The 72089-nt window shown below is 38.5% G+C and overlaps 4 protein-coding genes, 1 long non-coding RNA gene and 1 other non-coding gene across 12 annotated transcripts; 3 read left to right on the forward strand and 3 right to left on the reverse strand.

Moving 5' to 3' along the window:
• The first annotated feature begins 1481 nt into the window (after window positions 1-1481).
• On the forward strand, window positions 1482-13204 carry LOC126605361 (uncharacterized). Of its 5 annotated transcripts, none has more exons than XM_050272738.1 (12): window positions 1718-1944; window positions 2036-2119; window positions 2863-3002; window positions 3559-3759; window positions 3928-4050; window positions 4206-4243; window positions 4317-4446; window positions 5282-10690; window positions 11589-11744; window positions 11913-12014; window positions 12127-12269; window positions 12554-13204. In XM_050272738.1, exons 3-12 carry the CDS (start codon window positions 2925-2927, stop codon window positions 12831-12833), a joined length of 6660 nt encoding a protein of 2219 aa, XP_050128695.1. In that variant the 5' UTR covers window positions 1718-1944; window positions 2036-2119; window positions 2863-2924; the 3' UTR covers window positions 12834-13204. The 5 variants fall into 5 exon arrangements, with proteins under 5 accessions (XP_050128693.1, XP_050128695.1, XP_050128694.1 ...); XM_050272739.1 differs by lacking the exon at window positions 1718-1944 and having other exon boundaries at window positions 1963-2119; window positions 5282-9236; window positions 9294-10690; XM_050272736.1 differs by lacking the exons at window positions 1718-1944; window positions 2036-2119 and adding an exon at window positions 1482-1711.
• A 4962-nt stretch (window positions 13205-18166) lies between these two features.
• LOC126606085 (small nucleolar RNA R71) lies at window positions 18167-18266 on the reverse strand. The gene has a single exon (XR_007617114.1). It is a non-coding gene; the product is annotated as a small nucleolar RNA R71 (small nucleolar RNA).
• Window positions 18267-25094: 6828 nt separating this feature from the next.
• Window positions 25095-25948, forward strand: LOC126603357 (uncharacterized). Its single transcript, XR_007616248.1, has 2 exons — window positions 25095-25300; window positions 25407-25948. It is a non-coding gene; the product is annotated as an uncharacterized LOC126603357 (long non-coding RNA).
• A 10046-nt stretch (window positions 25949-35994) lies between these two features.
• Window positions 35995-38801, reverse strand: LOC126603356 (membrane-anchored ubiquitin-fold protein 3-like). The gene is made up of 3 exons (XM_050270176.1): window positions 38275-38801; window positions 37243-37413; window positions 35995-36417 (listed from the first exon to the last, which is right to left on the reverse strand). The coding sequence occupies exons 1-3, from the start codon at window positions 38405-38407 to the stop codon at window positions 36362-36364; spliced, it is 360 nt and encodes a 119-aa protein (XP_050126133.1). The 5' UTR covers window positions 38408-38801; the 3' UTR covers window positions 35995-36361.
• Window positions 38802-42181: 3380 nt separating this feature from the next.
• LOC126603354 (F-box/kelch-repeat protein At1g22040-like) lies at window positions 42182-45006 on the reverse strand. 3 transcript variants are annotated; one of them, XM_050270174.1, is made up of 2 exons: window positions 44809-45006; window positions 42182-44103 (listed from the first exon to the last, which is right to left on the reverse strand). In XM_050270174.1, the coding sequence occupies exon 2, from the start codon at window positions 43947-43949 to the stop codon at window positions 42516-42518; it is 1434 nt and encodes a 477-aa protein (XP_050126131.1). In that variant the 5' UTR covers window positions 43950-44103; window positions 44809-45006; the 3' UTR covers window positions 42182-42515. The 3 variants fall into 3 exon arrangements, with proteins under 3 accessions (XP_050126131.1, XP_050126130.1, XP_050126129.1); XM_050270173.1 differs by having other exon boundaries at window positions 42182-44176; XM_050270172.1 differs by having other exon boundaries at window positions 42182-43956; window positions 44809-45005.
• Window positions 45007-46185: 1179 nt separating this feature from the next.
• On the forward strand, window positions 46186-47571 carry LOC126603355 (uncharacterized). The gene has a single exon (XM_050270175.1). The coding sequence runs from the start codon at window positions 46280-46282 to the stop codon at window positions 47561-47563; it is 1284 nt and encodes a 427-aa protein (XP_050126132.1). The 5' UTR covers window positions 46186-46279; the 3' UTR covers window positions 47564-47571.
• Window positions 47572-72089: the final 24518 nt, after the last annotated feature.

Here is a 72089-nt window from a genome sequence, read left to right on the forward strand (position 1 = left end):
TTTAACGAGGCAACATAAGCATGCTCAACACCATCCAGGTAAAGTTGTACTCTTTTTCCTTTTCTATGGTTTTTTCCCACTGGGTTTTTCCAAGCAAGATTTTAATGAGGCAATTGATACTGATATGTGGGCATCCAAGAGGGAGTGTTGTAAATAGTGGGTATGTTTGCCCACATGTGTATAGTAAAGTATTACATGTGTATAGTATAAACTCACAAGCTAAATAGTAATCATTTTGTAATTTTCCATTGAAGTGGCTCTATAAATAGAGCACTTAGATTGTTCAAATTGAAGAGAACATCAAGAAGAGAAAAGGAAGAAATATAATACTCTCAGTATCCCTCATTTTCTAATATCTACAATACTTTTGTCAGTGTGATATTTTGCACCACTTCGTCCTCGCTCTTAGCAAATGTTATTTCTCTACTTTTGCCTATTTATAAAAGATATGATATTTTGAAGTGGATGCACTTATCTTTATAGCCCTAATTATAGTGCTAATAAATTAATAATTAAAATAATTATAATGGACTAATAATTGGGGATGAAGGTTCTAGTTTTGTAGATTAGGGAGGAAGCGGTGGGGCGGTGCTGCCAATTTGGAACATGTCAAATTTGATCATGCAATTTTTTGATCGATGGCTCTTATTTAAATTCCATTCTTCTCACATTTTCATGCAAACACAACCAAACAAATATACAATGGGAGTATGGCCCCGACAAACTTTTCATGCAATTCAAAGCATAATGGAAAAACAACTTTCTAATGGAATTGGATTGATGGAACGGGTTTTCCGTCAGGGGTATTAGTTGAAAAAAAAAATATTTGTTTTGCACATGGGCTTATTTCCTATTTATGAGGTTTTAGTTTTTGTCCTTACTATATTGTCTTTTGTTATTTTCATTAAATTTCAAGTCTTTTACATTAAATAAAGTTAGCGACGGATTTTTTGTAAAAACAAACTCAACCTAAGTTATTTTCATTAAAGTTCTCTTTAATTGGAGATCTGTTAGAATCACATGTAGATGAGACTTTAAAAAAAAAAACAAAATTTTGGTTGTGTAAAATTATATTTCTGCTCATATTTCTTATTCATATTCAGTTTTAATTAGAAAATTAAACTGATAATTTCATAAAATTTTGGTTAACAATGAGAGTGTATTAATATGTAATTTAAATTTTCTGATTATTCATTTAAAATTAAAAATACTACCATTTTAGCACCTATCATTATTGCCTTCTTCACATAAAACCAAATTAGTGCCAAATTGGTCAAAAACCCAAAGGAGGTATTGTACTAAAGATCCAACCACTCCAACAGTAGTAAAAGGCAAAAACCCAGAGTCACAGACACATACCTAGACAATGACATCACCACCAATTATCAGAAAAAGCAGAAAAAAAATAAATTAAAAATTAAAAATTAAAAAATGAAGATTTTAAGAAACAGACAAATGCAGGCTTTGGCGGGTTTACAGAACCTGAAGTTGATATTTGAGCAGAAAGCCACCACCTTCTCACCTTATTAATGCTCTTAACCCCTCCATTTACTGCTTTTTTACGCCACCAACCCATAAACCACACACTCACTGACAATCTCTCTCTCTCTCTCTCTCTCTCTCTCATCAGAGTCTTTACCTTCTTACCCAAGATTACTTGCTGTTCCTTCCACCTTAAGCACCTTCTACTGTTCTATAGATCCACAGCTAGGTACTGCACCCCCATTGGCAATATAATATCACCCAACATTTTTAATCTTCTTTTTTCATAAAACTCCACACATTTATGTATTTTAATTTATATTTTATTTATGGGTTTTGAATTTTGAAACTCAAAGGTGTTATCTTTACTAGTTTTTACTGCTGCCCCTGTTCCCATCACATTCCCACTGCAATTTTTTGGCGTTTCTGATATTTGGGTTTGAATTTCTTCACATTTGTAATGTAAGTATCTGTGTGGTTTTAGCTGCATGTTGACATTTTATTGAAATTACAAATCATGGGGTTTTGACGATTTGTTGTTCTGGATAAACAGTGATTTGGGTTTTTGAAAATTTCCACATTTAGCTAGCCATTTCTGGTTTGGGAAGTGGGATTCTCTCTGACGGCGTCGTTTTAGGTATTTTGTCAGTCTCTTTGGGTTCAGTGTCCTAGCAGCAAGCTGCCATCTGAATTCCCCCAGGTTTTTTTCTTTTCTTTTTCTGGGTTTGGATCCGGTGTGTTTTCAACTGGGATTTGAAAATTGTTTCTGGGTTTTCTATTTTGGAAAGTCCCTGCCTGGTTGTACAAGGCAATGTGCTCTGAATTTGGATTTGATTCTTTCCCAAATCGGTTCCCTGCTCAACCTTTTGTTTTCTCTTAGATTACATTTCTTCTGTTTGGTTACTGAGAACAGAAAACTGATTGGAAAAAGGAAAATCTTGGATTAGTTTGTTGGATGTTGCTGAATCTGACTAGACCAAATAGGAATCTTACTCTTGTACAAGTGTTGGTTTTAGTTTTACTTTGACTTCTGTTAATGTTGAAAATTGATGATGATCTTTCCTTAATGCATTTACTTGAATTTGATAATGCAGCATGATCTGACCTTTTTGGTTTGCTATTTCTGATATGAATGGTCTTACTTGGTTATACCAGCATTTTTTATTCACATTCTGGTTCAACTTTCGGGAGGGGGAAGGGGATCGCCTATCTAACCTTTTGTTTTTCTACTTGGTTTATAAGCAATTGTGAGCACCAAAATATGTCTTAGTTATGATCATCCACGAGATGCACTTCTTAGTTTGCGTGATCAGTTGCAACTTACCTTCCATTTTTCGTGGAAACAATGCGATTGAATTTAATTGATTTACAATGGTGCAGGAGAATGAGAGTGTAACCATCAAGGTTCCACAGTTGACTAGAAATAGATAGACTATCCAGTAATGTCGAGGGTCACTAGGTGGAAGCTTGAGAAGACAAAAGTCAAAGTGGTTTTCAGGCTACAATTCCATGCCACAAATGTAAGTTGTAACTTATGAGAATTTACTGCTGAAACTATATCTAGTTGATAGTTTTAAGACATTCCCACTTTGTATTCACTTCTTATAGAACCTGTGCATAAACTTCTGGATTGTAAGGTGAAATAGAATGTCTTTAAGTCAACTGCTTAATGATGCATTAGTCAGTGTTAATTAAATCTTCTAAGCAGTCAATGTGGATTCATTTAGATTGTACCAAAAAATAGGCTTTGTCTTGTCAACTTTTTTGTATGTTGTATGTGTCACTACTAGCATTTTCCTGGCAATGGCCTGGCCTGAATCTGGTATTCAGTTGTGTCATATGATGTGTAAGGTAATCTAAAATCGACGTAAACTTCATGTTAGTAATGCAAGCCCATAGATCTCATTAGTTGACTTGTTATTCAATTCTAATTTCTTATGGCTAATGGCTTAAAGTGTAACTGAAAGCCATCTTAAGTTTGTATTTTTCCCATAGCATGATGGTGAAACATGGTGTTATATATCTAGCAGCCACAATCTATGCTACAACTAAATATAATGTTTCTGCATGGTTCAGGTTCCACAAACCGGATGGGATAAGCTGTTTATATCTTTCATACCTGCTGATTCCGGAAAAGCAACTGCAAAAACTACCAAGGCAAATGTAAGGAATGGGACCTGTAAATGGGGAGATCCTATCTATGAAACTACAAGACTTCTACAAGACACTAAAACCAAACAATACGATGAGAAGCTTTACAAACTTGTGGTAACCATGGTAATACTCCAGAATTTTTATGTATTCATAGATTTCTGCTTCAAATTCCGTTGATTTATAACCTAGTTTTCTCTAGTCCCTAATCACCGCCAGAGCAGCTGTCTGCAGCCATTACCTTGTTTAAACTGAGTTTAACTTTGTCTTTGGCCTAAATCTAACTGACATCAGGGTTCTTCAAGGTCTAGTATCCTTGGCGAGACTAATATCAACCTTGCTGATTATGCTGATGCTTCAAAGCCTTCGTCCGTTGCACTTCTACTCCTTGGATGTGATTCTGGAACTGTTTTACATGTGAGAATCTCTGAAGTTCAAATTATTTTAGACATAGTGTTATCTTAGGAAAGCTAGTTGATTTCTCATTTAGCTTCCAGTAATTTGTTATTACTGGTTGGCAACTACTATATGATCATGTTTAGCAATTTTTTTTTTGTCTTATTCCATGCCAGGTCACAGTGCAGCTGCTAACTTCTAAAACTGGCTTCAGGTAAGCATTAAAACATGTAAACATATTGCTTTATCTAATTTCAGTTGTTAATTTGTAGTTCTTTTACTTTCAGAGAGTTTGAGCAGCAGAGGGAGCTCAGAGAGAGTGGTCTACGAACAACCTCCGACCAAAATAGAAATGATGTATCCACTACTAGAAAGATAGCATCTTCTGAAGATACAGTGAATGATCAGATGGATAAGGTTAGTCGTTCTCTTCTGTCTCTATTTATCCCGTAGTATATATGTTTGTTTCTGTTGACATTTTTATTTCACTCTGTATTTTGTTTAAAAAAGAAATCAAAAGATTTTGAGAAAAAGGAGCAAATGATAGATCAGAGTGCACCTTGGCGTAACAACCTAAACATTAATAGAACCAAAACCACATTCAATACAATACTCAAGACAAATCAAGACAGAAATTACTAATGGAACATCCCGAAATTCCAGAACACACTCAATAAAATAGGAGATAGGGTTGGAAAAATATTATTTCAATCACTCTTTCTTGTGATAGTACATCTATGGATCTATCTCTATCTCTTTTTGTCTGGTGTATGCTGGTTGCATGTCTTTTTATGACATGATTTGCCTTGACTAATCCTCTGAGGTTTGTCATGCATGTGTGGAAGATACATGCTGCCGGCCAAAAGAAACACCTTTCTCAGAATGCGTTTATGCTATTAAAGATGAAATTAGGCTCACTGTTGCTGCTATGATGTTCAAGCATTAATGGGTTGACAGATGAGAAAGATAGGTCCTGCTTTTGCAGAGTTTTATGTGTATATCCGTCCTCTTACAACATCTTCCATGAGTTGGTTACTGAGAAACTTAACCTTTCTCACAAATTCTGAGAGTGATAATTTTATACTTTTTTCTTGTAATTGTAAGATTGTTTGAAAATTTCAAATTATTTGACACAAATTGACAAACTTGCACAGTGCATTATATGACTTCTTTTACCATATGGAGTTATTATCTTTGTGATAGGTGTTTTGCATATGTTGTGATAATATATGCTGTTTTCTTATTTCTACAGATGAATTCGAAGGTTAAATTCAAAGAACTTTCTCCCCTTGAAGAGGGGGCTGGCCCGAATGAAGAGTATGCAGATTCAACTGGTGGATTTGAATGTTCTTCCAATACTTCAGAAAGTTTATATGCTGAGAAACATGACACGTCTAGCACCCATGAGATTGATAGTATTAAGAGTACCGCCTCTGGTGATTTAGGGGGATTGTCCCTTAGTCAAAGTCCTGGACAAGAGAAACGACATCCCACTGATCAGCGATTCTTGGCACAGGGAACCAGCGAGTGGGCTCATAGCTGGGGTTCTGACTTTTCTGCAGATGCTGATTTGCCAAATACTTATGAGGAAAATAGTAGGCTTAGAGGAAGCTTGGAAGCTGCTGAATTATCCATTCTTGAGCTTAAGCAGGAGGTGAGCTCTTTACAGGTTCATGCTGATGAAATAGGCAATGACGCTAAAAAAATTTCTCTTCAACTTGATGCTGAAATTGCTTCTGGAGAACAATTAGCAAAAGAAGTTTCCGTACTGAGATCCGAATGTTCAAAGTTAAAAGATCTTGAGGAGCAAAAAAGTTTCAATTTAACCATTCCATTCTCCCGCAGAGAAAGTATTGAGACAAGCCAAGTTCACATTTTTCATGAGTTACACCACAGGTGGTTTAAGGGGCTTTCAAGTATGGAAGATAAATTAAAAGAGCTTCAGAGGAAGGCAATCTTGGGAGTAAATGAAAGGAACCTCCAGTCCTGTCACTCGGATTTCGAGGCATTGCTTGGTGTTTTGCAAGTTCTCAAACAAGAGACTGGGCAGGCAAGTTCAGGGATGAACATGACAAGCGTAAACCAGGCTGATGATATGACTTTACATAAAGGTGAGCAATTAGTACTAGGAACAAGGGTGGATGCAGATTTCTATAAACTCAAGGGTGCGGTTCATTGTATAAGCATACCTGGCCTGGTGTCACAAGACTTTGATACTGTAGATGCTGCCAATGCAATGAAAGGGAAATTTGTTGAACTTTTAAGGGAGTTGGATGAGTTGAGAGCTGATCGAGAAAGCCTTGCAAAGAAAGCAGACCAGATGGAATGCTACTATGAAGCTCTCATTCATGAACTTGAGGAAAACCAGAGACAGATGATGGGAGAATTGCAGAGTCTCAGAAATGAGCATTCTACTTGCATGTACACAATTTCATCTGCTAACTCTGAGATGGAGAGAATCCAGCAAGACATGAACAACGAGCGAATAATATTTTCCAAAGAAAAGTGTGATTTGGACTCTCTGAACAAGGAGTTTGAAAGAAGGGCTACTACAGCAGAAGCAGCTCTTAAAAGGGCACGCATGAATTACTCTATTGCAGTGAACCAGTTACAGAAGGACCTTGAATTGCTTTCTTTCCAGGTTCAGTCCATGCATGAGACTAATGAGAACCTCATTAAGCAGGCTTTTGAAGATTCTTTGATTCCAAGGTTTCAGGAGTGTGAAGAAACAGTGCAGAATCGGAAATCAGATTCAGAGGATTTTCCATCAGCAAATTATTTGCAGTGTCAGAATAAATGTTACAAGACAAAGAATCAGAAGTTAGATGGGGATGCATTATCAAACGATTTGAGAAGATCCCTCCTCGTACAGAAGGGGCTCTACCAAAAGATTGAAGAAGAACTTTATGAGGTGCATCTGGTGAATGTGTATTTGGATGTATTCTCAAAGACTCTACAAGTTACTTTGGTTGAAGCAAGTGCTGACTTCGGATTGACAAAAGAGAGAGTGCATGAACTTTCACACCAGCTGGAGCTTTCAACTGAGTCCAATGAGTTATTGATGCTGAGGCTGCAGACTGCATTGGATGAGATTCGCTGCCTGAATGAGTACAAGGAAACTTGTAATTCGATCCGCAATGACTTGGCTCTGAAGAACCAAATTTTGGAAGCAGATTTACAAAACACTACCAGTGAAAATGGTCTTCTTACCCAGAAGATTGTTGAATGGAAAGGTATGATAAAAGAATATGAAACTTATGAGAGCAAATACAAGGCCTGCACTACTGAAAAATTACAGCTGGAAAATTTGTTGCAAAAGGAAACCTTAGAAAACGGCACTCTACAAAATAGACTTTCCTCTTTGCAGGAAGAGTTGAAATCTGTCAGAATTGACTTTGATGAGCTTCCTTGCACGAAGGAGGATCTGCAGAATATTGTGAACTTTCTACAGGGTAAGTTATGGAATCTGTTGGCATCTTATGACCTAAAGTATAAAAGCCTGGCTCCTTGCGGTGGATCTGTCTGTCAAGACTTGGAATCCAAAGATTTAACAGGTGTACTGTTGCAAATAGAAGAGCTTCAGAACAAGGTATATGAAAAGACTGTCCAGATGATTGAAGAGAAGAAAGACCTAGTGCAAGAAAGAGATATTGCTCAAGAGTCTTTATGCGCAGCAGAATCTGATAATCTGATGATGAAGCAGAAATTTGAACATGATCTACGAGGTACAGTGGATAAACTAGATGTTTTGAGTGCGCTGGTTCACAAGCTCCAGTTACAAGTTGAGGCCATTGTAAACAGACCCGAGATTAGCTCTGAAGCTGAAGACAATTATGCACAACAGCACAGAGAGCTTTTGTCTGATCTTGATAATTTAGAAATGGAGCTCCAGCAACTTACTTCTAAAAATGAGGGCCTTGCTGAGGAATTTATGGCATTAGAGAAAGTAACTGAAGAATTAGCAAGGTGTAACGTGGCCATAGCAGCATTAACAGAGGAAAAAGAAGCTTTGATGGTGTTCTTACAGGATAAAACTGAAGAATCTTCCAGGCTTACTCTCAAGCTTAATAATTTGCAAGGGAGTTTACTTTCTTTGCATGATGAGGTCCACACAGAGAGAAATCTCAGAGATAAGTTAGAGAGTAAAATTACAGATCTCACTTCCCAATTGAACGAGAAGCATTGCCAGTTGCTAGGTTTTGATCAGCAGAAGGCTGAGCTGGTCCATCTCAAACAATCGGTATCCGATCTAGAACTGGAGAAATCAAGAGTTTCCTGTCTCCTGTTGGACTCTGAGGAATGTATAAAAGATTTAGAAGCTCAATTGTTTGAAATGCATGAATTTTCGATAGCTACTGATGTTGGACTGTTTTTCACAAAGGCTCAATATGAGACCAGGATTGAAGAACTAGGAAGGTGTAACCTCACTATAGCAGCGCTTTCAGAGATAAAAGAAGTTTTGATGGCATCTTTACAGGATAAAACTGAAGAATCTTCCAAGCTTTCTCTTCAGCTTAAAAGTTTGCAAGGGAGTTTGGTTTCTTTGCATGATGAGGTTCAAAAGGAGAGAAATCTCAGGGATAAGTTAGAGCCTACAATTACAGATCTCACTTCCCAATTGAATGAAAAGCATTGCCAGTTGCTAGGTTTTGATCAGCAGAAGGCTGAGCTTGTCCATCTAAAACAATTGGTATCGGATCTAGAACTTGAGAAATCAAGAGTTTCCTGTCTCTTGTTGGATTCTGAGGAATGTTTAAAACACGTCCGTGAAGAGTGTTCCTCCATTTCTGCTTTGGAGGCTCAATTGTCTGAAATGCATGAATTTTCAATAGCTGCTGATGTTGGACTCACTTTCACCAAAGTTCAATATGAGACAAGGATTGAAGAACTAGAAAGGTATAACCGGACTGTAGCAGAATTATCAGAGGAGAAAGAAGCTTTAATGGAGTCCTTGCAGAATAAAAGTGAAGAATCTTTCAAGCTTTGTCTGGAGCTTAATAGTATGCAAGGAAGTTTGCTTTCTTTGCAAGATGAGTTGCAAACTGAGAGAAATCTCAGAGATAAGTCAGAGAGTAGAATTACAGATCTGACTTCCCAATTGAATGAGAAGAACAGTCAGTTGCTAGATTTCAATCAACAGATGACTGAGCTGGTCCATCTCAAACTATTGGTATCGGAGCTAGAGCTAGAAAAATCAAGAGTTCTCCGTCTCCTGTTGGATTCTGAGAAGTGTCTTAAAGATGCTCGTGAAGAGTGTTCTTCAGTCTCTGCTTTGGATTCTGAGAAGTGTCTTAAAGATGCTCGTGAAGAGTGTTCTTCAGTCTCTGCTTTGGAAGCTCAGTTATCTGAAATGCATGAATTTTCAATAGCTGCTGATGTTGGACTCACTTTCACAAAAACTCAATATGAGGTCGTGATCGAAGAGCTGTGTCAGAAACTGCACTTTTCAGATAGCCAAATTTCTGATATTCGCAACAATTTCCTTAAGGTAGATAATATGCTTAACAAATGTCTTGCTAGCGAAGGGCATTACCTTGAAGAGAACACTCACTTGATGACAAGTCTCAATTCCCTTAAATCTGAGTTGGAAGCCTCCAGTGCTCAAAACAGGATACTTCTTGATGCAAACAGTGCAATGAGGACTGAACTTGAGGAATATAATAAAAGAGCTGATAATACGGAGGATATTGTCCGCATGGATAAAAATCAGTCTGCTCTTGAGGTTGAAAGGCTGGAACATCTTCTAATGACATCTGAAGAAGAGATTGATAACCTGATATTCTCCAAGGAAGAACTAGAAGTCAAAGCTTTATTACTCAAAGCCAAGTTGGATGAACAGTCCGCTCAGATAACCTTGCTGGAAGGATGTAAGGATGAAATGGAAATGCTGCACGATAGATGTAGAGAGCTTACACAGAAGGTTGCTGAACAGGTCTTAAAGACGGAAGAGTTTAAAAACTTGTCCATCCATTTTAAGGATCTTAAAGACAAGGCTTATGCCGAGGGACTCCATGCACAGGATAAAAAAGAACCAGGAGGGCCACCAGCTGCCATGCCAGAGTCCTTAAGAATTGTATTCATCAAAGAACAATATGAAACCAAGCTGCAAGAACTGAAACAACAGCTTGCTATGTCCAATAAGCATAGTGAGGAGATGCTCCGGAAATTACAAGATGCAGTCAATGAAGTTGAGAACAAGAAGAAATCAGAAGCTACTAATGTGAAGAGAAATGAAGAGCTAGGAATGAGGATATTGGAATTGGAGTCTGACCTACATTCAGTGCTTTCTGAAAAGCGTGAAATAATGAAAGCATATGACCTGATGAAAGCTGAAAAGGAATGCTCATTAATAAGCCTCGAGTGCTGCAAGGCAGAAAAACAAGAGCTTGAAGCGTCTTTGCAGAAGTGCAATGGGGAAAAAGCTAAAATTGCTTTAGAACTCACCTCAGCAAAGGACTTGCTTGAGAGCACGTCATCATCTATAAATTATCAGAGGGACGCAGACACATCTGGCCTGCAAAGCAGCAGAATAGCAGAGGAAACTTTAGCTAAGTTTTCTGAGCTAGATGTAGCCAATGGTGAAGCATCTCAGCGTGAATGCATGAATTCCATTGATGAAGTAGACCAGTCAAATGTACTCAATAATATAAACTCCAAGCAGGTAATTAACTGCTTTTATGAGGATTATCTATATTAGAGTAATTTGCTACTTTGAAACCTCTAATTCTTTGTGCAAATGTGTAGCACCCAGATGCTTATGTTAGCTTATATACATTATGCATGTTAGTATTTTCCATTAAGTTCTGGGAAGGTGAACAAAGATTGCCTTTTCATTCTGCCCTCTCTAAAGACGTGCTTTCAGTTTGCTATGCTTTTCTACCTTTTCCATCATAGTGAGTTTGGATGGTTCTTCTCAAGTTATAGTTCTTACTATACCAGTTGACAGTGCCTCAGTGAGTTGCTGCTCCATATATTACCTAACTAATAGCACTCCTATTTCATTTAGTGCTAGCCCTTCTTTACTCAGTTCACGTTCCCTGCTTTCACCTTAAACGCATTTCCTAGATAGTATCACCACTGGAGTGAAAGTCAAAGCACTCCGTGTTGACTTTGGTACTACCAGTTTTTATCAGTCCTCGAAGGTTTAAACACCTTGTTCACAATTAAAGTTGTCAACGTTTCCATGAAATAATGGTGAAATCTAATTATGAAAGAAGTCCTACATTAGGTCAACTCAGAATACTATAAGTATGATCTTTACAATATGGCTGCCTAGTTGGCTATGAATGTGTTATTCATAGCTTGTACTTGTGTTGCTGATTATGTATGCTTATTCTAGTAGCCTCTTCGAACTTTACATATTGTTCTCCTAGAGGCGATAATAATTTGTGCTTGACTGGTAATTGATTTGCTTAGGCTTCAAAATTTTGAAGTCCGCCTATCTCTAGCAGAGGAATAGGATAGTCATTTCTCCCAAAGAAAAGGTTTACTTTGTTTTATTTTACATGTTTATGTACTGAAATTTGGGTCGCTGACAATATATGTGCATCATTGGACAGGATGATCTTGTATCCAGAGGTGTAAATGGGATCTCTAGTATTGTACTTTCAAAGCAAAAGGATACTCTTAATACCGACATGAAGCATTTGGTTCTTGCCAACGAGAATTTTAAGGCCCAAAGCTTAAAGTCTAGCATGGAAAACTTAGATAAGGAGGTATGTATTTCATACAAACACAAGTGAGCAAATACTTTTGTATTGCTACAGTTTCATCTTCTAAAGTTGGGGAGCAGGAACTGGATAATAATTTCTCAACATCGTTGTCCTGAGATATAATTTTCTTTTGCAGCATATCTTTTTTTATCTGTATTAATCTTCTTGCAGTTGGAAAGGATGAAACATGAAAATTTGCTTCTTCCAATCGATGATCAACACCTTGACCCAAATTTTCCTGGTTTACAAAGAGAGATTATGCAATTAAAGAAGGTCAATAACTTTGTGATCCTTACAACTTATAATATAAGCGTGCCCTTGAACTGTATCATGTTTCGTATAAGCATGTCCTTGAACTGACTTCATGTTTCGTATCTTTGACTAGGCAAATGAAGAATTGGGAAATATATTTCCCTCATTCAATGAATTTTCTTGCAGTGGCAATGCATTAGAGAGGGTGCTAGCTTTGGAAATTGAACTTGCTGAAGCATTGCGGGCAAAGAAGAAATCAATTATCCAGTTTCAAAGGTACATATAACTGAGTAAATTATCAATTTCGTGATTAGACTTTAGATGCATGTCAACTAGAACCTTTGCAGCGGTTACTGGTAATTTCTTTCCGGCTTTGGTGTATTTTGGGTTTGCACGGGATGCTAAATTTGTACGATTATAAACCAGAAGAATTTCATAATGTACTCATCTATTGGTTTTTGGACCTTTAGGGGAAAAAGTGGTTATTTGAAAATTAGCACAACTAGGAATACAATTTCTTTTGAGTTCAATAATTAACATGACATCCTCCCTTGTTCCAGTTCTTTCGTGAAACAACACAGTGATGAGGAAGCAGTGTTTCACAGCTTTAGAGACATCAACGAGCTAATTAAAGACATGCTGGAGATTAAGGGAAGATATGCTACCGTGGAAGCAGAACTCAAAGACATGCATGACCGTTACTCCCAGTTAAGCCTTCAATTTGCAGAGGTCGAAGGGGAGAGACAAAAACTAATGATGACTCTCAAGAATGTCCGAGCGTCAAAGAAAGCCCTATACTTGAATTGCTCCTCAACATCCCCTTTTCTAGACCCTTCGTAATAGTCACCGTAGCCATCCATTCTTGTTTGCGAAGAAATAGCCCTTTACGGGGTTGAGAATTGTTGGTCCGACATGCCTGGCTGCGTCATGTTTTCGTATATGTGAAAGGTGAATATTGTATGGACCAGTTAGCCGCGGGTGGTGAAACTTTACGATGTTGAAATGTGGTAACGAAATCTCAGCAGCAGTGTAAATAGAAACCTCTGCTGTTCTGTGTAACTGGTTTATAGTATCACAGGTACAGAACCCTGTTATGAACCCTTCATTTTCGGGTTGCTGGGGGAATATGTTGGAGTTCCGCTGTATAGTCAATCAAAGATTTTGTCATTTATATTTAAACAAAATAAAAAATAAAAAAAGCATTTTTTTTCCCCATACATCCCTTCTCCATACTAATTTCATGTGGGAGGGGATGAGACTCGCAACGACCACGTATCTTAAGTGGTTAAGGACATTAAATAGTTCGGAACAAAAGCAGTGATACGTACAGTAACATCTACAACAACAACAATCACAAAGTCTTATTTCACTAAGTGGGGCCAGTTGTATGAATCCACTGATGAGTCGATTTTATACTATATACTTTGTTATATATTTTCAATGTACGACATTTGACTTCCTCTAGAGCAAAACATAGTCAAACGGATGAATTTTGGAGTGATTTCAATTGGAGGATGTTTGTGAGTCTTGACTTGATTGTGTCAAAGTTTCATAATTTTCTACTAAGCGATTATTTTCTGGCAATAAAATAAAGGAGCAATGTGCTGTGCTGGAATAGTGACATTTTAGACGTTTTTGGAGTCCAATATGACCTCGGATGAATTTATGGCCTTCTGGAGATGTGTTCAGAACGTCCCGATCTTCAAAACAAGTTATCATAGGCCGGATTTGGAGGATATCTGAGACTAAAACGTGGCTGGACAAGTACTTAGCAGATTCTCCTAGCTTAATTAGGATTTTATTTTCTAAGATATTTTATTATTATTCGTAGTTTCCTAATTGGAATAAAGGACCTGGTTTTTAGGGTTTGTGTGATTGATAGCAACATATATTGCTTTGCCGTCCATTGTTTTTCAGTACGCTTTCTTTTATGCAACTTTGGAGATAGAGATAGAGAGTAATTACAAGGATTATTGGAGATTTTCTACTTTAAGGTGTTTTCATTCCTTTTATTCTTAATAATATTTTCTATGATTTCAATTATGAATATGCGTAACTAATTCCTATTGCTAGGGCGAAGCCTTGAGCCTTAGCATGAATATGTGATTCTTATTTAATTGCTTATGATTGATTGCATGCACACTTTGAATTATTAATCACCGTGATTAAAACTATCTAATTATCTTAATGCCTGATCACCATTAAGATCTTTAGAAAAGTAATTTGATGCAATTTTGGTCGGACGGTTTCCTGAAATTGACGCTGGCTTCTTGTGGTTAATAATTGTAATTTCACTTAAGATGAACACCACATCTTAAGGGTTGCATGGTTTTTCAAAGGGTTTTCATAAAACTTAATGAGTCTCTCATGTTCATATTTGATCCGAACGTCCGGACGGATTGCATGTTAAATATATGTTATATGTTGGAGGTTCTAAGTATGATATATATTAGGAAAACCTAACCTTCAAAGTGGCATGTGTAGATCATAAGTAAAGGGTAAAAATGCATAGGATTGCTAGGTAATGGTGAAACCCTAGTGCTTTTATAAATTGGTATTTTAAAAACTGTTTCTTTTTCTCTTAGCTTTAATATTGCAGATTGTTTTATTTTTATTAATTAAATTTGTTTTATTTTTATTAATTAGAATTTGGTTTGCTTCGATTTATTTAATAATTTCTGTAGAGAACGACCTTGCGAGAACCATTTATACTACAATATCCTTGTCATTCTTGCAAGTATCATAGGAGTTTTTAACCCGTTTGCATTTGTAGTGAAATCCCTATCAATAAATTGGCGCCGCTGCTTGGGATTATTTAAAATAATTCGTTCCAATCAGATTTTCAGTTAGTTATTGTTGTGTGTGTGTGTGTGTATATATATATATAAAATTAAAAAAAAAAATTTCGTTTTATTATTTTTCTACATATTACAGCAGTACAACAGTGCAGATTACAACAATCTGTGCATGGTCAGCACTCGTTCAGTAGTGCAGAAATTGTTTCCATTTGATCCAGAACCTGAGCAATCTTTAAGGAAGAGATGCAGGGAACAAAATCTGCAGTCGGTTCCTTCCCTGCAAGGGACTTTTCTGCAATCTTTGTTTTCTAAGGATTTGCACAGCGAAGAAAAAATGGCGTTTGTTATTCCAGAGGTGAGTCAACATTTGGGTTATTCTTTAACAGCTCATGCCACTAACATACTGACACACCCCGTCCCGAAGGAGGGCATGCTGGCCACCACGTGTGAGTGACTTAACCATTTACACAGTTAGGAAGCTTTAAAAATACAATTACTAAGATGAAACACCCGACACCCGAGGGTGAGTCCTACTTTTGTGAATTCTGTCAGAACACCGTTGGATTCCTCGTGGCCACCAAAGCTCAGCTATCTAGAACCTGGAAGGGCTCAAAACAAAATTAAGTGGGTCAGTAAAACAAAGTTTTTCGAAAACATTTCATTTAAAACATTCTAACCCCTCGCTGTAAAACCTGTATACTTTCCCAGAAAATAACATAATAGCATATACCTTCAAATATCTCAAATCATCAATCTTTATCAAAACCAGAAAGTATGTCATGCTATAATGTCAAAAACAGAATATGGTTGCATCAATATAACAGGTGAAATAAGGAATCAACCGAAGACCCTGCAGTTGGTCCTGTACGGTTAATTCTATAGCTCAATATCCAATCTAACCGGAGTCACCACGGTGACCTGTACGGCGCTACTCTGCACATAAGTCGGAACTACCTGAAGTAGTTTGTACGACAAGAATGGTGTAATAATACGCTCTAGTGCTTCTCTCATCAATCATCTGTGCACATAATCTAAGGTCACTTACTAGTCGGAACCACCTCTAGTGGTCTGTACGACTAGCATGTCGGAACCCTCTATCGGTCTGTACGACATGCACCTACTTGGATCCAAGGTGAGTGTGCGATGCGGTGAATACTATAAGCACTAACACCAGGGGTGCAGGTTATGAGCTCTCAACACAATTCACATATTCATTGATTCACATGAATAACATAAAACTCACATGATACTCACCTGTGCGTCCACAACACCAATTCACACACACACACACATATATATATATATATATATATATGCATCAATTATCAATTCATATATCTCATAATATGCATGCATGGCATTTTAAAACATACTTTCATTTAAACTCAATTTCTGGGAAAAATATCAATAGTATATAGGTATAAACAGAAATACTACCCACTCACCTGGAGTTCGCCCAACAACTCCCTAGCACCACACATCAAGGCGTCATGACGATCGGCGCCTAGAACAATAATCAAATCCAACCTCAGAAATCATATCGATAGAATATATAACTTATATAAAACACGTCACTACGTAGTTCGATCCGGAAGATCTGCAACTCAGATTTCAAATCCATAACTTCCAGAGGTCCACAATATACCTCTAGGACATCATTCTAAAATTTCATTACCATCCAACGGTCGGATCTCCGTCAATTTCCAAAACCAAGTGACGGTTAACATTCTATTTTATGAACTTACAACTCCAATTCCAAAAGATCCATATATCGGATTCCCAATCCGTAAGTTCCTATAATCCTCAAATATTACTTATTACAACGTATCAAAGTTTGGTGACGATCCAACGGTCGGATCGTCAATTCACATTTTCACCTAACCACGAATTGAAACGAACTTAGGTTCAATTACTCAATTTACGTCCATCAATTATCAAAACTGAACCTAGAACCTTAAACACATGTTAAGAATGACATTGGCAGGCCATTGGCCACGCGCCACCGCACGGGCCGCCGCGGGTGGCGGTCGGCCACCCCGGCTCACTAGAAAATCCAACTATTTCCAAAAATTCTAAAAAAAAAACAGAATTGAAGATCTCAATGAGTAGAGTAAACTTTATACCTGAGGCCAAGACCAATTTGGCCTAGAAGAGCTCCAATTTCACCAAAATCTGTGCGGAACCCTAGAATTGGGTGAGTTCCAATTCGTCTTCAAATCAACTCCACCGTCCCAACCAATGCTTGGGCTTTGTTCTAGGCCTCAAGAGAAGTGTATGGGTGGTGGCAATTGAAAGAAATTGCTTCGGAATTGGGCGAATTTTGAACAAGAAAGTCGCGGCACCCGTGTGGGTGTTCTTCGCGAATTCACCAAGAAATTTCATGATTTTTGGGGTGAAACATGAAGAGGGAAGGCCTAGGTGATGATTGAAAGTGGTACCTTGATCCAATTTGTGAGAATTCCGGTGAAAATCGTCGGAATTTGGGTGTGGGTGTCGTGGGTCGAAACGGGTCGCAGGTGAAAACCCATTTTTCTTCCTTCTCTCGTCCGCTTCTCGCCCTCTCTCCTTTTCTCCTTTCTCTGTTCCGATTGGCCGGTCTCCATCTCTCTTCTCCTGATTCGTCAGCTCTCTCTCTCCTCTGGTTGGGCAGTTTCTGCCCAATCTCTTATTCTTCTCCTTCCTCACACGCACACCCCCACACACAAAACCTTCCTTCACTTTTTATTTATTTATTTTTGTTTTCCTTTACATCCAAGCCATCCATTTAATTCTTCATTAAATCTGGGTCATCCAAATTTTATTAATAAAATTTATAAAATGCCCAAACTTCAAACTTTAAAATCTTTTTCATTATAACTCCAAATAACGAACCGTTAGCGCCCACACGTCCGTAGCGACGAGTACTACGAGGATATGTCAAGAAAACAAATCTTAGATGGCACGACACAACGATTAACCTCGAATAATGCGCGTGCCTCAAAGGGCATTTTTGTAAAATCCTTTATTAAAACTTTAAAATTCTTAAAATCAGGGACGGTCTGTCACACATACCAAGTTGCATTACTTATCCGAAAGTGGAGGAAGGGTCTACATTCGAAATAAAGCAGCACATGTTGAATATTCTACCTACATTTCATGGGTTATCAACCGACGATCTTAACATGCACATTGCCGAATTTTTAATGGGATGTAAGAATATTTTGGTGAGAGGATTTTCAGCCAAATCTATTAAGCTTCGTTTATTTCCTTACACATTGAAAGATCAAGCAAGGAGATGGCTCCTCACACTTCCATCTAGAAGCATTAGCACTTGGAACCAACTCAATGAAAAATTCTTAAGCAAGTATTATCCAGCCTCAAAGACTCTTGACATCAAAACTCAAATTTAATCTTTTTCTCAAAAACCAAACGAAGAGTTTCATGAGGCGTGGGAACGGTTAAAAGAGTTGATTAAAAGATGTCCACATTCTGGTATTAACAGTACTAATCAAATGCATATATTTTTCAGAGGGTTAAATATGACAACAAAAACTTTGCTTCATGCGAAGGTTCGTACAAGGATAAAAATGCACAAGAGGGTGTTTATTATTTGAAAAAATGACAACAGATACACAGTAATGGGCAGTTGAGAAGCCATAATCTAGGTCTGTTTTTGAGATGTCTAATGGTTCTCCATATGTGTCGGCACAAATTGAAAAAATAGAGAAAAAGCTTGAACGATTTGATGCAAAATTTGACATGTTATTATAAAGAATTCCAGGTTCATAGGTTACTGTACAACAGCCCTTACAAGCTGCCTGCAACAGTTGCAGCATGACAACCCATGATTTTTTGAGCTGTCCACATAAAGCTGCTTATCTGGAGTTTGCAGCGGAACTAGTTAATACATTTCATAATTTTTCAACATCCCCGAAATGACCCATATTCAAATTTCTACAACTCGGGTTGGAGATATCATCCTAATTTAAAATGGGATAAAGATCAGCATGTTAAACCACAATTTCAACAACAGATACAACAACCTGTTGCACCTAAGCCTGCTTGGGAGATTGCAATTGAAAAATTAGCAACTACTACAAATGCAAGATTTGAACATACCAATCAAGAAATCCAAAATATGCATGCAACAATGAAAAATATGGAACAACAAATTGGGCAAATTGCGTTGCAGGTTTCAGAAAGAGCACCGGGTACATTTCCTAGTCAAACAGCATCACAACCACAAACAGATTCATGACATTTTGCAAAATCTGATATTTTTGCAGATTCTACAATTTCTGAAAATTCTGGGCAGCTACAAGACAGATCCGAAAATACTGCATAAGCTACCACAAAAACTGCAGAACGTGTTTATATGCCTCTAATGCCTTATCCCAAAAGGTTGAAGCCTAAATCTAAAGATCAACAGTTGACAGATTTTATGAAAACTTCGGCTAAAGTTCAAATTAATCTACCATTAATTCATGCAATCAAGACCATTCCATCTTATGCCAAGTTTTTGAAGGACGTTTTCACAAAGAAAAAGAAGCTTGTGGATTCTGAGAAAGTGATTCTAACGGAACAGTGCAGCGCGGTCTTATTGCAAAAATTGCCTCCAAAGAAGAAAGATCCAGAGAGTTTTACTATCTATTGCACCATTGGAAATTGTGATTTTAGTAGTGCTTTAATTTATTTAGGTGCTAGTATAAATTTAATGCTTTATTCTGTTTTTAAACGTTTAGGTGAAGGTGAGCTAAGGCCAACCTCCAACATTATTCAATTGGCTGACCGTTCAATTACCCATCCTAGAGGCGTCATTGAAGATGTTATTGTTAAGGTTGACAATCTATATTTACTAGCTGATTTTATGGTGTTGGATAGGGATGACAGCGGTTTGGTTTAGGGACGGAAATGCTATATTCATCTCCATAACCACAAAAATTAACCATATCCATAACTGCAAATTAACCATCGGGTATTATCCATAACCATACCCACCGGATAACGAATTCCCCATTGGTTAACAGTTATATTCATCTTTGTCAATACAAAAAATATATTCGTTCAATTAATGCATGATAATTTAGTAAATATTGATTTCGTCATTAAATATTTGATGTATAAAATGATTTAATGGATGGATCTTGTGGAGCATAAAAATTAAAGTTGATAATGTTGGCTGATCTTTGATATCTTCAATAAGTAGCAATGAATTCTCATAGATTTTGATTCATATTAAAACTTATGAACTTTCCCACAAAATGCAACTCACATAATGTAATTTTTGTATTTGCACTCAAAGTAAGGGATTTGGCGAATAATGAATATACATGTGTGTGTGTGTGTGTGACACACCCCGACCTATGATGTCCACTAGGAATCCGAATCGAGCTGTGTTGGTCAACACCTGAAAGGTGACGAAACCATAATTTGTGATGATGTGGAAAATGTGAATAAATTTAAACCGAAGAGTGCCTAAAAACTAGAGTGCACTGGTGAGCGGGAATGAACCCACTTCACACGTGACGTTAGAGCATAAGTAAGTACAGTAAAATGGATTGAGAATCATACCATCTAAAGAAATCCCCAATACTAAGATTTGCCACGAATCCTCGTCGATAAGAAAACTCAGCTAATAAAATCTGGAGGGTGAAAATAAAATAAGGGTGAGTGGCCCTGGAAATAAAATTTTAATATAAACCTTCTAAAATGTTACAACCCCTCGTTGCAACACCTGTATAGTTTCCAGAAAATCATACCACGTATCAATGTGAAATCAAAAGTATATCAACATTAAATCCATAAATATACCACAACACAACATCTCATTAGCAATATAAATAATTATGCGCTTATATTAGCACACAAGTCGGAGTCACCTAATGTGACCTGTATGACTGCACCCATAGCTCATCAATCAATGCTAGCACATACGTCAAAGTCACCTATTGTGACCTGTATGACTCATCCATATCTCATGAATCAATGCTAGCACATAAGTCGGAGTCACCTATACTAACCTGTACGACTCATAGGCAACCTGTATAACATTGTCAGAGTTGCCTACTCATTGCAACCTGTACGACTATGTCGAAGTTGCCTATATAGCTCATCTACCAATTCTTGCACACGAGTCGAAACCACTTAATGTGGTCTGTACGACAGGCTGGGTGTAAACAAATACGCTCAAGTGCTACGATCACGTGAAGGCTATGCGAAGTATCGCAAGTCACCTATGAGTCCGAACCACCTAATGTGGTATGTACGACAAGCTGACACCTATCTTGGATCTAAAGTAAGCGTGTGGTGTGGGAGGTGAACGATCATGTGAAAGCTAGGCCTTGTCCTCGGGCAGAGCACTAACACCGAGGTGCAGGATAATGAGCATTAAATGCATAAAAGCATAACCATACACATTGAAATCACTATCATCAACATGTACTCACCTGAAGCTTACCGGGGCATCCGCATCGTCATTTGGCATAACCACTTTAATGTCCCAACTTTCTTAATCGGAACTAAACCCAGTGATAGACCAGAATAAAATCATGGTTAATCTCTACGCTGTTAACCATCATAACTTCTTTCCTTAAAGAAACCAAGTACCATGTTAAAATTAGATTGTTTTATGGCTGTATCTAACTTTCTTGTTAGACTGCCTATGTACCCTCAAACGGGATCAAGTCATTCGTAGTTCAACTTAGTACGTCAAAGCATTCATAGTCATTATACCATGTCTCACATATATATTTATATAGTCTAAGATACTATGATATGGTTGAGTGTTAGATTGCATTATGGCATATCTATATGCATATTACCTACATATAATGACTATGAATGCTTTGACGTACTAAGTTGAACTACGAATGGCTTGATCCCGTTTGAGAGTACGAAGGCAGTCTAACAAGACAGTTAGATGCAGCTATAGAAATCAAATTTAAAAGCGTTTGCAGCATTATCAATCATATATATACGATAAAAGGAAAAGACCCACTCACCTGAGGTCCGCGCTACGACTCCCTAGTACGAATATCAAGACATCATGAATCATCGCCGCCTAGAACAATTATCAAGTCACGTCTTATAGTTTATAACAATAGAACACATAATTTACGTAAAACACATCACTATGTAATTCGATCCAGAAGGTCCGCATCACGGATTTCTAATCCGTTACTTCCAAAGATACACATTATAATTCTAGAACAGCATCCTAAAGTTTCGGGACGATCCAATGGTCGGATCTTCGCCAATTGCCAAAACCAAGTGGCGGTTAACATTTTATTTTACGAACTTACAAATCAAATTCGAAAAGATCCGTGCGTCGGATTTCCGATCCGTAAGTTCCTATAATCCTCAAATATTACGAACAATAACCTAATAAAGTTTGATGACGATTCAACTGTCGTATCGTTGATTCATATAATGACCTAATCACGTATTGTAGAGAATTTAGGTTCTAACGATCAACCTACATCATACTATTGTCAGAACTGAATTCAAGGCATCTAATTTAGCCTAAGAATACCATCGATGACCTCCTGGCCACGCGCTGCCGTAGGTGGTGGTCAGTCGCCCCGACTCACCGGAAAATTCAACTATTTTTAAAAATTCTCAAAAAGTAGAACAAAGTTTATACCTGCAACCAAGTCCAATTTGGCCTAGAAACGCTTTAATTTCACTTAAACCCGTCAGAAACCTTAGAAATGGGTGTGTTTCAATTCGACCTCCATATGAGCTCGACGCCTCCACCACGATTTGAGCTTTGTTCCTGGGGTTGAGGGGAACCTATTGGTGGTGGTAATTAGTTGAGTTACCTTCACAATTGATGGATCTCTGCCACGAACCCCGTCGCACCCACCTTGCGGGTTTCACAATTTCAAGGCCAAATTCCATCAATTTTGGAGTGGAGTGGGTAGAGGGAAGGTCAAGGGGTGATTCCCAAGTGGTGGCTCAACTTAATTCGTCGGAATTTGGTTGGAGGAACCCACGGTTCCATTACTTCCGACCGGGTCAGGTCACACAAGCTAAGTAGGGATCCTTGATCCCGTGCTGCTCTCCCTCTCTCATGTCCCCTCCTTCCTCACTCTGATTCGTTCTCCTGCTTCCTCTCTCCTCCCCCAATTCGTCCAACCTCCCTCATCTGTTCCGTTCCCTCTTATTTTCCTTTCCCTCGTTGCCATCAGGTAGCCTTTCCTCCCTTTTTTTTTTCTTTTCTTTCTTGTTTACATTCCCACAAGATGGGAGTTCAATTTAATTAAAACTAAATTTAAAATAACCAATTTCAAACGTTTGTAACTGTACAAATATAATCTGGACTAGCAAACGGCTTTCGCTTATGCGTTTGTACCAACAAGTACTACTTAAATACGATAAAAGAATAAGTCATACGTTTTTCTAAGGATGGTCAACGGAAGTCCAAGTCCTTGCCTCTAGGGCATTTTCGTCAATTCCCTCGATTAAAATAAATAAAAACGTAAAGTTAGGGATGGGTTGTCACAGTGTGTGTGTGTATTTTTAATACTTTAATATTATGATTAATTATATTATATATTATTCGGTTTGGATTCGGGGACGGATACGGATTGGGGACCCTATAACCATATTCAAAATCATAACTGAATAATATTCACGGTTTTTCTCTATACCCAAAATTTACCCAAAATTTCATATCCCAATCCAATCCATTTGGGCGGTTATCGGGTTTAACGGTTAGAATTGCCATCCCTATTGTTAGACATGGATGAGGATTTGACAACACCCATCATTTTGGGTCGCCCATTCCTAGCAATAGCCCAGACTCTTATTGATGTTGAAGCCGGAACTTTAACATTTCGGGTTGAAGATTAAACGGTTGTTTTTAAGTTGTTTGAAGCTACCACACATCCAGGTGATAAGCAAGAATGCATGTGTTGATGCATTAGATGGTTTGCCTCGTGCCAAATTTATGACCAGATCATCAACTGACAATCTGCCCATAAAGACTCAAAGTGTGATTCGGGAGTGTGATAGCAAAGCGCAGCAGCACAAAGTTAGGCTGGTTGAAGTGCAAAAATAAAAAACAAAACCAACTTTGTTTGACAACTATATAGGCCATTAGATTAACCAAAAACATCTGAATGCCAAGGGCAAGAATAAAAAGTTGCAAGGCAGTCCAAGTTGTGAGAAAATACAGACGGGTACAAAAGTGTGGTTGTTAAGTTTAGATTTCAAGTCAATTCCATAGAGACGAGTCTCAGTGGAAGGGCCCTTATATGGTTAAACAGGTTTTTCAAAACGGTAAAGTGGACATTGAAAAAGAGGGCAGCGGTTGTGTTGTCAAGGTCAAGAAGTATTTACTAAAGCCATTCCTAAGGAAGTTTAGTGCACGCGAGTCACTGACTCTGAAGGAACTGATGATCTGATCACCAGGCTTCTGCGACGTCTAGCTACAGACTTTAAATAAAGCACTTATTGGGAGACAACCCAATTCTCTAACTTTTTCTTTGCTTTCTTTCATTTTTATTACTTTCAATTTCTAGCTGTATTTAAATTCCTAGGTTGTCATTTAGTGTTAATTTAAAAAAAACACAGAAAAAGGAATACAAAAATAATTATTAGTATTTGTTTTTACTTGTTTCTTTTAGTTTACCGATAGTATTTTCAACATTCTATCTCTAATTTCAACACTTGGGTTTTTGCAAATGGCAAACAAGACAAACAAGAACATCAACATTAACCACATCTATGATTCACATAGTAGAGATGGGAAGTTATACCTTTCTGTTTTGCTGCGCGACCATTCTTCAGTGTGGGCCACTTGTTTGGTTTTTGGGCTTCGACATCAAGCTGCTACGCTCAATGTTGTGCTAAGTCTTCCATTAGATTCAGGTACTTCAAGCCTTTTCTTAAAGTCCCTTTCCAAGTTTTCCTAGTTAGCTCTACCCATTTGATCCCGAGCCTCTATCTCGTAATTGCATCTTATAACCGGAGCATTTGTAGATCTTCATTTCACATGTCCAAACCACCCTTAATTGATGTTTTCTCATCTTATCTTTAATTTCGGCTACTCCTATTTTACCTCGAATATCCTCGTTCTTAATCCTATCATTTATGGTGTGTCCAGACATCTAACTAAGCATTCTCATTGTGAACACGGAAAATTTCTGAAACGAAAGAGACAAGAACAACGTGCACAAACAAATATTTGTGTTTTTGATGGTTTTGGGTTACAATCTCTCTCTATTTTGATCCTCTGATTCGATCTCCGTAAGGTGTTGATTTGTGGATGTTTCGTTGATCCAAGGGCCGTTGATGCTTGATCTTGGATGAACTATTGGAAGTTTCTTCAAAGGGCCGTGGGCTTGATCTTTGAAGGTGGATTTGAGCGGATCTTCAAGGAGCCGTTGGGGCTTGATCTTGAAGAACAGTGATGAACGGATCTTCAAGGGGTTTTGGGCTTGATCTTGAAGAACAGTGATGAACGGATCTTCAAGGGCTTTTGGGCTTAATCTTGAAGAACGGTTGGATGTGTGTGGATTTGTCGATGTTTGTTGATCCAAAGGGCCGTTGGGGCTTGATCTTGGATGAACGGATGATGAACGATGGTGCTTTCTTCAAGGGCCGTCGGGGCTTGATCTTGAATTGGTGGAAGATTGTTGATCCAAAGGGCCGTTGGGGCTTGATCTTGGATGAACGGATGATGAACGATGGTGCTTTCTTCAAGGGCCGTCGGGGCTTGATCTTGAATTGGTGGAAGTTCTTCAAGGGCCGTTGGGGCTTGATCTTGAATTGGTGGATGATTGTTGATCCAAAGGGCCGTTGGGGCTTGATCTTAGGATGAACGATGAACGATGAACGAAGAACGCTTTCTTGATTCTTCGGGAACCTGGATGCTTGAGAGCTTCGGAGTTTCAGAGCTTCAGGGCTTCAAGGTGTAATATGAATTGGTTCCCCCAAATGAATGAAATGGGCTTGTATTTATAGAATTTTCCAAAGCCTAATTTTGAATATAATATCCCAGATGAAATAAGTCGTTTCTGCCAGGTGTTGACACGTGTCCTATTTGATGACTTTTCCAACTCATTTCAATTTTCGTTGAGTCACACGTTACGTGTAAAATTTATGTAATACATGAGCGTTGACACTTTGATTTATCGGTCAACATTTATTTACCGAAATTTCGATGTCTACAAATGCCCCCACTTCAAGGCGCGTCGTATACATGTGCTTGTCACGTGTAAGAGATGCGTTTTGAAGTCCCTTACTGTAGATGTCGATCCAAGGGCCGTCGAGGCTTGATCTTGAATTGGGCTAGAGATTTCTTCAAGGGCCGTTGAGGCTTGATCTTGAATTGGGCTTGAGATTTCTTCAAGGGCCGTTGAGGCTTGTTCTTGAACTTTTGTTTGAAATTTCTTCAAGGGCCGTCGAGACTTGATCTTGAAGGTTGAAATTGGACCACAAGGAGTTTCATGTGGTAGATGATCTTTGGCTTTGGTAGTGGGTGAATCGGCACGTATTTTGTTGCGCTTGTTGACTTTCCACAGCTTTGATCTTGAACTGGGTTGGAGGGTTTTCTGGATTCCTCCAATTGTTGATTTTCCACAGCTTATTCTTGAACTAGGTTTTGATTCAAGAGTGGTAGACACTTCATCTTGAATCGGACTTGTGATTTCTTCCAGGGCCGTCAAGGCTTGATTTTGAATTTGGCTGGAAGCTTCTTCAAGGGCCGTTGAGGCTTGATTCTTGAAGGTTAACTCGAACACATGGCAAGCAGGCACGAGGTGAAGGTGACGACTTATTGCTCTGTTCAATCTTTCTAATTCACACCTGAGCAGTTTGGTCAACGGTATGATCTTCAAGATTGACGGGCTATTTTTCCAGTTGGTGACTTGATCTTTTAAGGATTTGATTCAAGGGTGGTGAATCGGCACATGCAGCCCACAACGCCTAGTAAACCGACCCAAGAATTTGAGGGTCAAAACGAATTCACCGTCAGAGTGATTGCAACTTTGATGATATGAGATACTCTTGCTTTTGAAGAAGTAGCGGATGAATCAGCACGTGCTTGGTTGCACTTGTCTCCACATGCTTCAAGGTATCATCTTCATTTCCTTTATCTGTTCCTCAGGCAGATGTGGCATCTTCTCGAGTTCTTCATCTCAGACTCTTTCTGCCGAGTTGACTGAGCATGCTGCATTCTTCTCTGCTTGTTTCTTCAGGCAGATATGGCAGCTTCTCGAGTTCTTCATCTCAGACTCTTTCTGCTGAGTTGACTGTGCAGACTGCATTCTTCTCTGCTTGTTCCTTTTGCACCTTGTCTCCACATGCTGCAAGGTATCATTTTCATTTGCCTTATCTGTTCTCCAGGCAGATGTGGCAGCTTCTTTGGAAGTACAGCAGCAGTGGGAAACGAGTACTCGAGAGCAGTGCTAGGTAGGCAATCAGGGAAGGGTTCCAAGCAGTCGGTTCCTTACCCGAGTTTGAGTGGAAGTTCCGGCATATTGTTTTCTTTATCCTTGTCTTTGTAGGTAAGAACAAGGACAAAGGAAAGGACATGGAGAACGCATGATATGAGATACTCTTGCTTTCTACCCTGGTGATATGAGATACTTTTGCTTTGGAGTCATTGGCTTGCAGAGGTACCCCAAGGAATAAGGAACATTGAATGACTCGAGAGGCTTCGTTGGGAAAGCATTTTTTTGGAGATGAAGAAAGGCTCTGTATGTCTGCCTTGCTATGGAAGGCGAAGGTAGACAATTATAGGAAGTTCTTTGATACCTGTAGAGGTACTATTCTTTCACTCGTGTCGGCAACCAATGCGTGATTGATCTATATGGCTTCACGTGCTTTCTTCTTTATCAGAAATCTTCAACAAATTGTCTGTAATTTCCGCCAAGCTGAGTGTGCATGTGACAGGTGTTGACGAGGCTGAAAAAGACTGGCGCCTTTTCGATAACTGGGATCGGTGCTTCAACAAATTACCCGTGATTTCCGCAAAGCTGAGTTTGCGTGTGATGGGTGCTGACGTGGCTGAAAAAGACTGGCGCCTCTTCGATATCTGGGATCGGCGCTTCGACAAATTGCCCGTGATTTTCGCAAAGCTGAGTTTGCGTGTGACGGGTGCCGACGCGTCTGGAAAAGCAAGATGCTTCTCCGATTTCTGAGCTTGCCTCTTCGATTTTTTAATGGCCTCTTCGAATTCTGAGCTCGCCTCTTCGATCTCTGAAATCTCGTCGAGTGCTGATTTTTTATAGAGGCACGCTGTTCGTTTCAAAGCACACTTGAATTTTTTGCTTGTGAAAACTCCCTTCTTGCACTTCTAAGATCTTGATCTGTCTGACCTCTTCTTTCTTCAACACCTTTGAAAATGTTTGGACCTTCCGACCGTCGTTTTGACTTGAATCTTGGTGAAGAGGCAGTCCCGCCTTCTCCAGACAACATATGGCGCCCATCCTTCATATCCCCTACTGGTCCTCTTACCGTTGGGGATTCGGTGGTGAAGAATGATATGACCGCTGCGGTGGTGGCCCGAAACCTTGTCACTCCCAGAGATAACAGACTACTTTCCAAACGGTCTGATGAGTTGGCTGTTAAGGATTCTTTGGCTCTCAGTGTGCAGTGTGCAGGTTCTGTGTCTAATATGGCCCAACGCCTATTTGCTCGAACCCGTCAAGTTGAATCATTGGCGGCGGAAGTGATGAGTCTCAAACAGGAGATTAGAGGGCTTAAGCAGGAGAACAAACAGTTGCATAAGCTCGCACATAGCTATGCGACAAACATGAAGAGGAAGATTGACCAGATGCAAGAATCTGATGGTCAGATTTTACTTGATCATCAGAGGTTTGTGGGTTTGTTCCAGCAGCATTTGCCTTCGTCTTCTGGGGCTGTACCGCGTAATGAAGCTCCAAATGATCAACCTTTGGCTCCTCTTCTTCCTGGAGTTCTGCCGAGTGGTGTGGCTTCAAACAGTCAACCTCCAGCGCCTCTCATTTCTGGAGCTCTGCCGAGTGGTGAGGCGGCACCTGATCGTCCTTGAAGATCCCCTCTTGTAAATTTGATTATTATTATTATTATTATTTTTAAGTATGTAGAATGCAATTTTATGTAAAATTTCCAGAAAAAATAAATAAAATGGACTTTTATTTCTCTTAATGCTTTTTTTTTTTTTTTTTTTTTTTTTTTTTTGTGCACATGGTGCCAGATGCACCATCCATTTTTTTTTCCTGTTTTATTTTTTTTGCACATGGTGCCAAAGCACCAAATATCAAACAATTTTTTCTTTAATCATGGTGCCAGACGCACCAAAGATCAAACTTTTCATTTTTTTATTTTTTGCAATTTTTTTTCTTTCTGCACATGGTGCCCATGCACCACCAGAAACTTTTGATCTGTCATGGGCTGTTCCCCATCTTTGATCCACCATCCCATTTTCTATTAATATTTTTTTTTTATAAATTTCGATGATGGGTTGGGGAATTTGCAGGGAAGGATGAAGGCGCATGGAGAGCACGAAGGTGACCTTGATGTCGGATCCAGCTAGAATCCAGAGCACAGCCACTGAGCCCAACCACAGAGCACAGCCACTGCACACCCGTTGTACTGCCACTGAGCACAGCCACCGTACACCCATCGCACTGCCAGCATCTTCACTGCACTACCATCTATACTGCCTGTTGAACTTGCTGCACTGCCTTGTCGTCCTTGCACTGTTTCCTTGCTGCACAGCATCGCCGTCGCACCGTCGCAGCATAGCTTTTGCCATTGCACTGTTCACTGCATCTCCACTGCACCATCCCCATTGCTTCTGCACCGCACACTGTTTTGCATCTTCACTGCGCTGTTTCCTTGCTGCACAGCCTTGTCGTCCTCACTGCACAAAGCATTGCACAAAACTACGCTGCCCTATCTCGCTTGCTGCTGCACCACTGTACCTTTACTGCACCACCACTGCCTTCCTCGCACTGCTGCTGCATCACCTCTGCATGGGGAGAGACAGATTGACAGCGCTTTCGAAGCTTCTTCGCCACCGTCAACAGCGCCAATCTTCGCTCTCTTAGTTCAGCAAAAGCTTCAGGATCATTTGCGAGTCCAATGACCGAGTCATGAAGATGGAAAGCATGGATCCTGCAGCACCAACCCAAGTCACAACCTCAAGCCGAGTCAGAGACACCAATCTAAGTTACAACCTTCAAGTCCAGTGCCATCAATTCCAGGCAAAAAGAGAGACAGAAGAGAATTAACCAAGCGGGACCCGCCGCCCAAAGGAGAGAACCAGCGAGGCGGTCCATTGTCAGAACTGATGAAATTCTTGGCTTGCTCGAAGTAATCCTTCAAGCTTAGGCCTTACTCTTCCGCATCGAACCTGTGCTCCTCTTGACGAGCCTGCTGCTTCTTAGTCTCTGCAGCCGACGTTGTCGTCGTATGAGCTTCCCCTGCCGCTTCCGATGTTCGCTGCTGTCAGAATCATCGAAATGTGATCTGTTGACGCAGTGGCTAGGACGAGTTCGTCGGTGTAGGCTTTGGGTCGAATCGGGACGACGACTCGGCGAGTAGCGAGGCTAGTCAACCATCCAGGACGCTGAGTGAATGACTGCTGTCCGATCCATTGAAACGACGCCGCGCTTTGCTAAGCTGGAACAGGCCATGACTTTGAGCCGAGATGATCGAAAGGTCGACTGGTGGTGAAGACTTGAGAGCAGCGAATTTGGCGGAGAGGTTGTTGGAGAGGCGGATGGCTTTGTAGACATCGGAGTAGGCTCTGGATCCGACCCGCTCCAGGATCTTGTACTTTTCGATGATTTCGGGTCGGCTGTGAATGCTCCAGCTCTTCGCTGGTGGAGAGTCCCCGTCTTTGGCTGAGACTGGTCCGCCTCACACCCACTTGGCTGCTCATCTCTCTTCTCCTCTTAATATTAGTGAACCACAAATCCAACATTTCCTTCACATTTGAGTTTGCAAAAGCAACTATAAGCTCTCTGTTAACAGCAACCTTCTCCAAAATCTTTGCTAACCTTGGATTCACTGATTCATCAGGAAGAACACTGGGGTTGGTTCGTGAGCGGCAGATGCAGGGAAGCCAGAAACAAAACTCAGATCCGAACAGAGCCCAACAACCAAAGCAAGAGCAACCAAGACCAAACCTTTCTTACAAAGCACCATTTTCTGAGAAACCCCAATTGTCTTGTCGGTTAAGATGAGGGTTTTATTGTAAATATCGAATTTAAGGTCGGTGGTTGGTGGAGCTTGGCGTTGGAATCGGAGAGGGAGGACTTGAGAGAATCGACGTCGGAGAGGAGAGATCGAAGGTCGTCAACGGCGAGGATGAAGTCTTGGTAGTAGTGGGCCTTGCAGACCTCCTCGATTTCGGACTCCTTGGATCGGGAGAAGTGGCGAAGGTGCTGGAGCAGCGTCGCGGGCTTCCCGGCAGTGAAAGCCTTGCGGACGAAGGGGCCCACATTCTCCCCGTTGCAGATGGTGGAGGAGAGGAGCAGCTGGTCGAGCTTTTCAGCCGAGTCGCCGTTTTCCGCGGCGGACGGAGCTACTTTCCGCCGAGATTTCGTGGGCAGCATCGTGGCGATGAGAGAGAACAGGGCGCGGAGAGGATTTTAGGAAAAATGGGAGAGTGAGAGGAGAAGAGAGATGGACCTAAGCCTGCTGAGGTTGGAGGCTAGACTTCGAGAGCTGGGCTTGGGCCATGATTTGGGCAGGGGGCCGGCCTTGGTCTCTCCCTTGGCATAGTTTGGAGTTAAGTGTGGATGGGCCTATATTTGTATATGCACACACACATACGTATATATTTCCTTTTTTTTTTTTTTTTTTTTTTTTTAATAACATATGTATTAATTAATACAAATAAATCGTAATAAAAATGGACTCCCTTAATCAAACCCTATTTTTTTATTTTTTATTTTGATGTGATGAAAGGAATCTTTAATTTTGAGAAGATAAAACATGATGCCAAGACCTCACGAAGCTTCCAGATACGTGGTAGTGCTTGTGCAAGAGACTGCAATGGGGTTTCGTTGTGTAGTGCCTTTTGTTCATAGTCTTTTTCCTTCGGTGGTGCGCTGCCGTGTGGAGCTGTGCAAGAGCCTGCAGCGAGATTTCGCTGCATAACAACTTTCCTTAGTGGTGACGTCGATGTGCCTCTTGCCTCCGCTTGGAAAGACCGTCATGTAGCTGCCCTTCCTTTAAAGAAATAAAGTATTCACATTTTTGAATTTGCTTTTCATTCTTCAAAGTGTTTTTTTTTTTTAGATGGTGTGACTGTACTTGAAGTTTTGACGTTTCAAGTTGCCTACGTACCCTCTGTTGAGGAGGGATCAAGTCATAACGTAGTTCAAATGAGCGATGAATTTAGCAGTGATTTTGATGATGATTTTGCCGTACACAGTTTATGCTCTTGTGGGCCAGGAGCGTTTGGTGTTGCCTTTTATGCTCGTGCAGACCAGGAGCGTTGGTGTCGCCTTTTATGCTCGTGCGGACCAGGAGCGTTGTGCCATGCAGTTTAGGCTCGTGTAGGCAAGGAGCTTTGGTTCGTGCAGTTTAGGCTCGTGCGAACAAGGAGCATTGTGTCTTGCAGTTTAGGCTCTTACAGACAAGGAGCTTTGTGCCATGCAGTTTAGACTCGTGCGGGCGAGGAGAATTTGTGAATTTTGTCAAGTAATCCGGGAGAGGCGTTCCTCACAATTCTCATAGCAAGGAGCTTTGACCGCGTGATTGAAGAAGTCTTCGGGCAAGAAATCGCGCATCGTGATGGGGATGGACGATCTATGTGTCGAAATTTCATCATCTTCAACAAGTTCACGTTGCTTTGAAGGTTGACAAGAGCTGCTTTGCCCCCTTTCCGATTGGCGGACTTGTGGAGGAGACGTATGCTTCTTGTGCAATTTCTTAGGAGTGACTTGAGTCCATCCTTCTACTTTGCTTGTCTTGGAGGATGCCCCCAGCGGTTGAGGTGAAAACTTTGAGTCGGAAGAGCCAGAAGTGAAGGTGGTACAGTTTGACTCCCCCACATCGTCAAGATCTAGCTCGATGATTCCTTTCTGAGCCAGCTTCATGATGAGATCTTTCAGCACGAAACATTTTTCTGTCGGATGACTGATGAAGCGGTGGAATTTACAGTATCTTGGACTGTCGGTACGATTCATCTCTTCCGGCCGTCTGCACTCAGGCAAACTGATCACCTTCTTGTCCAACAGGTCATCTAGCATGGCAACCACATCAGAGTCGGGGAATGGATAAGTCTTCTCCTCAAGCTCCTTCAAAGTGCGTCTACGCATCTCTTGATCACGAAAAGCTTCGGTTTGAATCGCCTTGCCTCGTGTGGATATTTTGATGGGAGATGTGTTGACCGTCATCGCTTCCTTGGTGGGTTTCCATGCACCCTTTTCCACCTTTGTCCCAAGAACTTTGTCGTTCTTGTAGTCGGCGATCGGTTCTTTCTTCCCATGATGGGCGATGCTCAACTCCATGTCATGGGCGCGAGTGGCCAATTCCTCGAAGGTCCGCGGTTTAATGCCTTGAAGGATGTATTGCAAACCCCATTGCATGCCTTGGATGCACATCTCGATTGAAGAGGTTTCCGAGAGCCTATCTTTACAGTCGAGGCTTAGAGTGCGCCATCTGTTGATGTAGTCAATGACTGGTTCGTCCTTCCACTGCTTCGTGCTTGTTAGCTCTAGCATGCTCACAGTGCGGCGGGTGCTGTAGAAGCGGTTGAGGAATTCCCTTTCCAATTGCTCCCAGCTGTTGATGGACTCAGGCTCTAGGTCCGTGTACCACTCAAAGGCATTTCCTTTCAGCGAGCGCACAAACTGCTTGGCGAGGTAATCCTCTTCGGTTCCTGCGTTGTTGCAAGTTTCAACGAAGTGGGCAACGTGCTGTTTCGGGTTTCCCTTTCCATCAAATTGCATGAACTTTGGTGGTTGATAACCCTTCGGCATCCTTAAAGCGTCGATCTTCTTTGAATACGGCTTTGAGTACAACCCGGAGGTATATGAGCTCCCTTCGTACTGTGCCTTGATGGTGTTGGTGATCATCTCTTGCAGCTGCTGGATAGAAAGAGATCCCATGAGTGCCGCTGCTTGGTCTGGCTCCGGCTTCGCATCGTTTTTCTCCACCTGAGGCTCCTCTTCTTCGTCCTCTCTTCTCTTTAGTGGATCATTCTCTGGGTCGGGTTTATCGCCGTCCTGCGCCTCTAGTCGATTGACGAGTGCTGCAATTTGCAAGTCTTTTTCTTCCACAGTTTGGGTTAGCCTTGCGATTGCTTCATTCATCTGAGCCAGCTGCTCATCGATTGAAGTTGCTCCAATGGTCATGACTTGCATGGCTGAACTGCCGCTTGAATCGTCATCGGAGAGCATGGATTCGGAGTATTCCCTTGGTCTTTCCCCCCTTGGTGCCCTTAGTGAGGCTAAGGTGATCATAGGCTCGCGCCTGGGGTACTCTTGTCCCTTTGGCAGAGTTGATGCAGAGGTGAAAGAGGTGGCAGAAGTAGCTCTTGCCATGCTTCGAGTCGTGATGCCCAAAGTGACACCACTTGCGACGAGGACGCTCTTGTTCTTTGCGCCGGTTGCGGGAACAGTTTGAGCCTTCCTTGATGCCATTAATTTTCGAAGTGCGCTTGAATTTCGGAGAAAGAGATGAGAGGCAGAGATGGTCCCACTGGGCGTGCCAATTTGTGAACACGGAAAATTCCTGAAACGAAAGAGACAAGAACAACGTGCACAAACAAATATTTGTGTTTTTGATGGTTTTGGGTTACAATCTCTCTCTATTTTGATCCTCTGATTCGATCTCCGTAAGGTGTTGATTTGTGGATGTTTCGTTGATCCAAGGGCCGTTGATGCTTGATCTTGGATGAACTGTTGGAAGTTTCTTCAAAGGGCCGTGGGCTTGATCTTTGAAGGTGGATTTGAGCGGATCTTCAAGGAGCCGTTGGGGCTTGATCTTGAAGAACAGTGATGAACGGATCTTCAAGGGGTTTTGGGCTTGATCTTGAAGAACAGTGATGAACGGATCTTCAAGGGCTTTTGGGCTTAATCTTGAAGAACGGTTGGATGTGTGTGGATTTGTCGATGTTTGTTGATCCAAAGGGCCGTTGGGGCTTGATCTTGGATGAACGGATGATGAACGATGGTGCTTTCTTCAAGGGCCGTCGGGGCTTGATCTTGAATTGGTGGAAGATTGTTGATCCAAAGGGCCGTTGGGGCTTGATCTTGGATGAACGGATGATGAACGATGGTGCTTTCTTCAAGGGCCGTCGGGGCTTGATCTTGAATTGGTGGAAGTTCTTCAAGGGCCGTTGGGGCTTGATCTTGAATTGGTGGATGATTGTTGATCCAAAGGGCCGTTGGGGCTTGATCTTAGGATGAACGATGAACGATGAACGAAGAACGCTTTCTTGATTCTTCGGGAACCTGGATGCTTGAGAGCTTCGGAGTTTCAGAGCTTCAGGGCTTCAAGGTGTAATATGAATTGGTTCCCCCAAATGAATGAAATGGGCTTGTATTTATAGAATTTTCCAAAGCCTAATTTTGAATATAATATCCCAGATGAAATAACTCGTTTCTGCCAGGTGTTGACACGTGTCCTATTTGATGACTTTTCCAACTCATTTCAATTTTCGTTGAGTCACACGTTACGTGTAAAATTTATGTAATACATGAGCGTTGACACTTTGATTTATCGGTCAACATTTATTTACCGAAATTTTGATGTCTACACTCATCTCTGCCACACTCATTTTGTGTACGTGTTAATACTTGATCGCCCAACATTTTGTGTCATAAAGCATTGCTGGCCTATTGTTGTCCTATATATTTTTCCTTGAGCTTAGTGGTATACAACGGTCGCACAACATGCCCTACACAACCCTTCACTTCATCCATCTAACTTGTATTCTATGATCGATCCCTCCATCCAATTTTACGTTCTTTTACAAGATAGCAAAAGCGTTCCCTCTTTGGTACTTTCTGATCTCCAATCCTTACCCCCAACTCATTGAACTTCCGTTCCCCCCACTAAACTTGCACTCTATATACTTTGTCTTTGACCTACTTAGGCGAAGATCTTTAGATTCCAACACTTACCGCCAAAGGTTAAGCTTTGCATTTACTTCCTCCTAAGTTTCATCTATCAACACTATATCGTTTGCGAAAAGCATATACCAAGGAATATCATCCTGAATATGTACATTAAAATCTACAGGTGAAGAAGAAAAAAAAAAAAAACTGCTCTTGAACCAATAAAACACGAATTCTGCTTTCCAATAAGCTCGCGAATCAATCAAATCAATATGTTCGTCTGCTTTTTTTCATTTACACTTGTATTCATTGATGCCAGCAAACCAGAAGCAGCTCCTAATGCATCAATATGGTCCTTTTCTCATTAACAAATCACACGCAATAAGGAGCTATAACATGTTTTACATACGGAGATGATAAGATTCAAAATAACAAGTCCGGCTAATGGATCCACGAACTTCTTGCTGCTACTTGTGACCGCCCGGGAACAGAGATTTAAACTTTCATCCCATCAGCAACACGAGAAGACACGGAAAACACTAACAGACTGAAGAAGTTCCCCGAAGCTGGTTACCAGAAGCTACAATATTGAACATGAACATCGAGGCTGCTCTGGAGAATCATTCATCAACTTATCTGTAGAAAAATGCAACTGTCAATTCTCGTGTGACCGGAACCTTATTCTTTTGTTTTGTTAACATAATCCTAAATCTAAGCATTACATAACATTGACGTCAAAGTGTCTCATATTACAAAATTCGTATGCATTTCTGCTAGCCAGAATTTTTAGTTCCATAATTTCATCTACTAAAAATTATTGAAAAGGGGGATCATGGATATTGTTTATTTCGAAAGAGTATACATAATAGCAGAATGATAGCAAACTGGAAAAGCTAATAAGGCAAGATATACAACAAGGGAGGGAAAAGACTGAGGTTCAGTTTAGAAAAAAGCATACAAAATAAAAATGAGCCTATTGTGTTGGTTGGATCTATTACCAGAGACAACACGTTTGCTCAGTTAACGAGAAAGCATACGAAAGAAAGAAAAATGGAAAAGAGCCTATTGTGTCATGTCAGTAAGAAACTGCAGTTACGAAAAGTAGCATGAGAAATTAGTTATTGACGTAAGACTGAATCCAGATCTAGCATGTGTGCTGAGGGTCAAGAAATCGAGATGAATCATAAGCAAGACACCTTGCTGGTTATTGCTCAGAAAGAGCTGTGTTCATAAGAGATTGATGCATCATAATTATGTCTTAATAAAATTGATTGCTAATTGGGGGTCAACACTCATGAAAACTACCAAGATGTCGTATACTTAGGGGAAGAGACTATAGTAAAGGTAACAATTCAACAAAGAGCATGTTCTATAAGATATATCCAAGATTCCAACATAACTGCAGATATTCAGGCTGAAAGAAAAACAACACTGCATCTTGTAAAACATAAACATAATTACCATTCTTTTTGTCTGCAATCGGAGGACGCACAACCACATGCATAGTGATGAGACCTCCTGGTAGTTCTCCAACTGGATTTCTGGAATCAGCAAGTGTCCTGTTGTTTTCCAGTATCTTTCCCGCATTAATAAGCTTCAAATCATTTATTGTCCTTGGACCATTTTCTTTCTCTATAAAACAGATTACATTACATAAGAAAATTATAAGTCAATCTCAAAGCAAATCACAATGGTGCGATCATAAAGCAACCTAAGTTTCATTACTTTTGTCAAAATATAGGCTATGTTTGCATTTTTTCAATATTCTGTTTGCTCAGTGCAAGAGGCAAACACATATTATGTCTATTTTCCGACATCAGCAACATATATGCAACAACTATGACTAACTTAAGCATACACTTTCATAACATATGCCACAATAAAAGCAACAACAATTTCCAAAACATATGACTAACTTGAGCATACACTTTCAAGAACGACTAAGAACTCCGTCATCTGACTAATTTTATCAATATTTTGTTTTTGGATTATGCTCAAGGTAGTCATCTGTAGGAGTTAGTCATATGTTCTAATGCAGTAATAAACAAGTACATTCAAAACATTATCCATAAACATATGACTAACTTTAACATACACTTTCTAGAACGACTAAGAACTCCGTCATAATTCATTTGTATCGATTTCAAGCCGTTACATGAGATCATATCAACACTGAATGACATAGTTAGAGCCTCAAATTTCTTGGATAATGGCACAACAACTATGATAAAAGCAACAACAATTTCCTCACAGCATTTTCAATGCATAAACATCATCATATTTCAACAATTTTGGCCAATATATCATAAAAAATAATGTGATATGTAGAACGAGAAGATGCAGAAAAGCTCTCAAAAATCCCAACCCATATCATATAAAAAGAAAAAGAACCTTAAATAATATAGGTTCGGCAGCAATATAAAATAAATAATAAAAAGAACAAAAATTTAACAGAAGAATTAATTAGGATAAAAAGAAAAAAAAAAAAAAAACCTTTAGGCCATTGTGCCAGTATTTTCTCCTTGAGTGATTGTACAGTGGTAGATGGGCTATACTTCTGTGGTCCTATGTCGGTACCATCAATTAGCCTGAATTTCAGCTCAATCAAATCTTGACCTGCCGCCATTGATGAACCTACCAATCCAGCAAAACCCCACCTCTCAATTTCTCAGACCACTCTCCAAGAACCAGATTAAAACCTCCACAAATGGCATAAACAAAGAAACCCAGATCAAATCTGATCAAGAATCACAATTGGATTAAAACCCAGAAGAGTAAAAGCTCATATACCCATGAAAGAAGCAAGCTTTTTATCCAAAAAGCAAAGCTTTGTATCCAAAAAGCAAAGCTTTGTATTGAAGTTGCAGTAAAAAAGAACCAAAGTTCTTGGTGATTGGAACCCAAAGGGCAGTAACAGATTAGAAATCTGGATAGACAGAGAGAGGAAGAAGAAGAAGAAGACAGCTTCTTTGAATTGCTTGATGTAGAAATTAAGAAAGTAGAAAGTCTGCCTAAAACGATCTGAGCTAGATTTTTCACCTGAATTAACAGAAATTTCTCAGTCATAGATGTGTGATTACATAATTGCCCATGTCTTATCTTTGTATTAACAAAATTACTTTAAACTTTTTTATGACATGTTTGGATGTAGTTTTTGGTAATTGACAGTTGGAGAAATGTTAATTCATGTCAATATTATAAATTATTGACACCTTATAGTTTAAGGTTAATTCATGTCAATATTATAAATTATTGTGCTAAAAACATAAGGTATCAGAGAGTCTATAAAGAATCCTGGTTTTAAGAGTCTCCTTAACATTTTTGTTAACTTTGCAGCAATGTGATGACTAGTAAGATTATATTTTTATTAATCAACAATTGTCATCTATCTAATTTGAAGTTATACACAATTCGTTAAGGTTGAGGTTGAATGTCATTTAAGCAAAGTAGATTCTTTTTTTTTTTACAAATTATATTTTAAATTATAGGAAATGAGGTTTGAACTTACATGCAGAAATGAGAGCACACAACTCTAATCAACTTAACTAAATCCAATTTGTAGTAGAAACTAAATGTTAATTAAATAGAAATTGAATGTTATGATACAATTGTCTTTCAACTAAAATAAGCTGAAAATAATTAGTTTTAAAATCTTGACACTAGGATATATGAATAATGAAATAATAATTGAATGATAGGAGGATACTTACTAGTCGATTGTTTTCCTGTCTAGATACATTCAAAATTGTAGATTCTTCTCCCTTCATGAATTGCATTAGGTTAATGAGAAATATAATCAAAACTAGAATAATACAAGAATAAGAACAATTAAGCACTTGTGATTGATAATTAATCTTTTATTAGTGACAGTTGTCTTCACTTTAGTTAAGATTAGATTCTTCAAATTTGACTCACATGAATGCAAATAATATATATTTATGATGAATTTAATGCTTAATTGTGCCTACATAAATAATAATAACATAATTTTGGCACGAGTGTGATGGTCCGTCTAAAAAGTATTTTTCGTAAATAAGAGTGGTTAATTTATGGGAGCACGCTACTCAGTACTACGGTTTAATGATATTTCTCTTCACTTGTAAATGAGAGGTCTTAAGTTCGGTTCTTGCCAAAGACGAATTTGAAGCACATTATTGCTAGTTCATTGTGAGGCTAAATACACTCTTTTTTTTTTAGTGTAGAAAATATCGTTTGTTAAAAAAAAATATATTATGGGAGTAAACCAAACAGGACCTGGTCAGAAATGTAAAGTGGCCTTTGAATCAGATAATTGTTAAGTAATTGTCTTTTTCTAATTAGCTGTATTAATATCTGAAAGTTTGAAGGTGGTGGCGGCGGCGGCGGTGGAAGCGGGCAGGCTACTTGCTTTGGCTTTGTTTTTGTTTGGTTGGATGTTAGTGAATTTTGTATGTCCCAAAATCCTTTTGCCTAATTGCCAATTGTCGTTGGCAACTTGGCACCATTTTTCAAAGCATGTGTTAGAAAAGAGAAACGACAATCACACATATTAATTTTGTTTACATGCTCTTTTTCATTTTTAATTATCAAATTAAAAAAAATTAAAAAAACAAAACAACAGACATAATTAATCAAAAACGTATAAGAAGAGAAAAATATTTGAACGATCGTCATCTTCCATTTAGATAACTATATAGCATGATTCTTCAAATCATTGAGTTGATGTAGATGAATCTCTATCCACTTTTAGTAACAAAAAAATGATGGAGAATGTTAAATAATGGGGGAATTAGAATCCATTTAGATAACTTTCCATGACCATTTATGACTTGGTTCATGAAAGCATCTAACAACATCACTATTTGTCATGTTGTTATAGAATTGGTCAATATTGTCACCCAAAGTAAACCTATTCAGATCAAAGTCATGGACGGCAACCACCATGACAAAAACGTTTTCTACGGCACCTAATATTTTGAAACATGCAATACGAAATAAATGATAAATATGGACTTGAGATTGTAGAGAATATGTCAAATCTCAAATGAATAAGGCATCGTTCAAATTTAAAGGGATTTTCATACTAATCAAGGAGTTTAAGAGCATGTTGAGATTATTTTTGAAATGGTTAAAAAAGTTTCTAATTACATTTGATGAACAGATCTGAGTCATAAAAGGTATTTGGAGAAGTACATGATTAGCACTTCTTAAAAAATCACTCTCAACTACTTTTTAATAATAATTGAATTTTTAATAATAATTTCACTATGTTTCTAGTAAAATAACTTCTAGGACTTCTAGTAAAAACACTTATTAGCATAATCACTTCTTATAGAATTAAGTCCCAAACGTGTCTTAATACTGTCTAATAGGTACTTTTTATTGAATTTGCTTAGAATTTTCTCGATATCCTAGGCCATTTTGTTAGTAGGAAGAGGTTCCTATCATAGTTACACTAGTGTGATGGGAAAATGTTTCCATCACAGTTATATGGATGTCATCCACAATAAAAGGAAATGATTGATTCTTTTTATGTAAGAAGTCAATATTTTTTTCTTTCAAACAAATCACAGTTACACAAACGTAAAATAAATTATATAAAAAAATCTCTTTATTAAGTTATTTTTATGCGTTAAACTGTGTTTCGAAGACGAAAAATACACTTTAAGATTGTGTAGGATTGGAATGAGGATCACAAATGAGTCAACCAGACAACTTGCAGGTGGCTCCAACCTCCAACAATCACAAAGCAATTCCCAGTGATTGCATTGGAGGCCGAGGTCTGCTCAAAAACTATATTCAAATTCTGCATTAGGGCATCAGGGAACCTAATATTCCTCCGCATAATTGCATGCCTGCATTTTGAAAGCGATTTTTTCACATGGTTTACTGCCCCAGCACTCACTACTTATTTTCTTTCATTTTTCATTTTAATTTTTTTGACATGTCTCATTCCTCAAATATGCAAAACTCCCTGCTGCGAAAAGAGAGATCCTTAGCAATTCTTAGTTGTATATTCCCTCGTTTCTACCTCATTAGGTTACGTGATAATGGAGATAGACATTAAGGAAATATACAATCGGTTACGAGGCACTCTCTCCTGAGTAACTTGTAAATGCGGTTGTATCTTGTCAGTCGCCCAACCAAATGATGCTTTATTAAACTGAAAGTCTTTGATGGCAGCTAATGTAGATAAGACTATAGCTTTCAGTTATTGTTCCTCATTCAAAGGTGACGATGCAAGCATTGATATCAATGATATCAGATATATCATACCATGAATACCCTCTTAAATACCCTTTCTTTCTGCAGAAGAAACACAATTCTAACTCTGCAATGTGAAGAGGATTTTATAAAATACCAAGTACGAATGCTTGTTACCGGTATGGAAGCAGTATACAGATAATATACCCAAAAACAATGGACTAAGCAAGCGCGGCAACTGTATTTTATTTTCATTCACTTTTACAAGCAATGCGTATACAGTAGATGTACTGTCTATAGTTGTACAATAATATTCAATCAAATTTACATGACCTTTTTCCTTTTCCTTTTCACCGTGGTACATTATCGAGCAAAATGGACACCAAGTTAGGAAAATTCATATAATGTACCATATACTATAACCTACCAGAACTGAAAACTATAAGCATGTGCTTATATATGCAAAGTGCACCATTTATCAACTCAACTCGATCTTCATGCGCCATACAGCTCGCTTGAATAGATTCAAAGAAGGGATTCTCAGCCTTGTGCTAAAGATCAAGAATTTGACAACCAACCAATTCACCTGAACCAAAATCCCTCGTCCCAATGACCTTCCACACAACTGTGTCTGATTCTGCCACAGTGTCGGAATGTTCAAGTGAGGAGCTAGGCATGAGAGAAGTTGATCTTGGTGACAAAGAACCCAAATTACTGCACAGGTCAGCACGCAGAACTGCGATTTCATGATTCGCATCTTTTGTGATGACATGAAGTTTTCCATGAAAACCAGCAAGTAAATACGGAGAATCTGAACCAGCAAAGTCATGAATAGGGACTTTTCCTATAACAACTTTCCAAGCATCTTCTCCTTGATCGTACACCTTGATCTTACCACTATCCAATGAACTCGAAGGATCAAAAGCATATAATTCACCATCCACCACAACACTCAACTTTGTACCTGCCTGCCGAGCAGGCCAACCCTCTCCCATGCCAAGAGGCATTTCATCCCAAGAATTTGTCTCGGGATCATAGATTTCTCCCCCAACATCAACAAAAAAGGGCCATGAATACAGACTCTGGGATACGCATAGTCTTCCCATGTAGGAAGTCAACCCAGTGGCAATAGGCCTTAGCATGTCAGTCAAAAAGGCAGTGGGCAAGGCTTGAGCCCTTGAGAATGGCATGCTTGGTACTTCGGACCACGTACCAGTGGAGGGCTCAAAAACTTCGGCAGACTGAAGGGGGATCAATCCACCTTGTTCCCGACTAACTCCTCCAACAACATACAATTTATTATTCAGAATGCTTGTCTTACAATAGGCCCTACTAGCAGACATGGCTGTCACTTCACTCCATGCATTCTGAATTGGATCAAATCTCCAGACACACCTCATGGTCGTAGTTTTATAAAATCCACCTAGAACATAAAGGCATCCATCAACAGCACCAGTGGCACAACCACAAAATGGCATTTGTTCAAACGAGTTCTTTCCCCCTAGCCAGCCTCTAATAGTATGAGCAATTTTGAGACTTGGGCCCACCATATTCCACATTGAAAATCTAGAAGAAACCTTACTGTATTCTTCTTCATAAACTGCATTGGGCATCTGAGGTAGCCTCTGCCACATTCTTGACAGGGGATCAAAAGCATGCCAGGAAAGTTTATCCTCTTCAATTTTTGTCAACAAGTACAGCCATTCTTCACTTCTACCAATTTCTTTTCTCAATTTAAATAGTTCGGAGCTTGTAACAGTTTCCTTCCACTTCCGTGAAACCAACCTGATGTCAAAGTAGCAAATTCTAGGAAGCCTAGCAATAATTTGGACTGACAGCTCATCAGGAAGATTGGGAATTAGTCTTTGGCTCTCCTCCAAAGTACACGATGACATTCTTCGCCTCTTGCAGGTATCATTGCGAGAGACTTCATGGTATTCGTTTCTCCCAGACTTTGAGCCGGCCAAACTCAGAAGAGCCCCCATTCAGAAACTGCAAAGATCAGTAAATTTCAGAGACCGGACGGTACCTTTTAGTCCCACACTTGGAACCACCCAAACTCAAAAAGCGACCACATAGTTGACTTAGCCTCGTGGATGCAAAATTATTCATTCTACTTTCAGTTGATCAATTCCAAAACTTGAACACACGCACACCAGAATTGGGATCAGCGAAACTCAAAAAACGAGACCATTTGATTTCAATCCAAGTTCTGCAAAATTATTCATTCTACTTTCAGTTCATTAATGCAAAAGATAAATGAACACACACATACAGCTACAACAAGCGAAATTCAAGAGTCCAGTTCAAAAGTTATCAAACCGGATGTGATATGAAACTTATGCACATTTGGCTCCAAAGTTAACGAAAGACATTCCACATGCTGTTGAGTAATATGTGCTAAATTTTGTGATGCTTCTCATGGAATTACCCAAAAACTTTAAATCCAAAGATCACAAAAAACCCTCCTCCAAATATGACCTTCACTCTTCCCGACAAACAAGTATTTACTTTCATCCCGATATTTACAGCAAAATTCAACCTTGACAACTGGTTACTCAAAAATCCCATAAAAATTTTAGCATCAAGCATTTCGCTATTCCGATAAATGAAAAGGAATTAACATATAATCCATTGAAATTCAGCCTATGAAAATTAACAACCAAAGAAATTATAAATTCCCACAAACAAAAACTTAAAATAAAATAAAATAAAAATTGAATCTTTCAACTCAAACCACCAAATTGCAGACAAATTTTGAACAAGGGTAGATAAATAGTTCTAAGAATTCACATTCAGAAAAATTGAAAGAAAAAGAGAAATTGGGTATCCATCAGAATTTACCTTTCCAGAGATAAAATCTGAAGCCTCAGAGATTTGGTAGGTAAAAATCCAGGAACATGCAGATTTGAGAATTAAGGTGTTCCTTTTTGTTGAAGCTTGATCTGCTTCATACTAATAAGGAAAGACGAAGACAAGAGTATTGGAGTTTACTGGATAACGACATATGTTTTATGGTTATTCATCACGTTGTCCAAGTGGATTTTTTATTCATCATTTTTCTGCTTGTTGAAATAGAGAAAGACTATAGTCTAATAAGGTTATAGTTGGTGGACTTGGCTTCTCTGAAATTCCACTTCTCATACACTTTCATCTTCTTCTATTTGTACGGTCACAGTTAAGTTAAATCAATATTTTATATTATTATTATTTTTATTTTATTATTTCTATAAAAAAATCAATATAAAATGTTAACGTGGCTTAATAGTGACCGCACAAAATAGAAGGGGATGAAAGTGTATGGAAAGTGGGAGGGCAGAGAAGACGGGTCCGTATTTGGTTTGGAAGTATTTTAAAGCGATTTTGATGATATTGATTTTGAGTTTTAAAAGTATTTTAAATAATTTTTTAAAGAAGTATCAGATATGCACTTTTTGAAACGAAAATTTAAAATATATTTTTTTATATCCACTTGAATTTTCAAATATGGTTTTATTGAAAAAGTTTTTCAATCATTTTAATACATCTGGACAAAATTAAAATAGTATTTAAAGAAAGCTTCGTGATATTTAAACCACCAATAATTTACTCAATTTTTTTTCACGGGACATATTTGACTAACTGAACACTGAATAGTGTACAGATCATATGATTTTCGTGTAAAGAATGACATTATTTTAAGATTTACACATGATAATGGAACATTACACATAAATCCATCAACAGATGTATTTTGTGTCTCTGGAATCACTCCATCACGATAATTTTGGAAGCAGTGAGGATTAAGAGATGTTCAAAATTCGATTTGCTTCGATGTAATAAAAAAAAAAGTAAAAAATTACAGTGTCGTAAAAGAAAAACTGTTATCCTGCACGAACAATTTTAAAATATTATTATGTCTTGGAAGTCTTCAACGATAGCATTTCAATGCCAACACGTGCCTTTGGTTTTGCTTGATTCGAACCGTCTCTGTTGAGCCACTGTTTATGACATTCCATTAGGGTCAACAAAGGACAAGAGTTTACATAAAAAATGAGTTCTTATTAATAGACTATTACTTAGGGTTGGGCTCGTTGGAATAGAATTGAAGGTTTGGGTTATGGTTGTGTGGGTTAATGCTTGTATTATATACTTTAATATAATTAATAATAATTAATCAAGATAAGGGCTTTAGAAGTTAAAACTGTTCAGAGTTTATTAATTTTAATTTCAGATTAAGTTTATCTTACATTGCCGGTCCCAAGCCCGGATAAAGGAGGAGGGGGAGGGCGTCAGGTAGTCGACAGCCGGCACTCCACAGTTACGTCGAATCCTTATGACAATGAATCCAGAACGAAATCGCGCTAAAGCTAGGACGTCACCCGTAAGTGGCGCGCTGTGTGGCCCGAGCACAGTGATAAGTGAGCAAGGGTCGCTGTATCTCCATCGGCACCCGGATGCAGTGTTAAATGAGCAAGGGGGCCATATAAACTTCTTTTCGAACGACTCCACTCAAAGTTGTTTGGGAGCATATGCTCCTATCAACTTTACACATGACACACAAAAGAAGTACTTTGATCCTATTAGACGGAGGATGGTGAAGAAGCTAGGACAGAAGGGTAGAGTTCAAGAGAGTAGAATGCGTTTAGGAACGTGGAATATAGGAACCTTAACGGGAAAGTCTATGGAAGTAGTGGAAGTTATGGTGAGGAGAAGGATAAATATTATGTGCCTACAAGAAACTAAGTGGGTTGGTCTTAAGGTAAAGGATCTAGAAAACTCAGGGTTTAAGCTTTGGTATTCGGGCACAAATAGAACGAGAAACGGTGTTGGCATCATTGTGGACAAGACCTTGACACAAGATGTTGTAGATGTCAAGAGGGTAAGAGATAGAATCATGGCAATCAAGATTGTAATAGGACAAGAACTCATCAATGTGATTAGTGCGTACGCACCTCAAGTAGGGTTGGATACGAGTTCGAAGGAGAAATTTTGGGAAGACCTTGGAGACTTGGTGCAAGGAATTGCCCAGACGGAGAAGTTATTTATAGGAGGAGATTTAAATGGACACGTGGGCAGGGAGACATGCAACTATGGAGGTTTTCATGGTGGCCATGGTTTTGGGGAGAGAAATGAGGATGGGGAAACTATCTTGGATTTTGCAATGACATATGATCTCTTCTTAGCCAACACCTTCTTTAAGAAGAGAGAAGAACATGTGATCACCTACAAGAGTGGGTCGTCAAAAACACAAATAGATTTTCTTCTAATGAGGAAAGGGGATCGTATAACTTGTAAGGATTGCAAAGTTATACCGGGGGAGAGCTTGGCTAATCAACATCGCTTGTTGGTGATGGATGTACATATCAAAAGAGTGAGAAAAAAGAAAAAGACTTGGAAGTGCCCAAAGACTAGATGGTGGAATCTAAAAGGAGAAAAACAAGTCATTTTCAAAGAGCAAGTAATCACCCAGTGTGTGTGGGATAGAGAGGGGGAAGCTAGCCAAATGTGGGATTCCATGGCTAGCTGTATCCGAAAAGTAGCAAAAGAGGTATTAGGACAGTCCAAGGGCTTTGCTCCACACCAAAAGGAATCTTGGTGGTGGAATGAGGAGGTATAAACAAAGGTGAAGGCTAAGAAGGAATGTTGTAAAGCCTTATACAAGGATAGGACCGATGAAAATGGTGAAAGGTATAGAAGAGCGAAGCAAGAGGCGAAGAAAGCTGTGAGAGAAGCTAAGTTAGCGGCTTATGACGATATGTATAAGCGACTAGATACCAAAGAAAGAGAGTTGGATATCTATAAACTAGCTAGAGCAAGGGAAAAGAAGACAAGGGACCTAAACCAAGTGAGGTGCATCAAGGATGAGGATGGAAAGGTTCTTGCTACAGAGAACGCGGTCAAAGACAGATGGAGAGGTTATTTTCATAATCTTTTCAATGAAGGACATGAAAGGAGTACTCCTTTAGGGGAGTTGAGTAACTCAGAAGAGTGTAGAAACTACTCATTTTATCGTCGAATCAGGAAGGAAGAAGTGGTTGTAGCTTTGAAGAAGATGAAGCATAGAAAAGCAGTGGGCCCAGACGATATACCGATTGAAGTGTGGAAAGCCTTGGGAGAGACATGTATAGCATGGCTCACTGACCTTTTCAATAGGATTTTGAAAACGAAGAAGATGCCAAACGAGTGGCGAAAGAGCACCTTGGTGCCTATTTACAAGAATAAGGGCGACGTACAAAATTGCATGAACTATAGGGGTATTAAGCTAATGAGTCATACAATGAAGCTCTGGGAGAGAGTCATTGAGCATAGATTGAGGCAAGAGACACGGGTTTCGGACAACCAATTCGGGTTCATGCCAGGGCGCTCAACCATGGAGGCAATCTATCTCTTACGAAGATTGATGGAAAGATATAGAGATGGGAAAAAGGATTTACACATGATCTTTATAGATTTGGAAAAAGCGTATGATAGGGTCCCAAGAGACATTCTTTGGAGGATTTTAGAGAAGAAAGGAGTACGAGTAGCATATATCCAAGCTATAAAGGATATGTATGAAGGAGCAAAGACTGCCGTAAGAACTCATGAAGGACAAACCGAAAGCTTCCCCATAACTGTAGGATTACATTAAGGCTCATCCTTAAGTCCTTACCTTTTTGCGTTGGTAATGGATGAGTTAACAGGACATATTCAAGATGATATTCCTTGGTGTATGTTTTTCGCAGACGATATAGTGTTGATAGATGAAACTCAAGAAGGTGTAAATGCGAAGCTTAACCTTTGGAGAGAAGTGTTGGAATCTAAAGGTCTTCGCCTAAGCCGATCAAAGACAGAATATATGGAGTGCAAGTTCAGTGCAAATGGAGGCCAAAATGAGTTAGGGGTGAGGATCGGAGATCAGGAAATACCAAAAAGCGACCGTTTTCGCTACCTAGGATCTATCTTACAAAAGAATGGAGAATTAGATGGAGATCTCAACCATAGAATACAAGCTGGATGGATGAAGTGGAAGAGTGCATCCGGCGTGTTGTGTGATCGTCGTATGCCACTGAAGCTTAAGGGAAAATTTTATAGGACGGCAATAAGGCCGGCGATGCTGTATGGCACAGAATGTTGGGCGGTGAAGCACCAACACGTACACAAAATGGGTGTAGCGGAGATGAGGATGCTTCGTTGGATGTGTGGGCACACGAGAAAGGATAAGATTAGGAATGAGGATATCCGAGGTAAAGTAGGAGTAGCCGAAATTGAAGGAAAACTGAGAGAAAATCGGTTACGGTGGTTTGGACATGTGCAAAGAAGGCCTACTGACGCTCTGATTAGAAGATGCGACTACGGGATAGAGGTTCAGGGCCGAAGGGGTAGAGGAAGACCTAGGAAAACTTTGGAAGAGACTCTAAGAAAAGACTTATAGTACTTAGATCTAACGGAGGACATGACACAGGATCGAGCACAATGGCGTTCTAAGATTCATATAGCCGACCTGACTCAGTGACTTGGATTTTTCAAGTCTCCAATCGAGAAGTTTTCCTCACCCGGAAAATTAAGGGAACACTACCTCAACCTACATGCTTCACTCACAAAGCTTCAACATACAAGCTTCAACAAAAGAAAAATTCAAAGAACTTAGTGAAGAAGGCTTTGGTGTATTTAACACAATACGTTGAAATGAAACAAAGCTTATTTATTGATATCTCTAAGAAGTTACAAATATGTACATATACACGAGTCAAAATAAACAAACAAGAGGGAGCCTTCACAAAGGTTGCTTAGGAGAAGTCTCAGCAGTCGGCAGAGCCCCAGAAAGAGAAGGCACCAGAGGGGGATCATTCGGAGCCTTAGTACTGGACAGCACCCTAGAAGGAGGAGGCATCAGAGGTTGATCATTTGGAGCTTCATTACGCGGTACAGCCCCAGAAGACGAAGGCAATAAATGCCTTTGGAACAAACCCACAAACCTCTGATGATCATGTAAAATCTGACCATAAGATTCCTTCATCTGGTCAAGCTTCCTCTTCATGTTTGTAGCATAGTCATGAGCGAGCCCGTGCAACTGTTTATTCTCATGCTTGAGCCCTCTAATCTCCTGTTTGAGACTTATCACTTCAGCCGCCAATGATTCAACTTGGCGGGTTCGAGCAAATAGGCGTTGGGCCATATTAGACACAGAACCTGCGCACTGAACACTGAGAGCCAGAGAATCCTTAACAGCCAACTCATCAGACCGTTTGGAAAGTAGTCTGTTATCTTTGGGAGTGAGAAAGTTCCTGGCCACCACCGCAGCGGTCATATCATTCTTCATCACGGAATCCCCAACGGTAAGAGGACCAGTAGGGGATACGAAGGATGGGCGCCATATGTTGTCTGAAGAAGGCGTGGCTGCCTCTTCAACAAGGTTCAAGTCAAAACGACGGTCGGAGGGGCTAGACATTTTCAAAGGTGTTGAAGAGAAAAGAAGTCGGACAAATCAAGATCTTAGAAATGCAAGAAGGGAGCTTCTACTGGTGAAGATTCAAGTGTGCTTTGGAACTTAATACCAGCCTCTATAAAAATCCGCACTCGATGGAGCTTCAGAAATCGAAGAGGCGCTTGCTCAGAAATCGAAAAGGCGTTTGCTTTCTCAAAAGCTGGGCTGCTTAGAGACCACGAGGGCCGATCTCAGGAATCGAAGAGGCGTTTGCTTTCTCAAAAGCTGGGCTGCTCAAAGACCACGAAGGTCGATCGCAGAAATCGAAAATGCGCTTGCTTTCTCAAAAGCTGGGTTGTTCAGAGACCACGAGGGCCGATCTCAGAAATCGAAGAGGCACCTGCTTTTTCAGCCTTGTCAGCACCTGTTACATGCACACTCAACTTTGTGAAAATTACGGGCATTCTGTCGAAGATTTCTAGTGAAGTAGAAAGCACGTGAATGTTACTGTTCAATCATTCACTTTCCACACGCAACATCAGCTCACGGGTACCACAGATAACTTTGCCAAAAATCTTTGACAAAGTTTAGACACGTGAAGCATGGAGCTCCCATTACATCGCTATGACCAAGAAGGGTAAAAGAATAGCAAAGAAACAGCACTAACAAAGTTTAGACACATAAATTTTGAAGGTCTAGCTACCATATTATTACCCACAAGGGTAAAGGAACAGGACCATTGCTGGATAATTGGAAAGTCCCTGTGGGTCAACCTCTGTGCTCCGTGGCAAGGTAGACTAGCAAACAGGCCTAACCTTTACTCACATTCGAGAAAACACTCCCAACAAGATTGCTTGCTTCAAGATCGAAGATGCACCGTCCTCCGAATCTCGAGAGCCAGACTCCCAACACGATTACTTTCTCAAAAAGCGACGAGACACCGCTCTCCGAATCTCGAGAGCCAGACTCCTAGCAGGATTGCTTTCTCAAAAATTGAAGAGGCACTGTTCTCCGAATCTCGAGAGACAGATCCCCGATAGGATTGCTTGTTCGAAAACCAAAGAGGCACTGCTTTCTCAACTTCGAGAGCCCCTTAGATAAAGCTTGTCTGTAATCCTCACACCGCTTTCTCAACTTCGAGAGCCAGATCTCCTTGGATAAAGCTTGTCTGTAATCTTCACACGTAACATCAGCTTTCCAGATACCACAGACCACTTTTTCAAAGTGCTCTGACAGAGTTAAAACACGTGAAGCTGGCAGTTCCCACTACCGTGCTATGACCAAGCAGGGTAAAAGAATAGTATTACTCCTTGTTAAGGAGACTCCTATATATGTCGACCTCCATCCTCAACGGACAGGCAGACCTGCAAAAATGCTCAACCCTTCCTCATATCTGAGAGGGCACTCCCAACGAAGCCTCTCGAAATACTCAGCTTTCTTTCCCCCCGAGAATACCTCTGCAAACAAGCTACACTAGAGCAAGAATATCTCATATCATCAGGGTTAAAAGCAAGAGTATCCCATATCATGCTTTTTTCCTGTCTTTTCCTTTGGCCTTGTTCTTACCTGCAAGACAAGGAGAAAGAGAGCAATCAGTCAGCACTTGGAATCAAGCTTCCAGTCCGGAACTGACTGCCTGGAACCCCATTGCTCTCGAGTACTCATCTTCAACATCTTATGCTTCCCGAGAAGATACCACATCTGCCTGAGGAACAAATAGGGCAAGTGAGAAGGATACAAGGAAGCATGTGGAGACAAGCGCAACAGAACACGTGCCGATACATCCACTACTTTGTCAACAGCAAAAGTATCCCATATCAGCAGGGTCGAACGTACTCTAGATTTGATGGACTTGTTTTGACCCTCAAATTCTTCAGTCGGCCTTATACTCTGGTGGAAACAAGAAAACCCTTCAGCCCAGTTCAAGAATAAACCTGTGGAAAGTTACTTCTTCAAAAGAAAAAGTATCTCATATCACATTTTCTCCTTTTCTTCTCCTTATCCTTCATGCTACCTGCAAGATAAGGAGAATGATAACAATCAGCCTGAACTTGAAATCAAAACTTCTGATCTGGGACTGATTGCTTGGAGCTCTGATTGCTTACTTTGTCTGTCACCTCTTTCAGCATATCCCCTAGCTCAGCGACTTGGGGGACTCCTACTACATGGTTTGTATCGCGCTTGACCAAGCCTGAAACTACAAGTAAGCGTCAAGTGAAATTGATACATTACCTTGTGCATCTCCACCAGTTAAAGATACCACCCCTGGTGGGAGGAAGAGTACTTCCAAAGAAGATGATACATCTACCTATGAGACAGATAAGGCAAGTGAAGACGATACCACACTTCGGTACTTAAAAGTTTCGTGATTACAAGATCATTCTTCCACAATATTTCCTAATGTCATTTGTACTAAATCATTCACTTGTACTCACTAAAGGAGAGCTTGAACCTATATACTGTGTAAACCCTTCACAATTAATGAGAACTCCTTTACTCCGTGGACGTAGCCAATCTGGGTGAACCACATACATCTTGTGTTTGCTTCCTGTCTCTATCCACACTAATGATCGGAGCAATCTAGCGAAGATCACAAACTTAATATTTAAGATGATATTCTTTGGTGTATGCTTTTCGCAAACGATATAGTGTTGATAGATGAAACGCAGGAAGGGGTAAACGCGAAGCTTAACCTTTGGAGAGAAGTGTTGGAATCTAAAGGTCCTCGCCTAAGCCGATCAAAGACAGAATATATGGAGTGCAAGTTCAGTGCAAACGGAGGCCAAAATGAGTTAGGGGTGAGGATCGGAGATCAGGAAATACCAAAGAGCGACCGTTTTCGCTACCTAGGATCTATCTTGCAAAAGAACGGAGAATTTGATGGAGATCTCACCCATAGAATACAAGCTGGATGGATGAAGTGGAAGAGTGTATCCGGCGTGTTGTGTGACCGTCGTAGGCCACTTAAGCTCAAGGGAAAATTTTATAGGATGGCAATAAGGCCGGCAATGCTGTATGGCATAGAATGTTGGGCGGTGAAGCACCAACACGTACACAAAATGGGTGTAGCGGAGATGAGGATGCTTCGTTGGATGTGTGGGCACACGAGAAAAGATAAGATTAGGAATGAGGATATCCGAGATAAAGTAGAAGTAGCCGAAATTGAAGGAAAGAGGAGAGAAAATCGGTTACGGTGGTCTGGACATGTGCAAAGAAGGCCTACTGACGCTCTGGTTCAAAGATGTGACCACGGGACAGAGGTTCAGGGCCGAAGGGGTAGAGGAAGACCTAGGAAAACTTTGGAAGAGACCCTAAGAAAAGACTTAGAGTACTTGGATCTAACGGAGGACATGACACAAAACCGAGCGCAATGGCGTTCTAGGATTCATATAGCCGACCCCACTTAGTGGGAAAAGGCTTTGTTGTTGTAAGAGACACAGCTTTTGAAAAAAGTTGTGTATTGTGTATTTTCAAATACGTTCAACATGTATTTGAAAGTGTATCAAACAACCTATATATTTGCAGTCTCGGTTTCCAGCAGAATTATCTTTTTTTCCCTCTCAAAGCAATTCGCCAGAATTCTATAATTCAGTGCGAGTTTGAGAATTAGATAGTTGTATCCTGGTCAAGAAGACGTCGTAGAACCGCAAGCATAAAAGTGGGATGGAAATACTGTTTGAAAGACATAGCTTCGCTATCCTCTATTTGTCAATCAAGTCACTATCTTTTTAATTTTTATATTTATTTTGTTTGTTGTTTCATTTTATATTGCAAGTATATTTCATAAATAAAGAATCAATTATTTCAAATTCTGTAATTATTTATTTTCTGAATTGTTCTTCAACAATATTTTCGTTGAGCAAAGTGCGTTGACCAACTTGATCCAACGAATATAACTGCCCAAACATCAATTTTTCGCCAGTCAACAATTTATTTACAAAAACAAAAATTGTTTGCCCAACGACCGGGCAAACTGTTTTTTTTTTTTTAAAATGTACAATATAAATTATATTTGATTACATTAATTAATTTGAAGTATATTAATGTCAAAAGATATCACAACATTAAAAAATAATTATACTAAAACTGAAATGTTTGTACGATTATATTAAAACTGAAAAAAAAAAAAAAAAAAAAAATTCTCGGTGGCGCATTGATGAGGATGATGGCTCATATCTCCCAACTTAACAGCTTGTGACTTCAATCTCGGAACGATTATATTAAAACTGAAAAAAAAAATCATTATCAGCCCGTCCCTCCCCCACACCACGTCCCACCCTCCCGACACCGTCCCTCGTTCACCCTCCCTCCCTCCCTCCCCACCATTCCCATCCATTCACACATCTAACATCAAATCCACACATCTAATATTAAGTTGAAACATCTAATATTACAAATTTACACATTTCAAATATTTCACAAATTCACATATTTAAATTCGAAAAAGGTGGGGACAAAATACCTTCCATAGAGATAAAGAGTGAGAGAAAGACCGAGAGACAGGGCATGGAGAATTGAGAAAAATGGCAACAGAAAGAAAAGAAGAGGCTCTCGGCCAAATATAACATATGAATCCTTTGCCCAACGAGCCAATTCGTCGGGCCCCCACACCCGTCCACCAACCCTTCCTACCCTGTCCCTCTTTCACCATCCCTCGTCCCTCCCCCACCCTCTCCATCCATTCACATATCTAATTTCAAATCCACACATCTAATATTACAAATTTACACATTTCCAATATTTCACAAATCTAAAAAAATTAAATTAAAAAAAGTTGGGATAAAATACCTTCCATTGAGCTTGAGAGTGAGAGAAAGGCCGAGAGAGAAGGCCGAGAGAGAAGGCAGAGAAAGGGCATAGAGAACTGAAAGAAACGGCAAGAGGAGGAAGAAGAAGAGGCTCTTGGGCAAATATAACATATGAGTCATTTGCCCGACGAACCAATTCGTTGGGCAAATGTTTAAAAAATTTGGCAAGTGGATTATTACCTAAATAATTCATCAGCCAAATAAACCAATTCGTCAAGAAAAGATTACATAGAAATGCCTGCGTAGTTAAATTTGTGGCGGAAAAAAATGGTGGAAAAATATATTTGTGTCACAAATTTTACATTCTTTTAACGGGCAAACCCTCTAATCTGGGGGGAAATTTTATTTTTTGGGAAAAAAGTGAGGGGGAATTTGAATTTGCCTAATGAATTTAGTATTGTTGCCCGACAAAGTAGGTAAGTTTGGTTCGACATTGGTAAATTTCGTCAGGCAAACACAAAATTTTGATTTTTTTCTCAATGTTTTTTATTTATTTTCAAACAGTTAAAGTATCAAATTTGATGATCAAGTCAATTCAGTGTGTGGTTTATTCTCAATTCGGGTCCTTGTAAAAAATCATCAAAATCAACTGTGATATAGTCGTTAAATTGTGATGATATGTTAGTAACTGTTGAACCTTTTGTCTCGTTACCTAATCCCTGAAAGTTTATTTTTGGTATATGGGATCTCGTATTATATTTAAACAAGTTTGACAGTTGGATCCTGGAAATTAGTTTCGTAGCATGCGTACCCGTCAAAACAATAGATTCAACGAACACTTTGAGTTTATTCTATTCTTCCATTAAGTCAAACGTAAGATTTAGTAAATATTTAAAAATGATGATCCGCTCTGTTCTTTGTATTCTTCTAGGGAAAATGAGTGTAGTTGTAAAAAACGATAAAAAAAACAGAGCTAAAAAAGCCGTTAAATCGTGATGATACATTTCTAACTGTCGAAGGATTTCATCTCATTACTAATCCCTATAAGTTTGTTTTTGGTGATTTTTGGCATATGTTGTAACATCCCACATCGCCCAGGGGAGTGATCCTTAAATGTATATACCCATCCCTACCTAGCACAAGGCCTTTTGGGAGCTCACTGGCTTCGGGTTCCGTAGGAACTCTGAAGTTAAGCGAGAAGGAGGCCAGAGCACTCTCAGGATGGGTGACCCACTTAGAAGTTGCTCGTGAGTTCCCAAAAACAAAACCATGAGGGAATGGTAAGCCCAAAGCGGACAATATCGTGCTATGGTGGTGGGGCGGGCCCGAGATGTGGTGGACCCAGGCCGGGATGTGACATATGTGATCTCATACTATATTCACACAAATTTGATGGTTGGATTGTTAAAATTAGTGTTGCAGATGCGAAAACCATCAAAGGAATTGAATATGCAAAAATGCCCTTCACCTTTGTCTGACGAATTGTAAACCCTAAACCTTAAATTAGACTTGGTAATTTTTTACACGACACGTAAATGACACGAAAATAACGGGTTTCGGGTCAACACGATAACTAATCACGCCGTTATCGGGTCACACGATAAGAACTCGTTAATAACGGGTCCATGTAGAGAATCCATTTCGACACGTTAAGAAAAATGTTATTTTAATGATTTTAATTTTTTAAACTAATAAGAAAACTTACTATAAAAAACGATAGCATAGTGTATATGTATATATTGTATATCAAATATGTATTATTTATTATTATTCTATATATAATTAAAAAAATTAAGTTTTAATTATTTAATTATTTATTTTTATAATATACTATAGGCAAAGAGTGAGATTAAAAAATTATAAAACACATTAAAAATAAAACTATCAAGTAATTTAAAAATGCCCAACACATTAAAAATTATAATAATTAATTTATAAGTGCATAAAATATATATAAAAAAAAAATGCTAATGCTTGTGATCCCATCCTTTACGCTTTGAGGATGGGTACATCGTTGTTTGAATTCCAGAACCATACAAACCCTCATGAATAGTATATTTAAGGGAGTTCAAAATAAATAAAATTCATAATCATTAATGCACAATTCTAAAAAATGTGAAAGCATATGTAAACTCTCGTGATTGCATCCTCAACCTTGAAACGCAACTCCCTTCATTTTGCATATCCTTGAACATTTGGTATTTTGTACAATGTGATATGCATATACTAATTTAGTATTATGTTTTCCATTTTTTTGGGTCAAATTATATTTTTCATTTTTATTATTCATTGATTTAAAATATATTCTCTTTAACGAGTAACGGGTTGGGTCATATTACATAATAATATTAATGGGTCGATTTCATGTTGAGTTATATTACCGATTTATTTTAACGGGTGTTACACGACATGACCTGTTAAAATATCGGATTGTCATGAAAACGACACGAACAAGGAAAACATGACACGAATGACAGGTCTACCTTAAATAATAATATACACATTTGCCCAACATTAACTTGGGGTTGTTAGGCAACGCACTTTGCCCTACGACATTTGTCACATTTCGTCTTTTTATAGACTTTCTTTCAACGTGAAAATTAAATTGCGAATTGAAATTAAATTAATAGAATACAATGGATTGCACATAATATTACAACATCGAATTTACAAACTGAATTCAATCATTGCCAGTATACTTGTCTAATGCATTATCGTCGTCCATATCGCTTTTAGTATTTGAGACATCGCTGCTTTGGTTAATGATCGCATTTGGTGCAATTGGTGGTAGGGCCTAAGGTCAATAAATATTGCATCTATTTCAATTAGGGAGACACTTGATATTTGGAATGCTGGTTGTACGATGTGGTTGCTCCATACACCTAGAGAGTTTCATGTGGTTGCAAATGAATCATCTTAGTAAACATATTGAGCGAAGCGTTAGGGACAAGGTTCTAAAAGACGCTAGGCGTAAGTCGGGGCGGTGGGTTGGGGCCTAGGGCTTAGGCGAATTTAAGTAAATGTATTATATATCATAAAAATTAATTAAATTTGCTATACATAATGCATAAATATTATGTTTTTACTTTTAAAATAATATATATGTAATGTTAGGATTTAAATACAATGTAATATGATTTTAAAAAGAAAAAGAATAATAAAACATTAGAAAAGAAAGAAAAAATAAAAAGTGATGATGGATTTATGTGAGAAAATAAATAAAGGAATATAAAATTAGTAAAAAAGTTAGTGGGGACTAGGAAACCATGTAACTAAAATAAAGATGGTTGATGGGACCAAAACCAACATGTCCATTTAAATTGGAAAAAAAAAAGATTGTGGGGACCACCAATCCATGTTCTTTCTTGCGCATTCACAGTTTTGCAAGAATTTTTCTACATTCAAAAGTTTTCTAGATTTCGGCGACTTCGCAAACGCCCGCCTAGCCTCCCCCTAGCCCTGCTCAGACCTACATGGCTCTGCCTAGCCCCTCTTAATACTGCCCAGGCGTTCGCCTAATCAATTCCTGATTTTGTGACCAATTAAGAGTTAATCGCGACGGCTAGTCACTGTCCAGTGCCTAAGCCAATTTTTAGAACACTGGTTAGAGAAAGTATTGTTCAATATGTCCATCACTTGGTCATTACTAGCATGGCCAGATAAAGGAGGTCGATGCCTAAATGTCCCACTATTGGAAGATGTTGACATTGTAATGGGCGATTCTCTGTAATACGTCCAATTCGAGTAAGTGTGTACCCATTCCCAGATAAATGATATTGGAGTTCACCCAATTTCATCCAAATGCAAACACCTGATACAATTTTAAGCACTAACATGGTTGCTTGCAAATTCAATAAATGTTTTGATCCAGTCCAAATATTTGTCACAACTTCTATCGTGAAACTTATCCACCTTTTGCCCATTGTGCTTGTTTTTAGATTAGTCATCATAACAAGTTGATATACGATTGTTCATCCCTTTATGCATTCGGTGATGATCCTATCCCATTTGAGAGTGCACTTTAATGCTGTGGTTCGCAATTCACGCCACTATTTTCAACTGTAAAAATACAGAAGCATCTCCTTAGGGTTCCCTAATTACACGACACATATACATTAAACAAATATCTAGTAGCACTCCAAGAACATTAGCGAATAAAAACGAATTTTCCATGATCGAAATTTAGCCAAGTTCACTGCAAACCCTAAACACATACTAGTACACTCCCAAATTGTCCGAACTAAAGAATTCAAGAATTAGTTAGATTATGGAGATGCATATTGTCTACATGCACTCCAATAGACTCTCAAACAAGTCTAAGGTTTTTTTGATTTTATAATACGAAATTAATTAACACAATTAATTTTGTATAAACGGTTATGAAATGCAAACAAAAGTTTCACACTGTGATTCCTAGACTAGTATTGCACAAATTAAATTCACCTAGGTTACATATGTTTCAATAACACATATTCAAAATTTCAAATAACCCTTCAAAGTTTCACATAGCCCACAATTTCAACATAATAAACTAAAATTTACATAAAAATTTGAGAAACAAATACATACCTTTTCTTTAATTTTCTTCTAATTCAATCACAAATCTACAATAAACAAATTAATTAGTGAGAGATGAGTGATGAGGTGGGTGTGAGATGGGTGCGAGGTAGAGAGAGCATAATGTTTAGCAGAGAGGAGAAGCATCGTAGGGAAATGAGAAGGAGAAATAGAAAGACCGCACGGCTTGTTTTAATGAACTAGGGTTACCTGTGAACCCGTTAGACAAAGTTAACAAAGGCGTTGAGTAAAACTTGTGTTGTTGGAGATTTTAACAGGTCGTCGTTGATCTTTGCCCGATACCAATAAACATTGCTTGACGAAATGGTTTGACCTTTGCCGACAACTATCTTTTTGTCGAGCAAAAGTTGGCATATTATGCGTCACTTTATTTCCTTGGAGTGAAAACTTTGCCCAACAAAATTTAGTTTGCCTGTCAAAATTGTAAAAAACACTAAACGTTGATTGGTTTTGCCCGACCAAATATTTATTTTGTCCGGTAAAGTTATTTGTCTAGTGAAATATTGTTCGTTGGACAAATAGTAATTTCTAGTAGTGATGCAATCAAATTCGAAACTCTATCCTTACAATTTTAATTTTTTTTTTCAAACAATAGATTTTGTTAAATTAGTCACCGACAAAGTTCGAACCCACGCCATTATGCAAGGATTCAACTCCTTTCCACCACCGGTAAAGGGCCATTTGCATCCTTACAATTTTAATTAACTTAAGATAGAATATTGCCTATAAACAAAATTATGATATAATTGTGGAAGTTGATGGATAATGATAAAGGTAACAAAAAGTTGGATAGAGTGAAAAAAAAAATGAGTGAATAGCTTTTAGGAAAAAAAACATTCATTACTTAATAAAACACATTAATTTTTCACAAATGTATTTGGATGGTAAAAGCATATTAATTCAGCTCAAGAACAAATCCAGAACGTTATAGCTCTTCGACATATCCATAGAAGATTATGAAAACATGAGAAATGTAAAGGAGACTCTTAAAAATGGGACTCTCCGTGAACTCTTGGTTACCTCATATTTTTTGCACAGTATTTTATAATATCTGCATGAAAATTGATGTTAAACTGTGAGGTGGTAGAGAGTCTAACTTTGAGATAGCTTTAGCATTTCTCTAAAAACACAAATTGAGCGGTCATTGAGTTTCAAACAAATATAGAATAATTATAGGTGCTCAAAAACATAAAACAAATAAAGGACCAATTTTAGTTAAAGCAAATGATTGTTATCATTCTCTTGATTTGTAAATGTGACTTTTTGTAGTTGTGGTCAAGAAGAGCCTTTTGCAGTGGTTGTGATTTGTGTACTTAACATCGAAATTTGTTAGAGGGGACTCATAACAAAATTCAATCCAAAAAAAAAAAAAAAACTATTGCAATGATTCACTTAGATGAATAGTAAAGGATATCCTCCTAAGACACAAAGTTCATCTTTTCCAACATTATCTGGAACTTTAGACAAATACGTCACAACTTGAGATTCTAGATCAAATACCACTTGATGCTTGAAAGCCAAATTACCTTTTTAAAACTAGGGTAAAGTACAAAAAACTACATTAACTATTGGTATCACGACACTTTCATACCTTATCTTTTAAAATTGCAATGTCATAACTCATCTTACGAATTTGTGCCAATATCATACCTTCCGTTAGTTGTCTGTCAATTCCTCAGTTAAATGCTGACGTGGCACACTTAATATTAAAAAACTAATAAAATATTATTAAAAAATAATAAAATATAATTTTAATAATTAAATATTCAAAAAAAAAAAGTTTAAGGGATCCGGCCTTCCCTTTCCTCCACCCGCACTACTTCTTCTTCTTCTTCTGGGTTGCAGGGGGTTGGGGGGATATTTTTTATTTTTTTTTTCTTTCTTCCTTCTTCTTCTTCCTCATTTTCCTCTTCTTCCTTCCTTTCTGAGTTGCAGGGGGTGGGGGGACGATTTTTTTTTTCTTTCTTCTTCTTCTTCCTTCCTTTCTAGGTTGCAGGGGGCTAGGGGGACGATTTTTTTTTTCTTTCTTCCTTCTTCTTCCTTTCTGGGTTGCAGGGGGTAGGGGGACGAATTTTTTTTTTCTTTTCTTCCTTCCTTCTTCTTCCTCCTCCCTCCTCCTCTTCTTCCTTTCTAGGATGCAAGGGGTGGGGGGTACGAATGAAATTGGGTTTTTTTTTTTTTTGGAATATTTTATGATTAAAAATATATTGTATTATTTTTTAATAATATTTTATTAGTTTTTTAATATAAAATGTGCCACGTCACAAGCTACATAAACATTTAACTGGGGAATTGATAGACAACTGATGGAAGGTATGACATTGGCACAAATTCGTAAAATGAGGTATGACATTGTAAATTTTAAAAGATGAGGCATGAAAGTGTTGTGACACCAATAGTTGAGGTAGTTTTTTGTACTTTACCCTTAAAACTATCTACATATGATATAGCTACTGTAACTTTATTCTTCTTTAGATACTAGAAAACCTGATATTAGATGGTCATCAATTCTATGAATAAATACACGACATTTTTTCATGAATTTTTATGATAAATTAAATATTAACTTCACCTTGTTATATATATATATTTATTTATTTTTGTTGTCAACTAAGTTCTATATGTTTGAATGAGTTAAATAGCTATCTTCAACTCCATATTTGGCAATGCCGTCAAATAATCACAATCTTAAAAAATGCACATCCTTAACAACATCTATTTTTGTGTAAAACCTTTCAACTCCTCATGTGAATCTAGCCTTGAAAACTGATGCTCATGTTCATTTCCTTAATGGTCCAACTTAAAAATGATCTAAATTGGAAAAAGATTACAAAATATCCTACATAGGGGTGGTTCAGTTTGGTGCGGTTTTGAGTGAAATCGAAATGAAAACCGCAATTTTTTGCCGTCGGTTTTGAAGTTAAAATTGAAATGGAAGCAAACGATTTTTTTTTTCTTTCTTCCTTCTTCCTTTATGGGTTGCAAGTGTGCCACGTCACAAGCCACGTCAACATTTAACTGGGAAATTGACAGACAACTGACGGAAGGTATGGCATTGGCACAAATTCGTAAGATGAGATATGACATTGTCAATTTTAAAAGATGAGGTATGAAAGTTTCGTGACACCAATAGTTGAGGTATTTTTTTGTACTTTACCCTTAAAACTATCTACATATGATGTAGTTACTGTAACTTTATTCTTCTTTAGATACTAGAAAACCTGATATTGGATGGTCATCAATTCTATGAATAAATACACGACATTTTTTCATGAATTTTTATGATAAATTAAATATTAACTTCACCTTGTTATATATATATATATTTATTTATTTTTGTCGTCAACTAAGTTCTATATGTTTGAATAAGTCAAATAGTTATCTTCAACTCCATATTTGGCAATGCCGTCAAATAATCACAATCTTAAAAAATGCACATCCTTAACAACATCTATTTTTGTGTAAAACCTTTCAACTCCTCATGTGAATCTAGCCTTGAAATTTGATGCTCACGTTCATTTCCTTAATGGTCTAACTTAAAAATGATCTAAATTGGAAAAAGATTACAAAATATCCTACATAGGGGTGGTTCAGTTTGGTGCGGTTTTGAGTGAAATCGAAATGCAAACCGCAATTTTTTGCCGTCGGTTTTAAAGTTAAAATTGAAATGGAAGCAAACGATTTGGTTTCATTGCTTGAAAGCTACTACTCAATTCAACATACACTATTCCAGCTAACATTCAAAATGACATTGATTATACAATATTAATTTCAACCTAAAAATTAAAATGCCTCATGGCATTACTTTAGTACAACCAAATTGAAAAGTTGAGTTTACCATATTAAAACTAAAGGACAATGCCAAAATATCTTATGACATTAGTACAACCCGAAAAATAAATTGTTCATGTAATTCAACAAAAAAGTTTTGGTATTTCAACTTAATTTGCAAAGTTCAAGTTTCAAACATTTGCCTTTCCCTTTCCTTTTGGACATTTACTCTTTGAAGGCTTAAGAGGTCTTGGAACTTGTGGACGGGCTTGAAAAGCCGATACTTGGGAAGACCTTTCACTTTGTAAATTTAAAACCAATGGATAGGAAGCCATTGATCCTTGTGAACTAGAAACTTTCAATTGCCTTGGAGTTTGTTATGGTTGTGGATTAAGAGTAAGAGAGACGAGGGTTGAAATCGATTTGACCAACTCTAACACAATACAAAACATAAACAATATAAATTACATTAGTTGTTATAAACTTTAAAATCCCTACAAAAGTAACCAAATATATGAAAAAAGAAAACAAAGAAAGTTCTTTTACTTCAAATGATATAGTTACCCGATTCAATACTTTCGTAGAACTCAATGTGGTCAACCAAAGGTGCATCATCCTTCAAAGTAATAATGCTATCGCCTTTGATAGGAGCATATTTATGCGACTGTTATATTATTTTTTGCAATTACTTAGTTAATTTCCATTAGTTATAATATTTTAGTTTATTTTCATTTTATTGTAGATTCAGTTGGTAAATTTGACAATTAGAGATCAAATGGAGTAAATAGAAGCAGTGTTGGACTTGGATTGAATATGCATGTGCAATTATGATGAACATGTGCAACTAAATTTCTTTTTAGCTAGAGGTGAATTTGAAGCCATGATCTTATGTTTTATATGAATTGATGATATCCACTTATTGTTCATAAAACTTGAATGTGATTTACTTATCCTGTTCATAGAGAACTTATTCTTGTATGTTTATTAAGGTAGCGTTTGGATGCAGAGATTTGGAGCTAGAATATAAGTGAATTTCACTTAATCGTTATGAACTTGCATTCATAAGTAGTAAAAGTCAACGAACATTAATTAAGTTAAGTTAAAAACCCTTAGCAGGAGTATCACATGTTGTAGTTACAAATATTTTGTCAATGCTTATGATTTACACAGAACTTAATCATCTTTGATATGAATGTCTATCACGTGTTGTAGCTAGGTGTCTTGATAAGAATCATTTGAGAAGCGAAGTTTCTTCATTTTCATTGAACTTGGGTTAATGAGTGTGTCACTGTTAATTTGGGGTATTGTAATTCATGGTTTATAGGAAGAACAACTGGAAATTGATTTGTATGCATATGTTTCATGTGTTGAGAAGAACCCTTTAGCTAGCCTTTCATCCATATCTCACTCAATATAACTTAATTTACTTGTTGCCATTAAATTCAATTTCATTAGTTTAAATACGTCTAAAATCCTCCCAGTCATTGTTTCATTGTTAATTAACTTAGTTTTCAGTTTTCTTTGTTTAGTTTATGTTGACTAGCATCCATTTTAATCCTTGGAATGGAACAATCTCTACTTACTCATATTATGATGACATAGTTTACATGGTTTAATTTGTGTGTTAAATTTTACCACATCACCTATCAACCGATTATGCATGCATATCAAGGCCTTCACCTCATAAAACCCAAAATTACTCAACCCCCGGTGTTAAAAAGCCCTTTCCGATGCCACGGTCAAGACTTGAACTACAAGAATATCTTTTGCAATGGTGGCCTAGATAGGATACTTGGTATCTCTCACCATAAGAGAATGTTAAAATACTTTGTAGACTCATCTCTTGTAATTTGTATCAAAGTATCCAACAAATAAAAGTCCACCACATTTTCCACCACTTCCTCATTACTCTCTTCAACAAAAAGCATCCATTCATCAACAAGATCATCTTCCGATGACACCACATCAGATGAGGTACAAGAAGGTTGTGCTTGTGAATGGCCTGATTGTAACATCCCACATCGCCTAGGGGAATGGATCATGTTAGCCTTATATGTATATTCTCATCTCTACCTAGCACGAGGCCTTTTGGGAGCTCATTGACTTCGGGTTTTGTAGGAACTCTGAAGTTAAGCGAGTTCGTGCGAAGCAATTCTATGATGGGTGACCCATTGGGAAATTCTCGAGTGAGTTTCCAGAAACAAAATCGTGAGGGCGTGGTCGGGGCCTAAAGCGGACAATATCTTGCTACGGCGGAGTCGAGCCTGGGATATGGTGGGGGCCCGGGGCGGGATGTGACAATTTGGTATCAAAGCCAATCCCTGGTCGGAAATGTGCCGACGAGGACATCAGGCCCTTAAGGGGGGTGTACTGTAACTTCCCACATCGCCCATGTGAGTGGATCTTGTAAGTCTTATATGTATATTCTTGTATTGTAACTTCCCACATCGCCCAGGTGAGTGGATCTTGTAAGTGTTATATGTATATTCTCATCTTTACCTAGCACGAGGCCTTTTGGGAGCTTACTGGCTTCGGGTTTCATAGGAACTCCGAAGTTAAGTGAGTTCGTGCGAGAGCAATCCCATGATGGGTGACCCATTAGGAAGTTCTCATGTGAGTTCCTAGAAACAAAACTGTGATGGCGTGGTTGGGGCCCAATATGGACAATATTGTGCTATGGCAGAGTCGAGCCTGGGATATGGTGAGGGCCTGGGTCGGGATGTGACACCGATTTCTTCATGTGTTTTCCACTTTCAACATTTAGGGCATATGCATCATAAAAAGCTATGTAATAGATCTTTCACTTCATTAGCTTTCAATTGTGCCTCAAAATCGGGAAGTTTCTTTTTGAAGAGTTGTGTGACATGCCTCAACTAGAGGGTTCAATTCATGGTACGAGTCAAAATATTTTTCATATTTGGATCTCGTGTCAGATGTCATTGCCTTCAATAATTGCTTCGAAAGTACCGACTAGCATGTTAGCTCGAGAACCCAATTAAATAGTTTTGGTGGTCTTTACTTTTATGACATCATGGAGGCTGATATGAACTGTGGGATGTGTAGAAACACTCACCCATAAAGTTACATCATAGAACATCTGTAAAACTTGACAAAAACTCTCACCTTTCACCAATCTTCTTTCGTTGGTGGTCTAACATTTTTCTCCCCTTAGTTTGGCAAGCAATAATCATTCCCATCTTCATCTTCATCTTCAACTTCCTTAAAGTAAGCCACGAATGGATTTTTTTCATCCTCCACCATTGTAGCAAATGCCAGCTTAAATTTCAAGGCTATATTTAACATAATAAATGTAGAATTTCATTGACTAGGACAATTAAGGAAATTTTTTTCTTTGCATAGCATTTTCACCATATTCATGGCTTGCCTAAACATCTCCAATCTTTGTGGAGGGCTCCTCACAAACCTCATACAATTTCTTATAGCTAAATGACAATTTTTATCCTCTTCATCCTATGACTCACAATTATGTTGATTATGTTAGTGATGCACTTCACATGTAATAATTGCAACCTACAATAACTTGTGAATTTTCCCACTTATTCATTGTTGCCCTAAGTTGATCCAAATCAACTTTATGTAAGGAAGCATAGTCCACTATGATTGTTATAACTTTTCTCATCCCCTATTCCAACAAGTTTCAATTAACAGTGCAATTGTGGTTCCATAGTGGTTAGGAATAAGACAAAAATTTATGATTTTCTTGTGCATATTCCATTCATCATCGATAAAGTGTGCAGTAAAAACCATATAATTGATGTTTTGTATGCTTGTCCAAGTGTCGATGGTGAGACGTATTATGTATCCATTTAAGATTTTCTTCAAGGAAGTCTATGATTCGTCCTACACGTTGAGAAAAGTTTCAACAAGCATTCTTTTAGAAGGCACATTAAACAGCAGAATACCAACAACACAAAAAGTCAAAACCTTATCTTATCTGTACTAAATGACATTTCATCTATGATTATCATCTTGACACATGCTTCTTACACATTGGATTGTGAAAAGCCCACAACAATCAAATTGTTACTTTTACCCTTATCCCCGACCAAAACTTTTTGCGTATTACATTTGTTCCTCGTTTAAAATTTGCAATTTTTCAATATGGTGTCTCATAGTTAAGATGCCATTTACTCTTGGATGCAAAATGCTCCCAAGCCCAACTATGTTTTTTTTTTTACTAAGAGTTACTTACTGGTTCATCATCTTCACTTTTAGATTCTTATCTATCATGTTCTGGGTCATCTTCAAACATTTTCTTCATTTCCTAGGTCAATTTGTATGACCTCATCTTCTAGCCTCTCAAGGGAGTCACTTGTAGAAAAGTGAGCAACTATGTTTGCTGGATTCTTCAAATCTTGATTGAAACATAAATAAAAGTCAGCAACAACAAAAAAATTAACACTAATGTTATGTTTGGATGAGGGAAATAAACTTGAAATTTGAGTAAAAGCCAGAATTTATAAATTGCATGCACAAATTCCCTTGTTTGGATTCATAAACTTAGAAATTTATAATTTCCATATAAAAGAAAAACTTGGAATTTGGGATCTCCAATTCCTAAGTTTAAATTCCATGTAAATAAGTGTCATTTCTCAATTTCTATGATTGAAGTTTAAAAATAACAAATTCTGTATTCAATTCCATTGTTCTTTTAGGTTAACCAAACAAGAAAAATCACAAATTCTAAAAAATAAAATCCCTTCATTCCAATTTCCATCATTTTAAAATTTCTTAGTAATCAATTAACATTAACAGTACCAGTTAACAGCAACAACAATGAACATCAACATTAACTAACATCAACAACAGAAAAAAAACAGCAACAAAATCAATAATTCAATGAACAAATGTATTTAACGTCTCCAACAATTACACATCTACAATATCAACACCAATCAACAAATATGTAATATAGAGCAATTACACATCTCTAACATCAACACCAATAAAAGAAATATATACACCAATCGACAACAATATGATGTTCACGAATGAAGATAAACTTAAGAAAAACCACATCCTTTTTATTTTTATCCAAATGAACCCTAACCCTAACTCTAAAATTAATCACAAATATATAAGCAAACTTAACTATACAAGTATAAATCATCGTTCTTACCATATTAGCATATGGACTTTGGAGGCTTGAAGCTGGAACAAAGCGAAGGAGATTCTATTCGTGATTTGGTGAAGGCACGAAAGGGGAACACCCTAACTTTAGGGGGTGTTAGCTAGCCTTTCGAATTCCAGTGAATCTCCATGGATTATTATAGTGCTGCCCCTTTGAAGCTTGGAGTTGTTCTCCATACATGCCCTCGAACTACTTGATAAAATGCCTTAAAAAAGAGTTGTCGTTCTCATTATTATTTTGTAAATATCAACTTGGGCATTATATTCTTGATATGCTTTCAAGTAGTGAATTTTCTCTATTGAAAGGAACATGTAGTCTCGCAACCAAAAAAAAAACAAAAAAAGGGTGGAGACAGGGAAGAATAGAGTATATACAATCATGTGTATTTGCTAATTACAATGGCTTTAATTCTATTGGTTGCTACTGTTTCAATGGAGAGAGTCTTTTTTACTATGAATATTGTGACAAGTCCATTGCATAACCAAATGGGAAATCAACGATTGAGTGATAGCATTGTGGTTTATATTGAGAACAATGTTTTTTATGTTTCCATTAATAATGAAGCTATGATGCAGCATTTTTAAAATATGAAAATGCGTCGTGGACAATTGTAACTTGTATTGTTGTTTGTTCTATAAATAATATATGATGGAACTATGATTTAATTATTAAAGTTATTATATATCTAAGACATGTTTGTAAACTTTTACATGTGACCCTCCGAAAAACTTTTCTTGGATCCATTACTAACCTTAGGACTTCCAAAACATATAAGATCAAAGTTCTCAGGTGATCACTGCTGCTACTTTCTTGCTGACAGTCAAGAAGACCAGTTAAGCATCTACCTCATATGAGAAAGTTACTGTATGCATAAACATCCATTTATAACAGGTTGTACATGGGATGAACGCAATTCCAATAAATGGGTGTTTATGCACTATTTGTTACAAAGGAGTGTTGCACAAGAGTTCATAGTTTGTATGTTCTATAAATGGGTGTTTATGCATAAGAAGAATTCAATCTCTTCTAAAACCATCTTCAAACAAGGAAGTTTATGTAGTACTAGTCTCCCTTGGATGCATAAAAACCTAATATTGGGCAGTTATCAAGTTACAAACAAGTATAGAATGATTATAGGTGCACAAAAACATAAAATAAATAAAGGATGATTTTTAATGGAATCAAATGATTGTGGTCGTTCTCTTGCTTTGTAGAGGTGAGCCTTCGTAGTTATGGTCGAGAAGAGCCTTTTGTCATGGTTATGAGTTTTATTTTTTATTTTTTGCATGTACACCTCTTGGTGCCTTATTGTAGTTCTCTAACTTGGAATGTTTAGTCCTTATGACTCGTGAGTGTTATCTTTCTTGTTGGTTGAACTTGGATCCTCTGTGAGTATTATCTCTCTCCCCCTACTCCTCCAATATCCCTTGTACCACCTAAATTATTTTTTAGGTAGATAACATTTTACCCCCTCAATTTTGGGGTTAATTTCAATTCCTTACAACATCTTTAAAACATTTCAATTTCATATTTAAAACATTTCAATTTCATACATCCGTTAGAAAATCTGTTAAGTAAATCATGAAGTAATGATGTGGCAAATATGGGGTCCACATATGTGCTGACGTGGTTGCCACATTTATGCCACGTGGCAAAAAAAAATAATTTTATGCATTTAAAATATAATAATATTTACTCTATTTAAAACAAAAATTCCCAAAACTATACATACCCATAAACCGAGAACCTTCCCCCCACCCCCCCGACCCACTTCTCCATCTCCTCCCTCTTCACTTCCCATCCCTTCTCTCTCCCCAGACCCACTCCTCCCTCTACACCCCCTGACCCACCTTCAGCTTTGAGGCCCCAGCCGAGACCTTCCAGAGATGATGGCGTCGGGCGAATTGCAGAATAGGCGCGTGGTCAATTGGTGCTCAGGATGCTCGAGAAAGGTCGGGTTAACCGGATTCCGGTGCCTGTGTGGCGAGCTCTTTTGCTCCGAGCACTAGTACTCTGACCACCATGTGTGCAGCTACAACTATTTGAGGTTTTGGGTGGGGTGGGGAGGTTGCGAGGGAGGTGGATGTGGGGGTGGGTGGGTAGGGGGGAAGGGGTAGCAAGGGAGGTGGGGGGGGGGGGGGGGGGTGAAGAGAGATGAGTGGGTTTGGGGAGAGAGAAGGGATGGGAGGTGAAGAGGGAGGAGATTGAGAAGTGGGTCGGGGGTACTGGGTATGTTTGGTTTTTTTATTTTTTATTTTTAATAGGGTAAATATTATTATATTTTAGGGTAAATTACATAGTAGCCCCTCATGTTTGAGGTCTATTACAATCTCATACAACATCTTTAAAATATTTCACTTTCATACCTCACGTACTATTTTATTTCAAAATAATACATCCATTACATTTTTTATCCATTGATCTGTTAAGTGCTGTCGTGGCTACCACATTTATGACACATGGCTACCAAATGTGTGCCATGTGGCAAAAAAAAATAATTAAATTTAAAAAAAAAACCTGAATCTTCTAAATTAAAAAAAAAAAACCCAGATCCCCCTAAACCACCCCCCCCCGTGCGAAACCCGATATCCCCCTGCCGCCGAAGTCCAGATCTCACCAACCCCTCCTCCTCTGCACCCATCTCCACCTCCTCCGCGCACCCATCTTCCCATCTTCCCCCCCTGTTCCCCCAACTCGAGCCCAACCTGCAACCCATAAGAAAAGAAAAAAAAAAAAAACCAACGCACCTACCCTCTGCACCCACCCTCGCACGCATCCTCTTCCCTCCTCTACACAGCCCACTCCTTAAATCCACACTCATTGGGGAAGACGGGATCTGGGTTGCAGGGAAAGGGGGATGAGTTTTTTTCTTTTCTTTTCTTTTCTGGGTTGCAGGTAGTCGGTGCGGAGGAGGAGGTGGATGATGGGTGCACAGTGGGTTTGGGGAACACAGAAGGGAAGAAAGGGGTGGGTTGCAAGGAAGGAGGGGTCGGGGAAGATGAAGATAGGTTGTTTTTTTATTTATTTTTATTTATAAATTTAGAAGATTTAGGTTTTTTTTTTAAATTTTTTTTGCCAAGTGGCACACATTTGGCAGTCACGTGGTATAAATGTGGCAACCGCGTTAGCACTTAATGGATCAATGGATGGAAAATGTAACGGATGTATTATTTTGAAATAAAATAGTATGTGAAGTATGAAAGTGATGTTTTAAAGATGTTGTATGAGATTGTAATAGACCTCAAACTTGAGGGGCTACTATGTAATTTATCCCATATATTTAAATGCATAATTTTTTTTTGTCACATGGCATAAATGTGGCAGCCATGTCAGCAAAAATGGGAATTCTATATTTGTCACGTCATCACTTAACGGTTTACTTAACAGATTTTCTAACGGATGTATGAAATTGAAATAAAATGATAAGTAAATGTATGAAATTGAAATGTTTTAAAGATGTTGTAAGGAATTGAAATTAACCCCAAACCCA

This window comes from Malus sylvestris, chromosome 15, assembly GCF_916048215.2.
Source record: "Malus sylvestris chromosome 15, drMalSylv7.2, whole genome shotgun sequence".
NCBI lineage: Eukaryota > Viridiplantae > Streptophyta > Magnoliopsida > Rosales > Rosaceae > Malus > Malus sylvestris.

Coding starts and splice junctions, on each gene's coding strand:
- LOC126605361 (XM_050272736.1), top strand. CDS start 2,925: ATGTCGAGGGTCACTAGGTGGAAGCTTGAGAAGACAAAAGTCAAAGTG. Junction 3,003..3,558: donor TACAATTCCATGCCACAAAT/GTAAGTTGTAAC, acceptor TGCATGGTTCAG/GTTCCACAAACCGGATGGGA. Junction 4,051..4,205: donor ATTCTGGAACTGTTTTACAT/GTGAGAATCTCT, acceptor ATTCCATGCCAG/GTCACAGTGCAGCTGCTAAC.
- LOC126603356 (XM_050270176.1), bottom strand. CDS start 38,407: ATGGCGGCAGGTCAAGATTTGATTGAGCTGAAATTCAGGCTAATTGAT. Junction 37,414..38,274: donor ACTGGCACAATGGCCTAAAG/GTTTTTTTTTTT, acceptor TCTGTTTTATAG/AGAAAGAAAATGGTCCAAGG. Junction 36,418..37,242: donor GATTGCAGACAAAAAGAATG/GTAATTATGTTT, acceptor ATTTTTCTACAG/ATAAGTTGATGAATGATTCT.
- LOC126603354 (XM_050270174.1), bottom strand. CDS start 43,949: ATGGGGGCTCTTCTGAGTTTGGCCGGCTCAAAGTCTGGGAGAAACGAA.
- LOC126603355 (XM_050270175.1), top strand. CDS start 46,280: ATGACAATGAATCCAGAACGAAATCGCGCTAAAGCTAGGACGTCACCC.